The sequence below is a fragment of the Nicotiana sylvestris genome, chromosome 2 (genome assembly GCF_000393655.2).
Source record: "Nicotiana sylvestris chromosome 2, ASM39365v2, whole genome shotgun sequence".
Lineage (NCBI taxonomy): Eukaryota > Viridiplantae > Streptophyta > Magnoliopsida > Solanales > Solanaceae > Nicotiana > Nicotiana sylvestris.
This window is the reverse complement of record NC_091058.1, coordinates 95207817-95279905: the sequence shown is the minus strand read 5'-3', so window position 1 is coordinate 95279905 and position 72089 is coordinate 95207817. Positions and strand designations below refer to the sequence as shown.

The following is a 72089-nucleotide window of genomic DNA, read 5'->3' as shown; positions in this document are numbered from 1 at the left end:
TGAGATTGAGACTTTTACCGTTCTCACTTCAGGGAAAGGCATTGGATTGGCTCGAGAGACTCCCCAACCATTCCATCACAACTTGGGATGAGTTGGCGGATAAGTTTATTGCCAAATTCTTCTCTCATAGTCATATGGAGGCACTTCGAGATGACATATTAGCCTTCAAGCAAGAGCCAATGGAACCTTTGCATGAGATTTGGGAGCGATATAGAACAATGGTGAAGGAGTGCCCAAATAATGATATGACCGAGGCCATGATCCAACATACCTTCTACCGAGGCATAAATACTACAAATCAATGCATTGTTAACCAATTGGCCGGGGGAAATTTTATGAAACGTTCTTATGAAGAGGTATGTGATGTACTTGATGAAATGGCGGACACTTCTTCAGCATGGCAGAGTAGAGCAAATGTACCTCAAGGTGACCCGACGGTTATCCATTTGCACAAGGAATTACATGATCATGGGAAAGCGATAGCTGAACTTACCACTACGATGAATCAATTGGCTAAGGCACAATTGCAACAAATTCAGAATCCTCGCCAAGTGAATGCTATGGAGGGTGTTAGTATGCTTGTTAACAAGAGAAGGCAAAGGAGGCAACAAAATCAAGGAAATTCCGATCAGTTTGTTGATGAATATGATGGGTGTCAAAATGATGGTTATGATGACCAAAGTGAGGAGGTACAATATGTCAACAACTATCAAGGCAATAGAGGCAACTCTTCAAACCAACAATGGCGACCCCAAGGAAATTGGGGCAATCAACAGCAAGGTGGTGGTAATTGGAACAACAACAACCAAAACAACAATTGGGGTAATCAACACAACAACCAAGGCAATTGGAATGGAAATAACAACAACTGGGGCAATAACAACAATCAAGGCGGGTGGAACAACAATGGAAAACCAGGCAACCGGGGGCAAGGCTTTCAAAGGCCCCCTATGTACCAACAACCGAACAATCCACCCCTTTTCCCTTCTCAAGGTCCTAGTTCTTCTGGTAATGATATGAGCAGAATTGAAATAATGTTCGAGCAGATGATGAAGAGGAATGCAGATTCCGATGCACAGTTAGTTTCTCACAACACCTCTATCCGAAATTTGGAGGTGCAATTAGGCTAAATCTATCAGTCATTGAATACTCGCCTGAAGGGTGCCCTACCAAGTGATACGTTAGTGAACCCAAAGGGTAAGAACAATCATGTTATGGCGGTCATAACAAGAAGTGGGAGAGGCGGTGATATGAATGCCTATAAGAAAAAACAAGTCGTGAATGATGATGTTGAGTTGCAAGAGGACGAAGTCTCTTTGGTAGTTGAAGATGTGGTTGATGTAAATGTGAATAATGAAGTGAGGATTGATATGGAAGAAGTCGAGGTGGAAATCCAAAACGATGTGAACCCATCTAGGGAACACATCATTGACATGTCGGAGCCGGTTGTGCCAAAAGCCATGGCTCCTTTGCCAAGACCACCCCCACCTTATCCTCAAAGGCTCGCAAAGCAGAAGAATGATAATCAGTTTAAAAAGTTCATTGACATAATGAAGAGCTTATCTATTAATGTGCCTCTGGTGGAGGCACTTGAACAAATGCCGGGCTACGCAAAATTCATGAAAGACTTGGTTACAAAAAAACATTCTATGGACTGTGAAACTGTAAAGATGACTCACCAAGTTAGTGCTATAGTGCATTCAATGGCCCTGAAGCTTGAAGATCCCGGTGCTTTCACCATTCCTTGCACCATTGGGAGTGCGGATTTTGCTAAAGCTCTTTGTGACTTGGGAGCTAGTATCAATTTGATGCCCTACTCAGTTTTCAAAACTTTGGGTATCATGCAACCTAGGCCAACTTCAATGAGACTTCAAATGGCGGATCGATTGATGAAGCGACCTTTGGGTATTATTGATGATGTGCTTGTCCGGGTGGAAACATTCATATTGCTGGTCAACTTTGTGATTTTGGATTGTGAGGTGGACTATGAGGTTCCTATTATCTTGGGTAGACCTTTCCTTGCAACGAGGAAGGCATTGGTTGATGTCGAAGCAGGTGAGCTCACTTTTCGAGTGGGAGATGAAAGGTCATTTTCCACGTTTGCAAATCTATGAAGCAGCCCAATAGCACCAAGGTGTGCTCATTTGTAGAACTTGTCAGAGCAGTGATTGTGGATGATACCAGTGCTATGATCAACGTGGAAGATCCTCTTGAAGCAGTGCTCTTGAACATGGATGTCAATGATGATGCTAGTAGAGTGGAATGTGTCAATGCCCTACATGGGATGAGCTCTTATTCTTATGAGCCGAGGAAGCTATCTTTGGATCTTGAAAATCGGAAAACTCCACCAACAAAGCCATTAATTGAGGAGTCACCGGTGTTGGAGTTGAAGCCACTTCCTCCTCACCTCAGGTATGAATTCTTGGGTTCAAATTCTACTTTACCAGTTATTCTTTCTTCTTGCCTTACTAACATGCAGGTTGAGGCCACTTTGGCGGTGCTTCAAAAGCGAAAAAGGGCAATTGGATGGACTCTAGCTGACATTCGGGGAATAAGCCCCGCATTTTGCATACACAAAATCATCTTGGAGGAGGATGCAAAGCCTTCCTTGGAGCATCAAAGAAGATTAAATGAGGCGATGCAAGAAGTGGTGAAGAAAGAGGTTATCAAGTGGTTAGACGCCGGTGTGGTTTATCCTATTTCTGACAGTTCTTGGACTTCTCCGGTGCAATGTATGTCGAAGAAGGGTGGTATGACTGTGGTGACCAATGACAATAATGAACTCATTCCTACTCGCACAGTCACCGGGTGGAGAGTATGTATGGACTACCGGAAGCTAAACAAGGTGACCCGAAAAGATCATTTCCCATTGCCATTCCTTGACCAAATGCTAGATCGTCTTGCGGGTGTGCTTTCTATTGCTTCTTGGATGGTTACTCGGGGTACAATAAAATTTTAATTGCCCCGAAGGACCAAGAGAAGACAACTTTTACATGTCCCTATAGCACATTCGCTTTCTCTCGAATGCCATTCGGATTGTGTAATGCTCTGGCGACCTTCCAATGTTGCATGATGGCTATTTTCACCGACATGGTGGAAGATATCTTAGAGGTTTTCATGGATGATTTCAGTGTGGTTGGGGATTCTTTTGATGAGTGTCTGAAAAATTTGGATAGAGTATTGGCCCGATGTGAAGACATAAACCTCGTACTCAATTGGGAAAAATGTCATTTCATGGTTGAAGAGGGTATAGTGTTGGGTCACAAAATCTCGAAGCGAGGAATTGAGGTTGACAAAACCAAGATAGAGGTGATTTCAAGGCTTCCTCCCCCTATTTCTGTCAAAGGGGTGAGGAGTATTCTTGGGCACGCGGGTTTTTACCGGAGGTTCATAAAGGATTTTTCTAAAGTGGTACACCCTTTGTGCAAGTTGCTAGAGAAAGATGCAAAGTTCTTGTTCGACGAGAGTTGTATGCAAGCATTCGAGTTTCTCAAGCTCAAGTTGACTTCTACCCCCATCATTACCGCACCAAATTGGAGCTTGCCTTTCGAGCTCATGTGCGATGCTAGTGACGTTGCGGTTGGGGCTATTTTGGGCCAAAGGATCAGCAAGATGTTTCATCCGGTGTACTACGCAAGCAAGACCATGAATGAGGCTCAAAGGAACTACACAGTCACTGAGAAAGAATTGTTGGCTATTGTGTTTGCGATGGAAAAATTCCGACCTTACCTTGTGGGGGCCAAAGTTATAGTGCACACCGATCATGCCGCCCTTAGGTATTTGATGACCGAGAAAGACTCCAAGGCGAGGTTGATGAGATGGGTGTTACTTCTTCAAGAGTTTGATCTAGAAATTATTGACCGAAAAGGTAGTGAGAATCAAGTGGCGGATCACTTGTCCCGTTTGGAGAAGGAGGGAAGGCCTTGTGACGGACTTGAGATAAATGATTCATTTCCCGACGAGCAACTCCTTGCGGTGTCAATGAATGGAATGCCATGGTTTGCCGATGTTGCCAATTATCTGGTTATCGAAATAATCCCGTGTGAGATCTCTTCTAACCAAAGGAAGAAGCTCAAGCGGGATAGTTTGGATTTCTATTGGGATGAGCCATACTTGTTCAAGATTTGCATGGATGGTGTGATTCGTAGATGTGTCCTGGAGGAAGAACAATTGAGTATCTTAGAGGCTTGCCATTCTTCACCCTATGGTGGCCATTATGGTGGGGTGAGGACCGCCTCGAAAGTTCTTAGTTGTGGATTCTATTGGCCCACCTTGTTCAAAGATGCGGGCGATTTGGTGAAGAGGTGTGATGAGTGCCAAAGAGCGGGCGGAATTTCAAAAAGGGATGAGATACCTCTCAATACGATTCTAGAAGTGGATATCTTTGATGTTTGGGGCATCGATTTCATGGGTCCATTTGTTAGCTCTTGTAGGAATACTTACATTCTCGTGGCGGTTGACTATGTCTCAAAATGGGTTGAAGCCGTGTCTTTGCCTAATAATGAAGCCCAGAGTGTTGTTTCATTTCTTAAAAAGAGCATCTTCACAAGGTTTGGCACTCCTCATGCGATTATTAGTGATGGAGGGTCTCACTTTTGCAACAAGGCATTCGACACGTTGCTTTCCAAGTACGGTATCAATCATAAGGTTTCTACCTCCGATCATACTCAAGCTAGTGGTCAAGTGGAAGTCTCCAACAGAGAAATTAAGAGCATCTTGTCAAAAACTGTCAATGCTAATAGGACCGATTGGTCGAAAAAGTTGGATGATGCTCTATGGGCTTATCGGACGGCTTACAAAACTCCGATTGGTATGTCTCCGTATCGGTTGGTGTTTGGAAAAGCTTGTCATCTTCCGGTTGAGTTAGAGCACAAGGCCATGTTGGCTTTGAGGAAGTTGAATTTGGAATGGGATGTTGCGGCAAATCTTCATGTTGAACAACTCAATGAGCTCGATGAGTTTAGATTCCATGCCTACTCAAGTTCATCCCTGTATAAGGACAAAATGAAGTACCTTCACAACAAATATGCTCGGGGTAAATGATTGTTGCCGACTCGACACTACACTATGGTAGGAAGAGCGGATCGCAATAGCTTTTACCGAATAGAGGTCCGGGATCGAATTTCCACAGGGAGCTAGTAGTGGAGTTGTATTTTTTGTCTAGCCTAGAGATGCGGTTGTGCTTCTAATGTCACTTCAAGCATCTTTTGAGTTTTTGTATGTATAACTACTATTATAAAAATACGGATTAAAGCTAGATTATGCTAGGAGAATATTGCTAAGTTGTAATTATTGGGAAGGAAGAGCACTTGGGTCGTGGCATTACCTTGGTGGCTAATTGATGGGTAGATGTTACTTAGGTTCGATTGACTTATTTGGGGCTTATGCTATAACCGTTGCACAATTTTACCCACTCTCACACCTCTCGGTAGAGAGAGTGATTTTTCCCAATTGACTCTCGAGACCAATTAGGTTAGCAAATTAGACCAAGCAACTAGGGTTCAAGTAGGGTGATTACTCTCTCGAGATTTAACCCATCAATTGGGACTATCATTTCTCATGAGTCCATCCCAATTTCTTGTTTTGTCAATTTTGAGGTCATAGACTCTCTTTCTCAAGAAGAGTTAAACCCACAAAGCTTGAATCAGTATTTGCAACCACCAATTCTAAATTAAATCATAAAATCAACCCAAATAACAAACACCCATAGTCAATCTAACCCTAGATGGCAACACCCATCAATTACCCATACTAGTGTTGAGCCACAATCCTAGCTAATGGGTTTAGCTACACATAATTAAAGAAGAAACTGAAGAAATAGACGAAGAACTACAAATATTAATTAATTACTAAGAAGAAACTACAATAATCTATTGTTAATGAGAAGCAAATATGCCAAAAATGGCTACAACACCAAGCACAACTGTTCTTCTGTTCTCAGATCTGACTGCTCCCTTAAAAAAAATAGTAAAATGTTCTATTTATACTAGGCTGGAAAAACTGGACAAAAATACCCCTGTGGGGTCATGCGGGCCGCACAAAACGGACCGCGCCCGCAGTGGCTCTTGGGCTTCAGTTGTTTGATGACTTGAACTGGGGGATGCGGACCGCATGGAAGTGTATCGCGGCCGCAAAGGCAACTGGCGCGGTCCGCGCAGACGTGACCGCGGACCGCGTGAGGACAAATGCCCTTTGCTGAACCCTATGAACGCGGACCGCACAGAGCAGGAGTGCGGCCGCGAAGCTTCTCCGCGGGCTGCGTGAATCCTACCGCGGCCGCGTGACCTTACGCTTAAAAATGTCAAGTCTCTGAACCTCCTAGTGCGGCCGCGGTCATTGTTACGTGGTCTGCACTAGGCCCCTTTTTCTTCACTTCTCTTGGTCTTTGATACTTGAGCAGGTTTCACTCCTTTTTGAGCCGATCTTTGACATTTCGTCACTTTGTCAATCAACCCTACAATCAAGCATAACTTGTGAGCATTTTGGGACTGTTTTTGTATCAATTTACACTCAAAGCATAGGCAAGTAGGGACATAAACACTTTAAAATCCTAACTTATTAGTAAATAGTTCAAGGTTGGAGATATGGTTCTATTGTTCAATTCCCGGTTACGTCTATTTTCGGGTAAGCTCAAGTCAAAGTGGAGTGGGCCATTTGAAGTTATGTTTTTGACCCCATTTGGTGCTCTTGATCTAAGGAACAAAAATGGTGAAGTTTTCAGAGTTAATGGGCACCGGGTCAAGCATTATCTTGGAAAACTTGATGACAGCCACGTGGTGGCACTTCTTCATCTAAAGTGATGTGATGGTAACATGCGTCGTGCCGTTAAATCAGGCGCTTCTTGGGAGGCAACCCATGTCTTTTTCTTCTTGTTTTATTTCATTTTCTTTGTAGTGTAGGATTGATTTTTGAGCTAATTGGTTGTGAGATGTTGCAGGGATAGTGTTGATACAGTGCAAAACATTTTGGAAAAATTGACAGTCTCTGAAGTTGCCAGTGCGGCCGCATTGCACTTTGTGCGGTCCGCACCGGTGAAGGCCAAGTGAGGTACTCTCAGAAGTTTGCCACCACGACCACATTCCATTTAGTGCGGACCACGGCGGACCTCCGCGGTCGCGGTCTATTTTGTGCGGTCCGCGGAAGTAGCCTCAGCCTTATTCTGAACAAACCGAGCGCGGTCCCGGTCCGTTTTGTGCGGCCGCGCTGGTAGGTGAGGCTGGGTCCCATGTGCTTTTCTATAAATAGACCTCAGAGGTCACCGGTTACCCTTTTCGAAAAATTGATTCTCAGAGACCTAAAAATCACTGTTCATCTTCCCTCTTCTTTGTACTAGCTTGTTTGCATTGTGTTTCTTCACTTATTCTCAATATCTGATAACAATTCAACCACTTCTTGTTATTTTAATTATTTAATTTCATTTTATGTCATTTTCTATTAACTGTGTAGGCTTCTTCCCCTCCCCCCCGTAATTCTTCAATTTTGATGTTAGTTTAGTTTAACTGTTAAGTTTTGTGTGCCTGAGGAGTATTATTAACTGGGTAAATTGAGTAGGGACAAAGTTAGGTGAAAATTTAAACAAAAATATAAAACCAAGAACCCTAACTCAGTGCCTTGACCAAGCACCCACCGCGGACCGCGGTCGTTTTTATACGGTCTGCAGTGCTTCAACGCGGTCCGCGGTACCACTTTGTGCAGACCACAGTGAGGATTTTTCAGGAATTGACCTCTTGCCCAGCGCGGCCGCATTGCATTCTGTGCGGTCTGCGCTGGCCCACCGCGGCCGCGGTGCTACTTTGTGCGGGCCGCAGTGGTTGGATTCAGAGAGGTGGTGTTATAGACCTTGCCTCAGTGCGGACCGCGGTCGCCTTTATGCGGTCCGCGGTGCCCCCAGTGCGGCCGCACTCCTTTTTGTGCGGGCCGCGATGCACTGTTTCTGCAACATGTTCTGCAGCTTGTGGCTTCTGTTCTGCAATTCATTTTTCACATCTCTTTCACTGTCTGTGTTGATACTAACAAAGCTAGATGTTTGTGCTTGCAGACAATGGTCAAACAAATAGGCAAAGGCTCGAAACAACCTGGCCGAGGTGATTCCTCCCGGGGAGGGAAGCAAAGGATGGTAAAACTCACTCCCCAGGCTAGAAAAAAAATAAAGGACATGAGGAAAGCAATCAAAGCGCCTGACAGAGCCATTGACAACTCAGAGAGTGAGTATGATCCCTCCCGGGAGATCTCTTCAGATTCAGTCCCACTATACATCCCGTATCCGGAGAGGGCCATACATAGAGACACTCATCCCTCTTCCCCCGATGCTCAAGCTTCAATCAACATTTCTTCTGGGTCGTCTGAGGGCTCAGCGATAGTAGTGGGGATGAATACTCTACCTCTCCCACAGCGTCAATATCTGGAGAGGGTGTTAGAGGTGATGAGGGAGATGGGGAGTTACCTGGGGGCGGTGTGCCTCAGGTTGGGGGTGGTGACCGGACTAGAAATCCCGCTGTTTGGGAAGATAGATTCGTCAGCCAGGTGGCGTTCCACAAGTTTAGGGAATGGTGGCTGGCACGAAAGTTGATTCTTGAGAGGAGCTTCATTTATAGAGACCTTCTACCCCTACACCCCGATGTACATAGACAGTTTCGAGCTCGAGTGGGTTGGGAGAACTTTAAAGATAATTGTGTGAAGGCGAATAAGCACATGGTCAAGGAGTTTTATAGCAATGTGGCCCACATCTTGAAGGGCACTAAAGTGACCAAAGTGCGAAACAAAAATGTGGTATTTACCGAGAAGGCGCTAAATGAATACCTGGGGTTTAATGAAGAAGATGAGTCCCTTTACAATGAAAAGTTGGCAATGGGCGAGGAGGTTCGTCCATGGTTAGCTTCATACCGGCAATTCCGGGTACGGTTCTAGAGTGGTTGCAAGCAGGGGTCAAAATACATCAGAGGACCCTTAACTTTGAGGCTAGGGGGTGGTTGACTTTTGTGTGCAGTTGGCTCGACCCCACTACCCATGATCAGACTATTCCGCTTGCCCGAGCTGTTCTTGTTGCATCTATTATGGCGGGATACCCTATCAACGTGGGCAATGTGATGTCCCGCATCATTTCTACAATGGGGGTTGAGCATGACCAAAACTACCCTTTTCCCAGCACCTTCACTATGTATTTCCGGGACCTGGAGGTGGAAAATAGACCTTTTGACATCAAGGTCAAACCTGTGGCTTCGTTTTCATGGTACAGTTTGAAGGGGTCAGACAACCCCAAGGACAAAAATTACAAGCCGCCTGCTTCTGCCCCAACCGGCCAGTCTGAAGAGCCGGTTGCGGTAAAGCCCTCCACTGAGCCTTCTTCCATAGTTGCTGACATGCCTCCCGAACCTTCCACTACTGTTGGTCCCTCTAGTTCAGCTGGCTCAGGGATTCCATCTTCCCGGGCCCATCCTATTACTGCCCACCAGCTGAGCCAGACACTTCATAGCTTAAACAACTGGATGTCAGTTGCGTCATCCAAGTTGTCCACCTTGACTTCTACCATTGCGGCTCAGTCGGCACCGTAGCCAGCACAGATTCCACAGGCCATTGAGGATACATTGAAGAAGATCCTGGAGAACCAGGAAAAGATCATCAGTACTCAGGGTGCCTTGGCTAAGGTAGTAGATTCACATGGCAAGACCCTGAAGGAGCTTGCCAGGGAGCACAAGAAGTTGCGCAAAACACGGGCTTCCAAGGAGTCTGTGAAGGAGTTTAGAGCGGATGTGGACAAACTGAAGGCAGAACAGCTACCTTTAAACTTGCTATTTGAGGATCCAGCTCTAGCAGCAGTACCAGCAGCAGAGCCACAGCAGAAGCAGACACAGAGGCTTCCAAAGAAGAAGAGGCTCCCTAGTGCAGATGAGGCGATCATCCAGTTGGCGGACCCACCGGAGGCTCCCTCCAGTCAGCCACAGGATGTTCCTGATATTCAGCCCGTCCAGGTCCAGGCCCCAGTCCCAGCAGCTGAGCAGCAGGAGACCGAGAACCAGTCTGAGGTTCCCGCGCATACAGAGGACCCAGGGACCATTGATGATCCCATGCAGACGGACACGGCTTAGGGAGTTCCCATATCCTTTTCGTATACTTTTTTTTTGGTGCTTAATTGTTTAGTTGGCATTGGGGACAATGCCAGCTTTTATTTGAGGGGATGTGCCCTGCATTTTTGGATGACTGTATATATTGTTACATTTTATGTCTTTTTGATTTTCATCTTTGGTCTGTATATAATTTTACGTTTAGTTACTTTTATCGCACTTTTTATCTTTCATTTGGTCTATATATAAAGTTACGTTATTGTATATATTCATCCCCCGTTGTATATTCAAATCCCCTATTGTACATATTCATTCTATTTTCTATTTTCATAAAAAAAAATTCGTTTTTAGCTTCTTAGATAGGCTCGTAGCTTTTTTTTTCATTTTTGGCACTTTCAATAAGCCTTTGGTTTTCTTAATGCCACGGTTCTTTTCAAAGGTGGAGTATTGTGTGAACCGGGTGGCTCTTCCCGATGATGGATGGCGTGACAACCTTCTTAAGGGTTTGAGTCCGTTTTTGTTTTTATTTTTTTGGTAGCTTGTAGTTAAGTTTACCTCAAGCAAAGCTTCACTTGGGCCTAACACAGTTGCCTTTGATCCCATGGTCAAAGACAAGTTGTTGTGTTTAGGATGGTGAAAGTCGCGACCTTAAGACTCTTGTGTTGACCAAACAATCATCATATGGTCTTTCAGGACCATTGTTTGCTCAATCGTGTCTAAGATTGTTGTGGGCCCCCGACTCTATGTCTTTAGCAATCCTTGAGCTTGTGTGGTGAGAAATCGAACTGTGAGTCCAAGTCCCGAGCCAATGGTCTAGAACTTACCCTGAATGTCTGTTGAGGCGAAATCTTAAGTGAAATTTGGCTTGAGAAGTGATTATAGGCTCTCCTTGATCCAAATGATAGTTGAATAATTTCATATCCCACCAATGATATACTCCCTAGTTAACCCTTTTGAGCCTTAAACCTTTTTCTTTCAAGAACCAATACTATAAGCCTATATCCGTTCTAAAGTATACCCTCTTTTGGCACCCGATCTTCCCTTGAGCAATGGAAAAAGTCTAAGTTTGGGGGGAGAGACGAGAGAGGGAACAAAGTGGCAAGAGGTACTAAAGCGAAGAAAAGGAAGGCAATGAAAAAGAAAAGAAAAGAAAAAGACAAAAAGAAAGCCCAATGTGAAAAAGAATAAAAAGGGATTCAATAAAAATAAAAGAGAAAAAGGTGTGGAAAAAGTTAAAAAAGGAGAAACGTTTTGAAGTGCAATAAAAAGAGTGACATTATGTCTCTCTAACCCCTTAAAAAGAAGTGAAATACTCAAAGAGTCAAGAGAATTGTGCCAAATGAACCAAAAGAAGTGCTTAAGGGAATATGGAACCCATTTAGACCAAAAACTTTTCCTACCCTGAACCAAAAGCCTTCACATTGACTCCTCAAAGCCCTATATGATCTTGAGTTGAAGGACGCTTACATTAGTGGATACTTACATGAGGGGCAAGCATATGATACTTAGAGCCGGACTTGTGACCTTTCCTTGAGAGAGATGAGTGAATTCCCATTAACCTCGGTTTATGTGCTAATACTCTAAAAGGCGAGGTTTGCTTAGGGAGAGTTGAGGACGTGTGAGTTTGGATTCCACAATGACCAAAGTAATTGAGAGAGTTCTTTGATGTAATGAGTCAACTCTTGAAGCTCTTGTGTCACACTTGATCCATACAACAACAACAACAACAACAACCCAGTATAATCCTACAAGTGAGGTCTGGGGAGGGTAATATGTACGCAGACCTTACCCCTACCCCGAGGGGCAGAGAGGCTATTTCCAGGAGACCCTCTGGATCACACTTGATCCATAGTTTTTCAAAATTTAAATGTTGTTAATGATTCATTCGTAATGAGGGCAATTGTTAGTCTCAATTGATGCTTGTTGAGGTTACTTTAGGATAGTTGGAAATACTTGGATTTTCCATTAAAGAGAGGGTCTTATTTTGTTTGCTTGAGGACAAACAAAGGCTTAAGTTTGGGGGAGTTGATAAGTAGGGATTTTAGCGAGTTTTATGATCCTTCTTGCCTATGCTTTGATTATAAATTGTTACAAATTAGTCCCAAAAAGCTCATAAGTTGTGCTTGATTGCAGGTTTGATCGACAAAGTGACGAAATGTCAAAGATGGGCTCAAAAGGAGTAAAACCTGCTCAAGTATCAAAGACAAAGTAAACTGAGGGCAAACGGGAAAACAAGCCTAGTGCGGTCCGCACAAAGTTGAATGTGGCTGCACTAGGTGATTCAGAGAGAAGGCAAAACCAGGCTTCAGGCAACGCGGCCGCAATACACATTTCGCGGTCCGTGGTGAAAGCTCCGTGGCCGCACTATCATTTTGTGCGGTCCGCAGAAGAGAGATTCAGAGAGTTGGCAAAAATGGGCTTCAGGTAACGCAGCCGCGGTCCACGATGAAGGCTTCGCGGCCGCTCTACCTTTTTGTGCGGTCCACGGAAGGGAGATTCAGAGAGATGGAAAATGCCAAAGTTCAAGCCATGCGGACCACGCCAGCTGCCTCCGCGGCTGCGGTCCATTCTACGCGGTCTGCGGAGCCCAAGTCAGAGAGCCCAGAATTGAAGTCCAAGAGCCTAGCACGGCCGCGGTCCATTTTATGTGGCCCGCGCTGACCTCGCATGGGTATTTTTGTCCAGTTTTTCTAGTCTAGTATAAATAGAACATTTTACCATTTTTAGGTCATCAGATATATCCAGAACTTAGTTGCGCTCGTGGGAACCCCATCTATAGCCACTTTTTGGCATCTTAGCTTCAAATTAACGATAGATTCTTGTATTTTCATTTAGCATTTAATTAATATGCCTTGTTCTTTATCTATTTCTCTATTTTCTTCTTCAAGCATGAGTAGCTAAACCCATTAGCTAGGGTTGTGGCTCAACCCTAGTATGGGTAATTGATGGGTGTTGCCAGCTATTGTTAGATTGACTATGAGTGTTTGTTATTTGGGTCAATTTTATAGTTTAATCTATGAATTGGTGGTTGCAAATACTGGTTTGTGCTAAGTTGACTTGGCTCTTCTTGAGAAAGAGAGCCTAGGTCTCGAAAATTGACCCAACAAGGAATTGGGATGGACTCAAGAGAATTGATAGTCCCAATTAAAGGGTTAAACCTCGAGAGAGTAATTACCCAACTTGAACCCTAGTTGCTTGAGCTAATTTGCCTACCCGTTTGGTCTCGAGAGAGTCAATTAGGCAAAATCACTCTCTCTACCGAGAGGTGTGAGAGTGGGTAAAATTGTGCAACGGTTATAGCATAAGCCCCAATTATGTCAATCGAACCTTAGTAACATCTACCCGTCAATTAGCCACCTAGGTAATGTCACGACCCTAGTACCTTTCTTCCCATTAGATACAACTTAGAAGTTATCTCGTAGCATAATCTAGTTCCAATTAATAGTTTGATAATAGTAGTTTATAATCAAAAACCTAAAAATGTATGAAAGTGACATTTGAAACAATTACACAACTCTAGTCTAGATAGATACTCGACTTCATTCCTAGCTCCCTGTAAAAATCGATCCCGACCCTCATATCGGGTAAAAGCTATTGCGACCCTCTCTTCCTACTTTTTAGTAGTGTGGAGTTGGTATTCATCACTCAACAACGTAATGCGAGCAATGGAGTTCTTATTCTTCCAACTGTCATAAACTTCATGCTCACGCTTATGCTGAGCAGTGTTGCCTTCCTCAGGCTCATTCATGACATTGTTAATGGCCTCCAGAGCCTCTTACTCCTCTAGCACATACTGGACTTTCAAGATCCAGGTTTCATAGTTGTCACCATTGAGTTTCAACCTTTTGTTGAGCTCAACAACAATATTTTTCGAAACAGTAGTCATTCTTTTAACAAAATAAAAAATATTATGAAGATCATATAAAAAAATAACACAAGGCACGATGTTCTACATACATACATATTATGACACTAAGCATCAATTGATTAAGTTAATAAGCACATATATTAATTATGGAGTCGAGAGTTCACTATGTTCCTAATCATCGTCCAAGAATTAAAATATTATGAAAATTAACCTATTAATTTATCTAGCTAAGTGTCTTAATTATGTTTAAGACAACATAATTATCTATCATGATTTTATAATCCCATGTGGATCATATAAAATTAATGTCAAACTAATTAACATTTATTACATGCTATTCAAATTCATATAAAATTTATTTTAATAATAAATTAATTAACATATTAAACATGTTAAACAAATTAATATTTGGGAGACCAATTGGATTTCTAACTTGGGGAGCCTTAGAAATACAATAGAAGGCCCATTATCAAAATATGGCTACTCTTTAAAAATAAGAGATATCTTTGATGGCAAAAACTGGCACTTTGCTAATATATCCCTCAATCTACCCAATGAAATCATGGACTCCATATCAAAGGTTAAAATCCTTGTTAAAAGTCCTAATGGTGACATCCCTATTTGGTCCCTAAATACAAAAGGCTTCTTTACAAGCAAAACTTGCTATACACTAATGGACACAAATGAGGGCAGGGAAATTGACTTTAATTGGATTTGGGACCTGGCATGCCCTAATAAAATCAAATTCTTCCTTTGGTAATGTTTTCATAATAGAATTCCTTGTAGACAATATCTAGCAAAAAAATGTCTTAATGTTGACCCTCACTGTCCTATATGTAGAAACCATATAGAAGAATCCATAACACATATCTTCTCCAAGTTCCAAGCCAGCAAACATCCTTGGGACAACTTTGGGTGGTAGAATTCCTATAAGGAAGATGGCGATCACTGATTAATCCAATTAAATTTTTTTGACTATCCTCTTAACACTAATTTTTTAAATTGGAATCTCTTCTTCCCTTTTGCTATCTGGCATATTTGGATTAATAGGAATAGCAATAACCAGAACAATAAAAATCACCCTATCAACATTAATCACATCATGGAAAGAGCTACTGAATTTCGTCTCCTAACTGAAAAAAGTATGCTTCCGTCTCCTATACTCCATATCAATGTTAGTTGGCATAAACCCCCAATGGGATGGTTTAAATTAAACATTGATGTAAGTTTCCACAAAAATATGCAAATTTGTGGCCTGGGTGGAGTAATCATAAATGCTAATGGCCACTGGATAGTTGGCTATAACAAATCAGCACATGCACATGGATGTCTACATGCTGAGATCAAATCCCTACTAGGAGGACTAAAAACAACCCATGATTGGGAGTTGTTTCCACTACAAATTGAAATAGATTCCACGGAGGTAACCCTATCAATCCAACAAAGTAATAATCTTTATGCTAACACTGTCAACAAATGCAGGTTGTTAATACACCAACAGAAGCAGGTAATCCTCCAACACGAGTTTAGGCAAGGGAATAAGGTAGCTCACCAGCTAGCACAAATGGCAATTGCTAATCCCAGGAAGAAGAAGAAAGTTTTTGTTGATCCACCAGTGGAAGTAAAAATCCTAGTAGAACATGATGTACTAGATCAATATGTTTTTGAAAAACTTTTATCCTATGATGCTTGTAAAACCTTAGCAAGCTTAGGTAATCAAAGTGTCCTATATGATACTAACTATGAAATGCATGTACAGTATGTTCCTTAACTTTTAATATATATATTTTCTGTTTGCTCAAAAAAAATATATTGAACAGAACATAAAGTAGGCTTTTAGCCCATAAAAATCTACCAACACAAAACAAAAAAGGGGGAGGGGGGAAGCTTCAGCAATTAAAGTAGGCCTTAAGCCCACGTTTAAGGATCTGCCAAGCTTCTTCAGCCATCAAAGAAAGAGGCCCTAGTAGCCTCTTAATCCCAATCACACCCTTATAGTTAGGGAAGTTTTCCTATATATACTATAATAGGAACTTATTTATCTATTTTCTCTCAGTTTTGTAGTTTTTAAAAAATATCTAGGTTTTTTTTACAAATTGTATACATTCCTTATTAAAAGACTTCTAACCCATTATTAATGCCTCCAATTAAGGGATTCAATTATATTTTTTTCTTTTTTTCTCTCATCTCCTCTCTCCCTCCTCTTCTACCAGATCTGAAAGCAAATTCTTCTTCAAATATTATTTGTGACGACCCGGCCAGTCGTTTCATGAGTTATCGCTCTGTTTTCCCTATTTTTACTTTGTTATGCTTTGTTTACCCGTGTTATGTGGCATCAGGTTGGTCGGATCGAGTTCAGAAAGGATTTGGCAAGGTTTGAGACACTTAGTCTCTTTAGAGTGAGTTTAAGTCGGAAAAGTCAATCGGATGTTGACTTATGTGTTAGAGGGCTTGGATGTGAGTTTTGATGGTTCGGATAGCTTGGGGAGGTGATTTGGGACTTAAGAGCATGATCAAATTTTATTTTGGAGGTCCGTAGCTAATTTAGGCTTGAAATGTCGAAAGTCAAATTTTTAAAGTTTCCGGTCCGATAGTGAGATTTTGATCTAAGGGTCGGAATGGAATTTCGAAAGTTGGATTAGCTCTGTAGTATTGAATATGACGTGCTTGCAAAATTTCAGATCATTCGGACGAGGTTTGATAGACTTTTTGATCGAAAGAATAATTTAAGAGTTCTTGGAGTTCTTAGGCTTGAATCCTATGTTAAATTGGTGATTTGATGTTGTTGTGAGCATTCCGAAGTTTTGAACAAGTTTGAATGATATCATAGGATGTGTTGGTACATTTGGTTTGAAGTCCCGGGGGCTCGGGTGAGTTCCGGGTAGGTTTCGGGATGTATTAGCCCTAAAATCATAGCTGTTGCAGGTCCAGAGGAGTTGCAGACCTCTGAACCCACCAGTGTGGTCCGCACAGGATTTTGTGCTGCCGCGGTGGGGGATTTGAGGCCACACAAAATTCAGTGCAGTCCGTGGTGAGGAAAGTTTCACTAGTCTGATTTAGGAAGCTTATATCTTTTGATATACAAGGAAATTTGAGATGATTAAAAACGAAAGTTGTAGCACTTCGTGTCTAGTTTCCAGAAAGGTAAAGAAATCACGATTTGGACATCTGTAGAGAAAGTTATGGCCAAAATACTGAATCCTATCACTGCAGTCAAATCCACCGCGAACAACACTAGTTTTTGTGCGGTCAGTGGTGGTTTTTGTGCGGTCAGTAGTGGTGGAAATCCGGGAGGTGCACTATAAATACGAGATTTAGGGTTTTATTTCATATTTTGACCTAAACAGCTCGGATTTTGGCGAGTTTTCAAAGGTTTTTCAAGAAATTCATCGGGGTAAGTGATTCTAACTCGGATTTGGCTAGAGTACATGAATCTATCATTGAATTAATCATTTGATTCATTATTTGGGATGAAATTTGGGAAGAAAATTTGTGAAACCTTTCAAAAATGTAAAATGATGATTTGAAGGACCAAATGGTATCAGAATTGGATAATTTTGGTATGGTTAGACTCGTGAGAGTATAAGGATTCTAGTTTTGTAAATTTTGTCAAATTACGAGACGTGGGCCCGGGGGTCGGGTTTGACCAATTTCAGAATTTTTGATGTAAATTGGATATTTTCCAGTAGACTTTGTTCCCTTAGCACATTTTGATGGTTTTGTACTGATTTTGATTAGATTTGGAGCATCTGGAGGCCGATTCGAGAGGCAAGGGCATCGCGGGATAGAGTTTAGACTGCATAGAGGTGAGTAATGATTGTAAATGATGTTCTGAGGGTGAAACCCGGATTGCACATCGTAGTGCTATATTGAGGTGAGGCACACGCTTGATGACGAGCGTGGGGTCGTGCACTATTGGGGATTGTGACTTGGTCCGTTTCGATTGATGATTTTGCCGCGTATTTGACTGAAATTTATTTGTTATCGTCATTATTTGGGTTGAATGTCATATTTGGGCCTTGTGCCAACTATTTGAACCATTCAGAGATTTTTAATGGTATTTCCTCATTGTTTTGACTTTATACTTGAACTCAGTCATGTTATATTTCACTATTTTCGTACTCAACCATGTTTACTTTGTTTTAATCTTTTAAATGATATTTTGGGCTGAGAAACATGTTTTACTACTGCCCGAGTGTCTTGTTAGGATTTTAACTGAGTAAGGCCGAGGGCCTATGTTGTGAGGAAACATTTGATATTGATTATGAGGCCGAGGGCCTGAGATATGTATGCCACGAGGTGGCTTGATTGATATTAGACCGAGTGCTTAGTGATGATGCCACGAGGTGGCTTGATATTGCGCTTGGGCCGTAAGGGGCCCCTCCAGGAGTTTGTACACCCCCAATGAGCGCGGGTACCCATTGTGATGTGAGATTGAGCCCGAGGGGCTGGTTATGTTCTATGTGATTGCCCTAAGGGGCTAGTACTATTCTAAGATGTTGCCCGAGGGGCGGATTTATTGATACTGTGCCCGAGGGGCGAACCTTTATGTGTTTATTTTTCATAATTGACTGTCAATTACCTGCTTAATCATTGAAAAAGGCTTTTCATGAAATTATGTTTGAGTTAAAGAATTTTACCTATCTTTCACTGGTTTACTGTTTTAATTGTTTTACTACTTCATTATAGAATGCTTTGTGCTTTACATGATTTCTTGCTTTCAATCTTTATTTACATTGTTACTCACTGAGTTGGAGTACTCATTTTACCCCCTGCACCCCTGTGTGCATATTCAGGCGTTGCGGATCTTGCTAGTGCGAGTTGAGAGCTCCCGGCAGATATCGGAGTCCACGAGGTAGCTGCTTGATGTCCGCAGTCTCTTGTTTCTCCTCCTTTATCATTTCCATCTCTTTCAGACATTTGTGCTAGCTTATAGACTTAGTAGACTTGTATTATGACTTATAGATGCCCATGACTAGTGATACCCCGGTTTAGGGCTGTGTTGGGTTGTCCTTCTGCATATTATGGTATTATCTGCTACTTAGTATTATTAAATCATGTTTTAGACTGTTTTCTTGTTGTTTAATTGTTTAACATCGAATTGGGAATAGTTGGTTGACTTTGTCTTCACGAGAGGCGCCATCACGATCGGGTCCGGGTTTAGGGTCGTGACAAGTTGGTATCAGAGCCTAGGTTACATAGGTCTCATGAGTCATGAGCAAGTTTACTAGAGTCTCGCGGATCGGTACAAAGACATCTGTATTTATCTTCGAGAGGCTGCAGAACCTTTAGGAAAAACTTCATATTCTTGAAATTCTTGTCGTGCGAATTTGTTGATCCGAGTACTAAACTTCTGTTATTCTATTCTCTCACAGATGGCGAGGACATGTGCTACCGGTCAGGATGGACGACCACCAGTACCATCAGCTGTGGCCACCAGAGGCCGAGGACGTTGTCGTGGTCGTGGTATGGGTAGAGCAGCTAGGACAGCACCTACAGATCCACCAGCTGCCCCAGTTCAGGATCAGGTCCCAGGTATGGATGCTCCTGCAACACCAGCTCAGGCACCAGCTGTGCCCATTGTGATTCCGGGTCTTCAGGAGGCCTTGGCTCAGATCTTATCAGTTTGCACTGGCCTAGCTTAGGCAGTTTCAGCCACTACAACTGCAGCTACTTCTCAAGCCGGGGGAGGCAATCAGACTCCCGCCGCTTGCACACCTGAGCAGGTCGTGCAGGGACTTCAGACGCCAGGGGCACACCCAGCCCAGCATGTTGCAGCTGCTCAGGACTATGTAGTTCCTGCTATGCCGGAGGATGAGCAGCATAGGTTGGACAGGTTTGGTAGGCTATAGCCTCCGACCTTCAGTAGTGCAGAGGGCTAGGATGCCCAGGGTTTCTTAGATAAGTGTTAGAGGATGCTTCATACAACGGGTATTCTGGAGACCAGCGGGGTCGCTTTCACTACTTATCAGTTTTTGGGAGCTGCCTTTACTTGGTGGGAGGCTTTTGAGAGGCGTAGGCCTGTTGGTGCAGCACCTCTTACCTGGCAGTGGTTCTCCGTTCTCTTTCTAGAGAAGTATGTGCTGCAATCCCGTAGAGAGGAGCTGCGTAGGGAGTTTGAGTGGTTACGTCAGGGAGAGATGATTGTGATGTAGTATGAGATAAGGTTCTCCGAGTTAGCTCGTCATTCTATTTGGATGGTTCCGACAAATAGGGAGAGGATTAGGAGGTTTGTTGATGGCCTCACTTATCAGGTTCGTATTCTCATGACCAGAGAGAGGGTAATTGATGCTACTTTTGAGGAGGTTGTGGAAATTGCCTGTGAAATTGAGTCTGTTCGTCGCTAGGAGCGAGAGGAGAGGGAGGCCAAGAGGCCTCGAGGATTTGGTAGTTACAGTGGTGCTCCTTCGAGAGGTTAGTTTCAGTACGGCAGAGGTCGTCCATTCAAGCATGTCAGCCAGCTCGCCCAGGTTATCGTGGGGCGTCGTCGGGTCATGGTTCTCACAGTTCTCATCAGGGCCATTCGTCACTTAGTGACCTTCCAGCTTAGAGTTCGACCCATGCTCCATTAGTCTAGGGCTCTTCTATGCCGAGTGCATCTGCTAGTCACTCCGGTATGAGGGGTTCCCTTCAGTCCCCTTCTCCAGCACCTGAGAGTTGTTATGAGTGTGGTGAGATGGGTCATATGTGGAGGTAGTGCCCTCGTTGTCTTGTGAGCTCATCTCAACAAAGGGGTCAGTCATCGGCTTCAGCGCTAATTACTTCACCACCACCTGCCCAGCCAGCTAGGGGTGGAGGCCAGTTAGCTAGGGGTCGCCCTAGAGGGGGAGGTCGATCAAGTGGCGGTCAGGCCCATTTCTATGCACTTCCAGGTAAACCCGATGCTATTGCTTCAGATGCTATTATTACATGTATTGTTTCAGTCTGCCACAGAGATGCCTCTGTATTATTTGATCCCGATTCCACCTTTTCTTATGTGTCATCATACTTTGCTCGTTATTTGGGTTCGCCCCGTGAGTCTCTTGCTTCACCTGTTCATGTATCTATTCCGATGGGCGATACCATTATTGTAAACCGTGTGTGGTGACTATTGGGGGTCTGGAGCCCGTGTGGATCTTTTATTATTGTGTATGGTGGATTTTGATGTCATTTTGGGCATGAATTGGCTATCTCCGTGTCGTGCTATTCTGGACTTTCATGCTAAGATAGTCACATTAGCTATACCGGGTGTGCCGCGGATCGAGTGGCGAGGTATGACTGATTATGTTCCCAGTAGAGTGATCTTATTCTTGAAAGCCCAGGGTATGGTTGGGAAGGGTTGTCTTTCGTATCTAACCTTTGTGAGGGATGTCGGAGCTGAGACTCACAGTATTGATTCTGTTCTAGTTCTGAGGGATTTTCCCGATGTGTTTCCTACAGACCTGTCGGGCATGCCACCGGACAGGGATATCGATTTTGGTATTGACCTGGTGTCGGACACTCAGCCTATTTCTATTTTGTCGTATCGTATGGCACCAGCAGGAATTAAAGGAGCAGCTTCAGGAACTCCTTGATAAAGGGTTCATTCGGCCTAGTGTGTCACCTTGGGGTGCGCCGGTTCTATTTGTGAAGAAGAAGGATGGCACTATGAGAATGTGCATTGATTATAGGCAATTAAACAAAGTAACAATTAAGAACAAGTATCCTTTGCCTTGCATTGATGATTTATTCGACCAGCTTCAGGGAGCGAAAGTGTTCTCCAAGATTGATCTCCGTTCAGGTTATCACCAGTTGAAGATCAGGGAATCGGATATTCTTAAGATAACTTTTAGGACCCGATATGGTCATTATGAGTTATAGGTGATGTCTTTTGGGCTGACCAATGCCCCAGCAGCGTTCATGCATTTGATAAACAATGTGTTTCGGCCTTATCTTGACTCGTTTGTCATAGTCTTCATTGATGATATTCTGGTATATTCGCGTAGTCAGGAGGAGTACGCGGAACATTTGAAAGTTGTGTTACAGAGATTGAGAGAGGATAAGCTATATGAAAAATTCTCCAAGTGTGAGTTTTGGCTCGGTTCAGTGGCTTTCTTGGGGCACGTGGTGTCCAGCGAGGGTATTCAGGTTGGTCCGAAGAAGATAAAAGTAGTTTAGAGTTGGTCAAAAGATCGTCCTCATCTACAGAGATTCGCAGCTTTCTGGGTTTGGTGGGTTATTATCGCTGTTTCGTTTAGGGATTCTCATCTATCGCATCGCCCTTGACCAAGTTGACTCAGAAGGGTGCTTCATTTTTATGGTTGGACGAGTGTGAGGAGAGCTTTCAGAAGCTCAAGACAGTTCTGACCACAGCTCTAGTGTTGGTTTTGCCATCAGCTTCAGGTTCATATATGGTGTATTGCGATGCTTCGAGAGTTGGTATTGGTTGTGTTTTGATGCAGAAGGGTAGAGTTATTGCTTATGCTTCTCATCAGTTGAAGCCACATGAGAAGAACTACCCCGTTCATGATTGGGAGTTGGCTGCCATAGTTCACGCGTTGAAAATTTGAAGGCATTACTTGTATGGTGTGTCTTGTGAGGTGTTTAATGATCATCGTATCCTCCAGCACTTGTTCAAACAGAAGGATCTCAATTTGAGGCAGCGGAGATGGTTGGAGTTGCTTAAGGATTATGATATCATTATATTGTACCATCTGGGAAAGGCTAATGTGGTGGCCGATGCCTTGAGCCGAAAGGCGGTGAGTATGGGAAGTTTGGAATATATTCCAGTTGGGGAGAGACCTCTTGCAGTTGATGTTCAGGCCTTGGCCAATCGGTTCGTGAGATTAGATGTTTCGGAGCCTAGTCGGGTATTGGCTTGTGTGGTTTCTCGATCTTCCTTATATGATCGCATCAGAGAGTGCCAGTATGATGATCCGCATTTGCTTGTCCTTAAGGACAGAGTTCAGCACGATGATGCTAGAGATGTGACCATTAGTGATGATTGGGTGTTGAGGATGCAGGGCCGGATTTGTGTGCCCAATGTGGATGGGCTTCGGGAGTTGATTCTGAAGGAGGCTCATAGCTCGCGGCATTCCATTCATCCGAGTGCGGCGAAGATGTATCAGGATCTGAGGCAGCAGTATTGGTGGCGGAGAATGAAGAAAGACATTGTGAGATTTGTAGCTCGGTGTCTCAATTGTCAACAGGTGAAATATAAGCATCAGATACCAGGTGGCTTGCTTCAGCAGATGGATATTCCCGAGTGGAAGTGGGAGAGGATCACTATGAACTTTGTTGTTGGACTTCCATGGACTTTTAGAAAGTTCGATGCTATTTGGGTGATTGTGGATTGGCTGACCAAGTCCGCGCACTTCATTCCTGTGTGTTCTACCTATTTTTCAGAGCGGTTGGCAGAGATCTATATTCGGGAGATTGTTCGTTTGTATGGTGTCCCAGTTTCCTTCATTTCAGATAGGGGCACTCAGTTTACATCGCAGTTTTGGAGGTCTGTGCAGCGAGGGTTGGGTACTCAAGTTGAGTTGAGCACATCTTTTCACTCTCAGACGGACGGACAGTCCGAGCGCACTATTCAAATATTGGAGGACATGTTGCGTGCTTGTGTCATGGATTTCGGAGGGACATGGGATCAGTTTCTATCGCTTGAAGAGTTTTCTTATAACAACAGCTACCAATCGAGTATTCAGATGGCTCTATATGAGGCTTTGTATGAGAGGCGGTGTAGATCCCCAGTTGGTTGGTTCGAGCTCGGTGAGGCTAGGCTATTGGGGACAGACTTGGTGCAGGATGCTTTAGAAAAGGTGAAGGTGATTCAGAAGAGGCTTCGTACAACGCAACCGAGACAGAAGATTTATGCTGATAGGAAGGTTCGGGACGTGTCCTACATGGTTGGCGGGAAGGTTATTGAAGGTTTCACCTATGAAGGGTGTTATGAGATTTGGGAAGAAAGGTAAATTGAGTCATCGGTTCATTGGGCCTTTTGAGGTGCATCGAAGGATTGGGGAGGTGGCTTATGAGCTTGCTTTCCCACCCAGCTTATCGAGTATGCATCTAGTATTTCATAATTCTATGCTCCGAAAGTATATTGGGGATCCGTCTCATGTTCTGGATTTCAGCACGGTTCAGTTGGATGATGATTTGACTTATGATGTGGAGTCAGTAGCTATTTTGGGTCATCAGGTTCGAAAGTTGAGGTCAAAGGATATAGCTTCAGTGAAAGTGCAGTGGAGAGGTCGGCTCGTGGATGAGGCTACCTGGGAGACTGAACGGGAGATGCGGAGCCGATATCCTCACCTATTTGAGGCTTCAGGTATGTTTCTTGATTCGTTCGTGAACGAACGTTCGTTTAAGTTGGGGAGGATGTAAAGACCCGGCCAGTCGTCTCATGAGTTACCGCTCCATTTTCCCTATTTCTGCTTTGTTATACTTTGTTTACTCGTGTTATGTGGTATCGGGTTGGTCGGATCGAGTTCGGAAAGGATTTGGCAAGGTTTGAGACACTTAGTCTCTTTAGAGTGAGTTTAAGTTGGAAAAGTCAACCGGATGTTGACTTATGTGTTAGAGGGCTCGGATGTGAGTTTCGATGGTTTGGATAGCTTGGGGAGGTGATTTGGGACTTAGGAGGGTGATCAAATTTTGTTTTGGAGGTCCGTAGCTAATTTAGGCTTGAAATGCCGAAAGTCAAATTTTTGAAGTTTCCGGTCCGATAGTGAGATTTTGATCTAAGGGTCGGAATGGAATTCTGAAAGTTGGAGTAGCTCCATAGTGTTGAATGTGACGTGCTTGCAAAATTTCAGGTCATTCTGACGAGGTTTGATAGACTATTTGATCGAAAGCATAATTTAATAGTTCTTGGAGTTCTTAGGCTTGAATCCTATGTTAAATTGGTGATTTGATATTGTTGTGAGCGTTCCGAAGTTTTGAACAAGTTTGAATGATGTCATGGGATGTGTTGGTACATTTGGTTTGAAGTCCCGGGGGCTCAGGTGAGTTCCGGGTAGGTTCTGGAATGTTTTAGGCCTAAAATCATAGCTATTGCAGGTCCAGAGGAGTTGCAGACCTCTAAACCCACTAGTGCGGTCTGCATAGGATTTTGTGCTGCCGCGGTGGGGGCTTTGCGGCCGCACAAAATCTAGTGCGTTCCGCGGTGAGGAAAGTTTCGCTAGTCTGACTTCGGAAGCTTATACTTTTGATCTACTAGGAAATTTGAGATGATTCAAAAACGAAAGTTGTAGCCCTTCATGTCTAGTTTCCAGAAAGGTAAAGAAATCACAATTTGGATATATGTAGAGAATGTTATAGCCAAAATACTAAAGCCTGTCACTGCAGTCAAATCCACCGCGGACAGAACTGGTTTTTGTGCGGTCAACGGTGGTTTTTGTGCGGCCAGCAGTGGTGGAAATCCGGGAAGTGCACTATAAATACGAGGTTTAGGGTTTTATTTCATATTTTGACCTAGAGAGCTTGGATTTTGGCAATTTTTCGAAGGTTTTTCTAGAAATTCATTGGGGTAAGTGATTCTAACTCGGATTTGGCTAGAGTACATGAATCTATCATTGAATTAATCATTTGATTTATTATTTGGGATGAAAATTTGTGAAACCTTTCAAAAATGTAAAATGATGATTTGAAGGAACAAATGGTATCAGAATTGGATAATTTTGGTATGGTTAGACTCGTGATAATATGAGGATTCTAGTTTTGTAAATTTTGTCGAATTCAGAGATGTGGGCCCGGGGGTCGGGTTTGACCAATTTCGGAATTTTTGATGTAAATTGGATATTTTCTAGTAAGCTTTGTTCCCTTAGCACATTTTGATGGTTTTGTACTGATTTTGATTAGATTTGGAGCATCTGGAGGCCGATTCGAGAGGCAAGGGCATCGCGGGATAGAGTTCGGACCGCATAGAGGTGAGTAATGATTATAAATGATGTTCTGAAGGTTTGAAACCCCGGATTGCACATCGTAGTTCTATATTGAGGTGAGGCACACGTTTGATGACGAGCATGGGGTCGTGCACTATTGGGGATTGTGACTTGGTCCGTCCCGATTGATGATTTTACCGCGTATTTGACTGAAATCTATTTGTTATCGTCATTATTTGGGTTGAATGCCATATTTGGGCCTTGTGCCAACTATTTGAACCCTTCAGGGATTTTTACTGGTATTTTCTCACTGTTTTGACTTTATACTTGAACACAGTCATGTTTTATTTCACTGTTTCGTACTCAGCCATCTTTACTTTGTTTTAACACTTAAATGATCTTTTAAATGATATTTTGGGCTGAGAAACATGTTTTACTACTGCCGAGTGGCTTGTGAGGATTTTGATTGAGTAAGGTCGAGGGCCTATATTATGAGGAAACATTTGATACTAATTATGAGGCCGAGGGCCTGAGATATGTACGCCACGAGGTGGCTTGATTGATATGAGGCCGAGGGCCTAGTGATGATGCCACGAGGTGGCTTGATATTGCGCTTGAACCGTAAGGGGCCCCTCTAAGAGTCTGTACACCCCAGTGAGCGCGGGTACCCATTGTGATGTAAGATTGAGCCCGAGGGGCTGGTATTGTTCTATGTGATTGTCCGAGGGGCTGGTACTATTTTGAGATGTTGCCCGGGTGGCGGATTTGTTGATACTGTGCTCGAGGGGCGAACCTTTATGTGTTTACTTTTTATAATTGACGGTGTTACCTGCTTAATTATTGAAAAAAGGATTTTCATGAAACTACATTTGAGTTAAAGAATTTTACCTATCTTTCACTGGTTTACTGTTTTAATTATTTTACTACTTCATTATATAATGCTTTGTGCCTTACGTGATTTCTTGCTTTCAGTCTTTATTTACATTTATTACTCACTGAGTTGGAGTACTCATTTTACTCCCTGCACCCCTGTGTGTAGATTCAGGCATTGCGGATCCTGCTAGTGCGAATTGAGAGCTCTCGACAGATATCAGAGTCCACGAGGTAGCTGCTTGACGTCCGCAGTCCCGTGTTTCTCCTCCTTTATCATTTCTATCTCTTTTCAGACATTTGTACTAGTTTATAGACTTAGCAGACTTATATTATGACTTATAGATGCTCATGACTAGTGACACCCCGGTTTAGGGTTGTGTTGGGTTGTCCTTCCGCATATTATGATATTACCTGCTACTTAGTATTATTAAATCATGTTTTAGACTGTTTTTTGATGTTTAACTATTTAACATCGAATTGGGAATAGTTGGCTGGTCTTGTCTTCACGAGAGGCTTCATCACGACCAGGTCCGGGTTTAGGGTTGTGACATTATTTTACCAAATTCTTCTTCCAATTTTTCAAAAATCTAATATAAATTTTTGCTACTGGTACAAGAATCCACAAGAGAAAACACAAATGGACGAATGCAGTTTTGAAGCAAATATGAAGCCGTTATCGCTATTGAAATGGAAATAAATAAATCCACACCAAAGAAATACTTATTTTTTGTACGGTGATATTTTCTAAAAAAAAGTAAACCTTATACAATTCATATACAATTATCATACATTTATTATACAATTTGAAAATAATTTCGATACAATTCTGATATAAATGTGATATAATTATGAACTTCTTCCTTTTCAAGGTTCAATATGAAATTCCACGTAAAACCAGCAACAAACTCCATAAAAACCAGCACAAAACTACCAATAACCATAATTTTTATTTTCAAATTAAAAATTGAGGAGAAAGAACAAATCATATACAAAAAACATACAAACCAATAGAAATTTGGTACAATTTTGATACAAATATTGCATTAAACTTGTATTAATATTCTATCAGGTATTATTTTATGTATTGATGCATCAGATACAACTATAATACAATTCTGATATAGTCCTCAAAGAATTTTAATGCAATTGTGATACAATTATCATACAATCCTAATTCAATTCTTAACTACTACTACTACCAACTCTAAACTTAATCAAATTCCCTCAAAATTGATATATAAACTCCAATATATATTCAATCGTTTGGAAGAAAACCCAATCCAAACAAACCACAAATTCGTAAAATGCGAATAGTGATACAAATGTGATACAATTAGTATACAATCATGATACAATTCTAAAACAACTTCTTCTTCGAGTTTCAATCTGAAAACTTTAACTAAAAACAACTTTGAACTTAACCAATCTTCCTCAAAATTAAAATATAAACTCCAAGGTATATTTTTAGTCATTTACAAGAACACTCAATCCAAACAACTCACAAATTCTTAAAACCTGAATATTGAATTCAAAGCTTCGAAACCTTTTAATGGCTGTTAATGAAACACCTTTCATGCTGCAATTTTAGAGATACTATCGATATATTGTATGAAGTGGGAGAGGTTTGGGTTGATTTATATGAAAGAGAAAGGAATATTTTGAAATCTTTTTTAAAATGTGATAAAAACGTGATTGTAGGAGTTTTCTATAATTGATAACATGCGAGTGAGAAGGGGAGGGGGAGGGGGAAACGTGGGAGGGGGACTATATTAGTTACATGCAATTTTTAAGGGATGCTCTTTTTTAAGGTTTTGTATATAAGTAGTAAATTAAGGGATGCTCTTTTTTAAGGTTTTGTATATAAGTAGTAAATATAGATAGAGAATATAATTTTTAAGGAACCTGAAGAAAAGTGGTAAATAAATTTTTATTATAGTATAGCTAGATAAATGTCTTTATGCCAACTTAATAGAAAGAAGACCACAAATTCTAAGCCCTATATATTTTTTTTAAATAAAACTATTATATGTTCAATTGAGAAAGAAGCCTAGTATTAGCTTTTTCTTCCTAACATATTTCTGCCGCCAATCCACTGAATAGTCCTCCAAACCTTTTTTTTAAAATTATATTTCTTTAGGGTTTTAGAAAGAGAAGACTAATTTTTATTCTTCCTCTTTGCCATTTCGTCGCTGTCACCATTACAACTATTGTAAATGAAGTGAAACCTTTGTTTCTTCTTCTTCTTCTTTTCTTTGCCATAGCTCCATTTTTTATTTATTTTATTAGATATTCAGAGAGAACAAAAACTATGGCCTGTCACTACCCCCCCCCCCCCCCTTTTTTGAAAAATTTCCGGCCATGACGATGTGACAGTGACAACCTGCAGCGGTGGCAAAATCTCAGGTACGACGGGTACAGATTGATCGGAAAAAAATTGTTATATGAGAAACTGATTCCCCTTAATAGATTTGGAGTAAAACCAAAAACACTCGTCTTTTTTTTATATATAAAAAGACTGATTACCATATTTAATAAAAAAAAAATACAAGCACTGGTAATCTCAAAATCAGTGTTGAAACCTTATCACACTGATTTAAAAAAACTATACTTAAAAATAGTGTATATAAAATTTATATGCATTCCAATTGCACACAGTGAAAACAGATACACATATTATTTTACAAAAAGGACAGAACAGATCTATTATTTTTTCGGACCAGAATGCCAGCCTATAACTCTGATACCGATGAAAGGAACATGTTAAAATAAATATATTAGATTAGCGTGTAAATCGTAAAATAAGAACTTACGTGTTCTCCGTGAATCGGTAGACGGACGAACCGCGACTGTAATTCCTGGTCGACAATGGTTTACGGTGTGTTGGAGCAACCCCCTATATCACAATCTAAGCCCTTCATTTGATATGGGAGTAGAAAGCATGTAAAATTACTGCTTAGATTAGTATTTTAGTGTACACACTAAGTGTACTTATATAAGAAATATTAGAGTTAACTAATAATCTTATTGGACTTTAAAGCACCTCTTATGGGTGGACCAATTTTCCTACAATTCCTAAATATCCCTTAGATATCTTTAGCATTTTAGTTAGATGCTCATATAGAGATTCATAATATTAGACCTTGTCTAGGTATGTATGAGAAAGATTCATTTGCTTCGCGATTCACATGAAGTTAATATCTAGGTAGCCCTTCAAACTTAGCACGAAATATTAGTTGAATACTGTAACTTTATCAGTGAAAAATTGAACACCTTAACTTGATCAATATGTGTCTTATGAATTCAAGAGTTAAGTTTGCAATTCATTTGCCTTGGTATAAACAAAAGATTCATTATTGTATTTGCTGAATGTCAAATTTTCATACATTAAGTTCATGTTAAACCATGAGTTTTGCCAGAGTTATAGTTATATGATTTAGATTCTTAATACACCAACTCATGGTGCACAACAGAAGCTCCAATTCATTTTTGAAATTGGCTAACATAAAAACAAGGATTGCTTGGCAGTAATAGAAATGAATATGTTGTAGTTTATTTTTTAAATTGATTGACATGAAACAAGCAGGTAGCAATGGAAGATAGATTTTTCACTCTTGTGTAGAACTGAAATACTTAAAAGAGCAGTACCTTTTATTTTATTATTAATTTTTTTGTATAATATTGTTTCGAGTTGAGTTTATATGAAATAATATGGTCAATAAAAATTTATATAGCGGAACATAGTTAATATGAGATTGCGACATAGTAATTGTTGTTGTATATATCTGAAATCACTTTGCTTTAGTTTATAGTATATACTAACAACTTGTATAGAATTTTATGGTATCAACCTATTCTTACCAACTAAAATGGATCCTATATTTTATTTTTTAAGTTACCATGTTAATACACTTAAACGTTATCAATTAATAGACCATGACTTTTAACATGTTTTTTTTCCTTTTTCCGGCAGTTAATTCAAAATACAATAAATTTAAGGTCGAATATATAGACAGACACTTATAGTTTATCAGGCACTCGAACATCCTCCCAAATGTGCCAATTAAACACAGACCTCATATCCGATCTTAAAATTTAGGAGCGTGTATGTAAACACGGCTGATGTGTAATATATAGCTAATAAAAATCATCCACATGTCTAAGTAGTCCACATAAGCCGTGTTTGCCTTAAAACAAATTTACCGACTTCATTTTTACCCTAAATCAAACCCGATTCTCCCCACTGTAAAACCCTAAAAATTGTAGGTCGATTATTGTTTGATTTCAATTTTCTTCCATGCTTACAAGTGTGTTTCGTTGTTTAACCGACTATTAAGCGAGGTATTTGTTGAGGTGTTGGTTGCATGTATACAATCCAGAAGTCCAGGTTAAGAAGCTATTAATTTTCCAGATTAATCAAGACTTTTAAGTACAAGTAAGCTTCTATATTGTTTATATTTATGATTATTATAGTTATAGTGGTGAATTTGGAATTTTTCCTAAAAATTTAGGACTTTTTTCTTGTCTGATTGAGAGAATCTTCTGAGCTGGGCTTTTTGTTTTTATCTTTGACATGTCTAGGGAATATATTCAGGCCCGATTTCACCATGGTGGTACTTTTACCATGAAGCCAAACCAAAATACATAGATGAGAAAGACGTGGGAATCTACGGTATTAAAGATCACTTAGTTGGACCTAGACATAAGTCAATTATAACAATATTGGAGAAAATCAGATACAAAATAATGAATAGGGATAATGACATGAGGAATTTTGCTAAGACTTGGATAAGTGACATTTCACCAATAGCAAGGATGATTTAGAGGAGAACAAGGAACTGTATAGGAGATGTAAAGTAAGATTTAATGGATATGCTGGTTTTGAGATTGAAGAAGGTGATAAGAGGTTTATTGTTAATATGGTGACAAAGACTTGCACTTGTAGATCCTGGATGTTGAGGGGAATACCATGTCAACATGTTGTTTGTTCATACTATCACTTAGAGCAAGAGCCAAAACAACATGTTGAAATTTTGGTATAGAAAAGAAACACTCCTAAAGGCTTACAAATATTTTCTTCAACCCATGCCCAATATGAAGATGTGGCCAGAATCTAAAAATCCAGTTATTGAGCCTTCAGAGCCAAAACTAATGCCAATTAGACCAAAAGATGTAGGAGAAAAGCAAAGTATGGCAAACTGTTCAAGAAAGGGGTGAAGATGACATGTTCAAGATGTCATCAAGTAGGACACAACAAGAGAGCCTACAAAACAGAGGTAATGTTGTTCAATTAAGTTTAATTGTGCTTTATAATTCAATACTTAATCATTTATTTGGTATTACAATTGCAGCCTGCTATGAGACAGTCAAGTCAGTCAACTCAGCTAAGAGAACCAACTCAACAAAGACAGCATGCTCCATCCTCAATTTGTGATGATACAACTGTTGTCACCAGATGTAATCTGGACACAATCAACTGGTGTAGGCAGGGGTAAGGGAACAGGGAGAGGTACTGGCTTAAGAAATGGAGCATTCCAAACAGCTGCTTCTAGAGGAAGAGGATTTGAAACCAGTCAAGAAGGCACATCCTCTAACATTGAACAAAATAGACCAAGACCTGCAGGGTGGAGCAACAGTTCTGAATGTAAACAACAGTTATCTTAAGCAAATGTTATTTTATATTTCATATTAATTGTGACTATGTGGCAATTTTAACCTGGTAATCCATCTGAAAGAGTGATATCATAGGGGAGACCTCTGAATAACACAGCTGAAACCAATATAGATATTGGATTTAAGCCGCCTGGTCTAAAATGGAAAGGCAAACAAGCAGTGACAACTAACCAACTCCAGCGGATGAGTGCATCAAAGAATACAAAGACTTCTAATCAAGAAGGCACATCCTCATCTTTTCTGTCAGGCTAAAGGAATGGAACCAAGTGACTTCATTGTTTAATATGGTTTAGGTGCTTATTTAATTAAGTAATTGGACATGTAATGACTTCTTGAACAACAACTTTATTTTTATATTGTATTGATGGTTACATGATTAGACTTTGGTTTAGTTCTTATATTGGCTTCAAGAACAGCTTGTGCTTTAACTCTTGTATTTTAGTCTTGTATTGGCATCATGAACAACCTATTTTGTAGCTCTTTATGATCTTAGAGATATATATAAGTCTTCATTTGGCCGCTATTATACGATCTTGCTGTTAACCTTCATACTCTTGTATTTTAGTCTTGTATTGGTATCATTTATCAATAGCATTTATACAAATCTTGCACCAGTCAAATATAGTCTAAGCCATGTAAAGTAGACTCAAAAATACCATTATCATTAATTGAATACATAATCCAAATTTGGGTACACTTTATGTCCCAATCATGACCAATGATACTATTTCAATAACAACCAGTGATACCGGGTACAAAATTGTGTAAAAGTCTTACAATAGGTAATACAACGATGTGTTCTTATCGCAGCTAATACAATCAACCAGTAATACCATTCCAAACCCACAACATAAATATCATAACTAACACCAAGCAACTTCTTTTCCACACTTTAGCATTAAGTTCAGTTGCATCATTCTTTTTGACCTTCTTCAACAACCCCCATATCACCCTTGTAGCTTGATCTGAAAATTGAGGCTCATATCACATAAAAAATTTGCATCCACCTTTGTCTTGAAAGCAGACAAAAAACATTAGAATTTATAAAACCAACAAATAATAAAGAAAAATTCAACAACGATGATAAATTCATGCGCTTACTTCGTCAATTCTATAGCGATAAAATCGACGACCTGGGTTTCTTTCTGACCATGATGTTTTTAATAGAGCATTTATCGTACAGTGACAAATAATCGGTCCATTATACAAATTCATTGTCCTTTGCGAAATTGAACTAGACGAATCCACTACCAATTACATCGAGTCACAAAACAATAAATAGAAAAGGAAGAAAGAAACAGAAGAAAATCATTTACTTGTTTGAGCCTTCAGTTTGTGGTAAGAAACAAGAAAAAGATATTGAACAATTTCAACTTGGATCTTCGATCTCCTATGTTAGAGACGACCTATGATTTTTTTAGGGGGAAAATATGGTAAATTTTTGGGTTTGGGGGAAGGGTAAAGAATCTATTTTTTTACCGGTGGAATCCTCTGTGTCAATAAAAAAATCAATTTTCATGCACCTATTTTTAATTAACGTCACGTTATATTACAAGTCGAACACTCTGTATTTAATTGACACGTATTAAAAGATGTTTGAGTGCCTCATAGGAAAGACCTAAACTTTATGTGTCCATATAAAAGTGGGTGCCAAGTTTCGGTGCCTGTCGATGTATTTGGCCTAAATTTAACTAGATTTCATGAATTGAAACCACAACTGTGGCAATTTGGAGTCTTGTACTTGCAGACGAGCAAAGTAACGGACACACCAAAAAAAGAAGGAAACCCCGAAAAACAGACCTTGCCTCATATTCAGTTGGCATTTTCGTTTTACAAAAACCCTAAACAATTTTGAAATAGCAAAGTGAGAAAGTTTATCATCTTCTTCAACCATGGCAGAAGCAAATTCTGTGACTCAAAGCTCTGAACAGCCCAACAAATTGCCTGAAGCTGTGGCAAATCAAAACCCGCTGCCAAACATTCCTGAAAATGAAGCTGAAAAAAGTGGGCCTCAAAGTAAGTTTGGTCTCTGGTCTTTAAAGCTATTGAAACTATCAATTGGTCATATTTAACTTGAGTGATGATAAAAATTGAGCTTTTGTGATATCTCATTTTTGCAACTTTACAGGATGGTCGGGATTTAGTATTTTTAATCTGCGGAACCATCACTTATGTGTCTGTAACTTGTCAAGTGTGGATATACTTGACTTCCAGAGTAATAAAAAAATATGATGTGTCTGTGTTCCTAATTTTTGTTTCATTATTTGAAAAAAAAACCGTTCGGTCAGCAGAAGAGAAACAACTATTGTAGGAAGGACTGGGAGCTTTAACTCCCCCCCCCCCCCCCCCAAACCCCACACACCATGTTCTCCCTTCCTAAGGGTCAAACCCCAGACCGCTATTTAAAGGTAGAGGACCATCACACATACCCATTGGTGGTACTGGGAGCTTTAATGAACTGATTTAGAAGATAAGAGGGCTGAATAAGTAGGATGACGCATCCTAACCCCTACTCGCCGGAAGTTTTTATTTTTTTATTTTCTCTGAAGAATTACTTGAAAAATCGGTGCATGATTTAATTGATTTGCATGCACGTAGATAGGTGTATGCTAGTGTATATATTATGAACTATGTAGTAGTTTCCTAGTTAGTTCTCTGTTTTGAGAAAGATGTATTATGCATATGTTTTGAATGGAAACTGACCCTCAAAATCTTCCTCTGTTTAGCCTTTTTATAGAAGACGACGGACAGTATTTTTTTTGGTTAACTTGTTTTAAACTATTGGAACATAATGCGTTTATGATACTAGCTCCACTTTTCTGAGTTGCTCCTTGTCATTTCTTGTTATAGAGATTCCTGATACACACAAGAACCGCCTTCAAGAGTTCACCCAACGATCATCCCTTGATCGCCCTGTTTATCACACTGTCAATGAAGGCTCTCAGCATGCACCTCTCTTTAGATCCAGTGTCTTGGTTGATCGGTTTTGGTATACATCTCCTAGCACATTTTCACAGTTAAAGGTTGCGGAGCAGGACGCTGCAAAGGTTGCCTTGACTGGCGTGAAAGAAAAGATGAAACATGAAGGGTGCCCTCTTATTCGTGAGGTTTGTGTATCATTGCAAAATAATAGATCTATGACATTTAGCTAATATAAGAGTCCAAATGGCTTGTATCTAGTTGCTACGTGATTTCTCAAAGGAACACTCTTCTTTAAGGCATGTTTTATTTTTAATAAATGCTCTTTTTTAGAAATTGTCCTTGAATTTTATTATTTCTTTGGGCAATGTCTTAGCAGCTATTATTAGGGTTAGAGTACTGGATATCTGGAGGTTAACAAGGTTGATTATGATCATCCTGAAGTATGGCACTGCTAATGTTGTAATATGAGATGAAGGTCTCTTCTTTTTCCAACTGAAGAGATCAATAGACGAAAGCTTGAAATTTGTAAAGTGAATAATAAAGCACACTCATGTGCTTCATATAAGGATGCGTAGGCCGATGCATCATAGTTTTGTATTCATTTTATAGATCTATGACTATTAAGAAATTCATTGTTGATCTATCCCCGATCTATTTACCTTGTGAATATTGAGGAAAGGTTCAAAGTGTAATACTCTGAGATATTTTCTTTATCAATGATTTAAGAGAGTATGCTAATGTGTAGGCATTCTCTCCAAAATCTTTATCTCAGTATATAAACAGTCTCCAAAGTGCTGGTCAATAATTACCAAGTACAAGTTCTTGCAAAGAAGAATTTTTCAATATCTATATGTTTAGTCTCAGAGTTTCCTATTATGTGCAACTTCCTCAAAAACTTAGTGTCAGCGAAATGCCCAAGGAAGTGATTTTCTTCACTTGCTCTCTATTATCCATCCTCATGTTCGTTTTCTTTGTCATCACACAATCGGTTTTAACTTCATAGCAGTGGTAGTTATGGCAAATATTATATGTTTGATGTTGATGAATGGGTTTCTATAACTTTCTATTTTAGACCCAGGGAAGTAGATGTGATGGTGGCGCTATCACAAAAAAAGAAAACAAAAGAAGATGTGATGGTGGCATGTGACAAGTTTATCTAAGAAATGTCTGTCTGAAAGATGGTATTCTTCTTTGGTTAGTAATGAGTGGGTTAATGACTTAATTCAATTGGCCGGTTCAGATGACCTTCTCATAACCCCGTAATAGTAAAGACAGAGCTGATTATGGATTGAAAAATTCACAGTTCTGGTAGATGATTTACCATTTTAGTGAGTGAAACGAGATTCTCTTTGATTGAAGTTTTTAACAGTCCTGTTTTTCAACACGAGCTGTGAACCTGTAGTGCCCGTAATTTTTTTAAAACAACAGTGGTGTCCAAGTCATCTTGGGCGCACCTTGGCTAATTCCACGGGATACTTCGGACATAATTATGTGCAAACATTTACCTTATATGGTGCTTTAACTTTTAATGCTCTGCTGTATAGATGAAATCTCTGAGACTTTAGTTCTTTTTTAACTTACCATAACTAACTTATTATCAACTCTAATTACAGATATTGTTAGGTTGAAGCTGATAAAAGCGTTCTTCTTGCTAACGGTCATATGAAAATTAGTCAACTCTGAAGTGCTATTCGTCTTCTTTCCAGCATCATCAATAAACTGCAGATGACTTTTTAGTAAATACTAAATAATAAGTTCAGCAAAAAAAAGTTTGTCAATTACTGTAGCTCTCCGTTATTGTGTTTATAAGCATACTAAAATCAACACAATAGGATTCTGCTATGTTCTTCATTATAGACTTGTCTGTATTTTATGGCGTTATTGAACTTGTATGTATTTTTGAAAAGAGCATATGAAGACCTTTATATTGAAAGAGCTGAAATTGAAAAGATAAAAAAACTCTTAATCTTACTGAATTAGGTGAAGATTACATACCATGCATGGAAGAGTTTATACTAAGGTATAAATTACAAGCATATTTCCTTTCTAATTTTACATAGTCAAAGGATATTTGGTTATAACCTAAGTTGCTCCGACATGGTAGTTTAGGTGCCGAACCCGTGTCGACATGACACTAGTATGAGTGTGGGTGTAACAATTTCAAGTACTTTGACCACGATGGACTGAAAAATTCGAGTCGAGATACAATTTGATTCCCGAAATCAGAACCAAAACTAGGCTAAATCTGAAGAAAATAGCATACCTTATCTAAGAAATCAATCATTTACTTATCTACAGCTTGAGAATAAAAAAGAGATTCACACTTTGCAAGCTATACGTAAGAATTCCACAAAATTTCTCATAATTTAGAGATATTTTTATATTTTTATTGTTTTGAATTATTTTTAGCCGGATCCCCGCACCCGTATCCGTACTAGGATCCGTATCCCCAAATTTTAGAATTTACATCTCGAAGGATCCGACCTCTAGATCCGCACCCGTGTCGGACACCCGCACCCGTATCCGAGCAACTTAGGTTATAACACTAACTGTACGGTATTGAAAATATTCATTATGGATATCCTGGAGTAGTAAGCTCCTTGACAGTATTAACTTTCTACCTTAAGTACATTCATGGTGTGTATATTTTCTAAAAGGTTTTTTGATTTTTCATTTCAAATATAAACTCCTAAAAAATTCAAAGTAAGATCATATTTTTTGAGATGTTTTCACGATAGAGAGAGAGAGAGAAAGAGAGAGAAGTAATAGGCTATTTTTCTTTAGCATTGTGACTTTGGACATTTCTGTTCATTTTTTACATATCATGGATGTATAGACATTCTGACACAAAATTAGGTTGGTTTATTTATGAAGTGTTAAAGAGCCAGAGAATTGAGATAATGGAGAAACTTTCGGTTAGAGCTGTTGTACTGATGTGGCGTTTGGATCTTAGATCTAGTATGCTGGTCCATCATTTATATAATTTCTGAATATCTAAAACTTATGCTTCAAAGATTAGTTAATCCAATTCTGTCTCACTCTTGGTCAAATCGGCCCCATTGAAGTTTCTTGATCCATTTACTCCAAACCTGGAAGACAATCTGACAAATGTTTCTCCTTTTTCATATTACTTATGCTGATTTACCTTTTGTACTTTTGTCTAGGATACGGTGTTTTGCAAGTCTATCTTGAATGAGTATGCTGTTAAGATGAAGCTTGAGAAACCTATTTATCATACAGTTCAACCTGAGGGGTTGCTTCCTGTTTTCAAGTCTACAGCAGTCTTTAATGGTAATCAGTATATGGGAGAAACTGGGAAAAACAAGAAAGAAGCTGAACAAATGGCAGCTCGAGCAGCGGTTATGTCCATTTTAGGTCAATCGCCTTCAACCAAATTCCGCTCCTGGAAAAGGAAGGGAATCTTAATATCCAGTCTTTCAAGTATTTGCTTTGTAACAAAGTGTTTAACTTTTCATCAATTCTTTTGCAGAAACTGATTCTGGAACCATGATGTTGGAGATCATCAAGTCTAAGCGCAAGCTTTATGTTGCACTGGATAAAGTTCAGGATACAGGTGATATTAATGCTGGCTTCATGCCAACGGAACTTAACCGTCCAGTTCGTGTGAATAAAAGGAAAGAAGTTGAAGTTATTGAGGATGCTGGGGAAAAGACTTATTCTGGACTTTTAGCGTGTAGTTTGGGACAGCCTAGTGATATTCAGGCACTTAATCAGCTTCATGTCTTTAAAAGACCAAAATTGGCATCTTCATCAGTGGAAGTTGCTCCTCCCATGGTATTTGTGCCCCCTGTCGTGGATCCATCTTTGCTATGTTCAACTTCAGGAAAGAGACGTAATCGGCGAAACAAGAAAAATGCAAAGAAGGATGTGCAAGTTGACCCTCAGTAAGTTTTATAATTGAATGATTTTAAAGGTTCTGCCAGAATTAGATTCGCTGAACTTTTTTATTTCATGGAACTTAAAGTCCTGTATAAGAAGCCCGTTCTATGTTCACAACCAAGTCAACTAGCGCTCTGCTCATTTTTTCTTCTGTATATAATCCTTTTTTCTCTTCGCTGATGGGCGGCTAATCCTATCTGTTTGCCCCTCAGTTTTACATTCTCCCGCGTACTTCGGTCATTGCAATTTCTTCTCAACTCTAGCAAGTTGGTTTCTGGTCAAACATACCTTGTCAAGTCATGAGTCTGTTAGTTGACCATATTATAAATATCTTATCGAGATGAACACAACAGTAAAAGTCTCGCCCACCAAGTTTTTAAAAAACACAACAGTGCATTTGTTTCACATGCCTCATGCACCATCAATTGTCTATGGTTGATTTAATTAGTTAATATCAACTAATTCGTCTAGTTAGCTATCTATGTCAGCTGACCTGTTTAGCAGTCTAGATCAAGTTAGCAATTATGTCAGCTAACCTTTCTAATTAGTTGTCCACGTCAGCTGACACATCAAATCAACTTACTGTTCTTTCAGCAGTAGACGCCACACAATCCAGCACTTAGTGCCCCATCATCAAGCACGTCATGATGTCTTCAATAATTAATATCAATAGTATCTGGAAAATATAATAATTGGTTCTATGTATTATTTCGACGTTTTGATTCTATTTTGCAGTAATTCGTTAAACACACTATGAGATCCCAAAATCCAGAATACACTATGTGTGACAAGTTTAGGACGTAATTTTTTTTTTTTTTGGACAACGTTGGTATCCGGGCTAGCTTGTGCGCACCTCGGCTATCCCACCGGGTACCTGCTACCTCACAACAACACAGATACCAACTAATGTAGTCCACCAAGGCTTAGGCAGATGAGAAGAAATCACCTAGTACTTTCCTTCTCTGTTGGGATTAAGAGTTTAGACCCTGGTTTCCAAGGTCTGTTCTCACTTCATTGACCACTTAGCCACACTCTTGGATGCAGTTTAAGACATAATTGTTCACCCTACTGAGGCGGAGTGGTTGAATATGTTTAGATGTGTTATATATTTTCAGGTTAATTTCATTGGCACTTCTTCCATTTCATTTTTTATGGTATTTGATTGGACATGGAGTTTAAGATGTTAATTTTCTTATATATTGTGTTAGTGACAGTGAAGAAACTATCAATGTAATAATTGCAAAGTTAGATTTGATGGAGAAAACATACCATCAAAGTTTTGAATATAAGTTACTTACTATCCTTAAAAGTAGTGAAAGTAGTATAGAAATGGAATGTCACCAAATATTACATTACGTACATGCCAAATTGGAGAGTGTCATATGAATTGGAACATAGAGTATTATAAGAGAATATTTTCAACGGTCATGCCATAATTAGAAATTCTGATAATTAGAAAGCTTCTCCTCTTTTATGTAGTCTAAACTCCTGCATAAGGAAGCCCTCCTATATGTCGTTTAATGCTAATTCAATTAGTGTTTTCTCACTTTTTTGCTCTTTTTTTGCATTTAATTAGATGCATGGAAGTGGAACAAATTTCTTGTGCATGTGATGTTTATATATGCTTTTCCATGCTTTGCTTAACAGCAAGAACTGTTTTTAATCCATACTTCTACATAGTAATGCCAATTAACAAGCAATTCTTTTACCTAGCACTGGCCTGTTGGCCTTGTTCATCTACTTCTGATGTTTTTGTTTTCTGGGTTTTAAGCATTGTAATACTCTTGTCTACCTTCTGCAGTTTTTAGTACTTCTTAATATTTTCCTATACAAGAACTACCACAAGACTGTCTTTTGTGTAAAATATTCAAATTCTTTAAAAGGTTTTCTTATATCTATGTTTGGTCAAGCGTGAAATTGTACCTAAGTCGAGAATGACACAAGAAGTGGGACAAACATATATGTTGGTAGTTAGTACAGATGTCACTTTGCTTAAAGCTTGGATCACGTTTGCCTTGGAAGTAAATTCCAAGTCACTTGTGTTACTTCATTTGCAATACTTTTGGATAAATATATTGCATTTGTAAGTTTAAGGTTGCTCGCTTGTCAAGGATTACTTTGGAAAGCTACAGTGATTCTTTTGTAAAAACTTTGTGAAGTGAAGATGGGGAAGAAAAACTCTGAAAAGGGAAGAAGTTGGTCATATTTCTAGTTATATCATGTAGTATGACTTAGAAACATGTAAGTGGATCTCGTATATACTTTTTATGAAACTAAGATAGGTAAGAAAAACATGGAAAGGGCAAGAGTTTATTTTTTTTGAACAACTTAGAAGTTGAATGAGAACCAGCCAAATTAAGACGGAGGAAACAAAATGAATTTTGTCAGTTCTACCAGCACAAACTTTGTGCTGTTTCATTTATAAAATGTTACCATTCTCCAAACAAAAAAAAGAGATGGAGGAAAAATGTGTAAGAAAATGCAAGAAAGGTTATTTACCTGTTGATTGCTTAGCCATTTCATTTGAGATTTTTGGTTTTCAATAGGTTTTCAGCTTTGTCTTTTTCAGGTTCAGGGGAATGTATTCACAACCATTCAGTGTTTTTCCTTCTTGTCTTCGAGAGTACCTAGTGTGATCTGAGACAATATAAACTGTGCTGAATAGCAGGATCGATAATATTTGGAACTCAGAGAGATTCTATCAACTTATTTTCCTCTGTGATTAATTTGCTCTCTCCATCTCTCACCACATACTCTTTGTTAGAATAGTTGTGTGAATATATATGTAATTAGTTCGAGTCCCGTACGTAATAGGAGTAGATGGTATATTATGTGTACTTATAAATAGGGATCATTATATTAAAATTAACCTCAATAATATATTTTACTCCCGTGCTTTCTCACATGGTATCAGAGCGTCGATGAGAAGAGATCACTGTGCGTCATTCCAGCGACATCCGGGAAGAAAGAACTCAGTCACTGTGCAATTTTCCTGTGACCTAAGTGACTGTTTGCTTCAAAATCACTATTTATTAGTGTTGTGCAAAATCCAACATCACCACAAGGTTCCCAAGAGATATCCGACCCAACCCCAGGAAGATTCTCTGAAAAATACCCATTCACGCGCCCCCACGCGCCTGTCAGAGATCTGCTTCCGGCGGTGCGTCTGTCCCACGCGGCGACGCGTCTGTCCCACGCGCCGGCGCGTGAGGCCTGTTCCGGCCAGATTTTGAAAAACTTTCTGTTGACAATGTGATCGCCTTGCAATTCCCAGCCTACCAATCCAATTTAAACCAAATTCCGACCACTTTCATATTTTTCAGCGTGAATAGTAATTTTCAAAAAAAATTCTGATTTTTTCGACGTGAACATTATAATGTCATTCGTAGCAGAAGCCTTTGACTCACAATCCGTTGGATCCAATACTATGAATAGTTGGATGGTTTCTCTACCGAATATTATTGAGTTCCTTCAGTACAAAGCATGTAAACAAACATTTTCAGAGCTAGCTTCCGTTGTTCAAACAAGTAATAACGTGACTTGTGTTTCCCAATCTTTATCATCCGATTCTTGGGTTATTGATTCAGGTGCATCTGATCACATAATCACTTTTCACTACTATTTCATATTCTCAATCTCATCCAACTGTCACAATGGCAAACGGGTCTCAAACCATGGCAACTGGAATAGGTCAAGCAAGTCCACTTCCTTCCTTTCCTTTATATTCAGTTTTTTATGTTCCCGGTAGTCCTTTTAATCTCATAGTCGTTAGTCATTTAGCCAAATCACTTAAATGCGCTGTTTTATTTCTTGACGACCTTGTTTTTATACAGGAATGCAGTACGGGGCGGATCATTGGTATCGTTCGTGAATCAAATGAACTTTATTACCTTATCCTTGCTTAATCACATGAATCCACATCAACAACTTGTTCTGTTACTGATTCACCAGATTTATTACATAGACAGTAGGGACATCTAGTTTATCAGAACTTCAGAAAATGGTACTTGGTTTGTCTCATCTGTCCACTCTAAAGTGTGAGACAACTCGGTAAGCATACTCGCTCCCATTTCCCTTGGCGTTCTGATAATCGAGCAGAGTCACCTTTCACTTTAGTCCATTCAGATGTATGGGGTCCTAGTCGGATCAGTTCTACCTTGAGATTCCGCTACTTTGTTAGTTTTATTGATGATTATTCCGGGTGCACTTGGATATTCTTGATGAAAAATCGTTCTGAGTTGTTTTCTATTTTTCAGACTTTCTACGCTGAAATCCAAAATCAATTTGGGGTTTCTATCTGCACATTTCGTAGTGATAATTCCCCAGAGTATTTGTCTTCTCCATTTCAACAGTTTATGAACTCTCATGGGATCATTCATCAAACATCTTGTTCATACACATCTCAACAAAATGGGGTAGCGAAACGGAAGAATAGGCATCTCATTGAGACTGCTTGTACTCTGCTGATACAATCTCATTTTCCGTTGCGTTTTTTGGGGATGCAGTTCTCACATCTTGTTATCTTATTAATCGTATGCCATCCTCAGTTATCCGGAATCAAGTTCCATTCTCTATGTTGTTTCCTCACTCACCCTTATTGTCTCTTCCACCTCGTATCCTTGGGAGCACATGTTTTGTTCATAACCTTACTCCAGGAAAAGATAAGTTATCTCCCCGTGCTCTTAAGTGTGTATTTCTAGGTTACTTGAGAACACAAAGGGATGTTGATGCTACTTAGCTGACCTCCAACGATGGCGTATGTCTGTTGATGTTACCTTCTTTGAAACTCAGCCATACTTCACAGGTCTAGGTGATCACTTAAGACATTTCTAAGGTGCTACCAATTCCATCTTTTGGAGATTCAGTCACTATTTCCCCTTCACATTCCTCCACGGTTCCATCACCTACAACCCCAACTTTAGCTCTAGCTCCAGCCCCACCACTTATAGCTCCCCCGACATTCTCAACTACAGAAGTCCTTTTTTTTATATGGGTAAATAATATATTATATAAATATTTGCACTAAGCTAGTGCAACAGGTGTAATTACAGGTTGTGCAAATCAGCAATTGCGTCTAAAATATCATCTACATTTGGTACGAAAACTAGTTTGCACCAAAAAGCAATCAACAAAATGCAATTAAGTTTAAGACACTGTATATTTCTTCCTTTGCCTTCAAAAGTTCTAATGTTTCTTTCAAGCCAGACAAACCACCAGATAACTTGAGGAACAGTGTTCCAGGTCTTTTGAGCTTTCTTGCATAGACCCTCCCTGGTCCAGCACTTCAACATTTCTGTAATGGAGTTAGGCATGATCCAAGACATACCAAATATTGGATAGAACATGTTCCATAACTGGCTTGTAACCCTGCAATGCAAAAAAAGGTGGGTAACTTCTTTAGATTGTTCTTCACATAAAGGACATCTGCTGCACAACTTGAAACCCCTCTTTTGGAGATTGTTTTCTGTGAGGTATGCCTCCTTAGCCACAATCCAAGAGAAGCAAGAGATCTTTAAAGGTGCCATGTTGTACCGTATATTTTTTCAAGGCCATAACTCACTGTTGCTAAAACCCAGCATAATGTAACAACTTTTAACTGAAAAAATACCCTTGGAGTGACCCTTCCAACTGATAGAGTCCATTTTGTTGTGGTCCAAAATAGTGCTGCTTAGCATTTGTAGCAAGAGACGTACCCTTTCCATTTCCCAATCATTAATATTCCTTCTAAGACTCAAATTCCAGCCTTGCGATGTACAAAAATCTGCAATTGCCCCCTTGTGACGCAAGGATAGACTATAAAAATCTAAAAATTGGTCTTCTAGTGGCGTATGACCCAACCATGCATTTTCCCAAAATCTGATTTTCCTTCCATTGCCAAGAATAAAACCCATGTTTGACTCAAACTTGTTCCAATGCCCTATAATATGTTTCCATAAACCAGTGCCATGAGGCACTTTAGACTGTTTGGTGCGCCAAACACACTGTTGATTGAAGTTATTCTACCACTCAGGGAGAGATGTTGTCTCTTCCAATTCGCCAACCTTTTTTCCATCTTCTCAAGGACCTCATTCCAAATTGACACTGATTTGTATTTGGCTCCTAAAGGTAACCCCGAATATTTTGTAGGAAAAGAACTGTGATTGCATTGCATTATTGTTGCAAGATGACTGATATTTGACACAGTATTCACCGGAAACATGGAACTTTTTAAGAAGTTTATGTGCAAGCTCGACGCAGATTCAGACAAAGACAAAATCATTCTCAAGATTAAAACCTGATGTTCATCTGCATCACATAAAATTAGGGTGTCATCAATGTATAAAACGTGAGAAATTTTTATATTCCCCAAGCCTCTACTGTTCACGTGGAAGCCCGAAATCCAGTTTACTTGTGAAGCTTTGTGTATCATGTTGCTAAGCCCTTCCATGACTAGAATAAAAAGAAATAGTGAAAGTGGATCTCCTTGCCTAAGTCCTCTTTATGAAAAAAAAACCCTGTGGGGTACCATTTGTTAGAACAGAAAATTTTACTGAAGAAATGCAAAATCTCATCCAGTTAATCCATTTGTCGCTAAAACCCATTTGACTCAGCATACCCATTAAGAGCTTCCCGTTAACATGGTCGAAAGCGTTCTCTATGTCAAGCTTACAAATGATCCCCGGCTTTCCTAACTTAACCCTCGAATCCAAGCATTCATTAGCGATCAAAGCAACATCTTTAATGTTCCTGTTATTGAGAAAAGCCATCTAAGAAGAGCTGATTAACTTCGGAAGCACTACTTTATGTCTATTCGCCAAAGCTTTTGAGAGAATCTTGTTGAAATTGCCTATCAAACTGATAGGTCTATAATCTTTAAGTTCCTTTGTACCTATTTTCTTAGGGATGAGAGCAATGTAAGAACAATTCAAACTTCTCTCAAATGCCTCATGGGTATGGAAATAGTTGAGAGCATTCAACAAATCAACTTTAATAATCGGCCAACACCTTTTGTAGAATCCCATAGAAAAACCATCCGGTCCTAGAGCGTTGGCGCTTTCACAACTTTTATTGATGCATAAAATCTCCTCTTCTGTAAAAGCTCCATGTAGCCACTCTTTTTCATCATTGGAGATACAACCGTTGATTCACGTCCTGCACCTCTCATATGCACCCAACATCGGGCCTCGCTCATTCACGTCTTGACCCTGCTACTACTATGGACTTGTCTCCTCCTAGTCAGCCGATTGCACTTCAGAAAGATTTACGGACCACACTTAATCGTAATCCCCATTATGTCGGTTTAAGTTATCATCGTTTGTCATCACCCTATTATGCTTTTGTATCTTCTTTGTACTCTGTTTCCATCCCTAAATCTACAGGTGAAGCACTGTATCATCCAGGATGACGACAATCTATGGTTGACGAGATGTCTGCTTTACATACGAGTGGTACTTGGGAGCTTGTTCCTCTGCCTTCAGGTAAATCTAATATTGGTCGCCGTTGGGTGTATGCAGTCAAAGTTAGTCTAGATGGCCAGGTTGATCGACTTAAGGCTCGTCTTGTTGCCAAAGGGTATGCTCAGATATTTGGGCTCAATTACAATGATACTTTCTCTCCCGTTGCTAAAATAACATCAGTCCCCGTTTTCTATCCATCACTGCGGTTCGCCATTGGCGTCTCTATTAGTTGGACATTAAGAATGCTTTTCTTCACGGTAACATTGAGGAAGAAGTTTATATGGAGCAAACACCTGGTTTTGTTGCTTAGGGGGAGTCTAGTGGCTTTGTATGTCGGTTGCGCCGGTCACTCTATGGCCTAAAGCAGTCTCATCGAGCCCGGTTTGGTAAGTTCAACATAGTTATTCAGGAGTTTGGCATGACGCATAGTGAAGGTGATCACTCTGTGTTTATCGGCATTCTGCTTCAAATCTCTGTATTTGTCTGGTGGTCTATATTGATGATATTGTTATTACCAACACTGATCAGGATGGTATTACTAAGTTGAAGCAACATCTCTTTCAGTACTTTCAGACTAAGGATCAGGGGAGATTAAAGTATTATCTAGGTATTGAGGTCGCTCAGTCTAGCTCAGGTATTGTGGTCTCGCAACGGAAGTATGCCTTAGACATTCTTGAGGAGACATAAATGACAGGTTGTAGACCTGTTGACGCTCCTATAGATCCGAATTCTATACTTCTATCAGGACAGGGGGAGCTGCTTAGCGTTCCTGCAAGATATAGGCGGCTGGTTGGTAAATTAAATTACCTTATAGTGACTAGACCTGCCATTTCCTTTCCCGTGAGTGTTGTGAGTCAATTTATAGATTCTCAATGTGATAGTCATTGGGTCGCGGTTGTCCGCATTCTTCGGTATATAAAATCAACTCCAGGCAAAGGATTATTGTTTGAGGATCGAGGCCAGGAGCAGATCGTTGGATACTCAGATGTTGATTGAACAGGATCACCTTCTGATAGACGTTCTACGCCTGGATATTGTGTTTTAGTAGGAGGTAACTTGGTGTCTTGGAATAGTAAGAAACAGAATGTCGTTGCTCGGTCTGGTGCAAAAGCAGAATATCGAGCAATGACTATGGCAACATGTGAGCTAGTTTGGATCAAACAGTTGTTCAAGGAGTTGAAATTTTGGTGAGATCAGCCAAATGGAACTTGTGTGTGATAATCAAGCTGCCCTTCATTGTATAGAATCTGGTGTTCCATGAGAGAACTAAACACATTGAGATTGACTGTCACTTTGTCAGAGAAAAGATACTCTCAGGAGATATTGCTACAAAGTTTGTGAAGTTGAATGATCAGCTTGCAGATATTTTCACCAAGTCACTCACTAGTCCTCGTATTGGTTATATATGTAACAAGCTTGATACATATGATTTGTATGTACCAGCTTGAGGAGGAGTGTTAGAATAGCTGTATGAATATATATGTAATTAGTCCTAGTCCCGTATGTAATAGGAGTAGGTTATATATTTTGTGTACTTATAAATATGGCTCATTGTATTACAATTAAAATCAATAATATATTTTTCTCCCGTGCTTTCTCACACTCTTAATACTACCTAAATAAATCCACTCCTAGATAGCAACCATGCATGGGTTTTTATGTAATGCTAGTCCAACCACCTCTTTTCGTTTTAGCAACCCAAGAATTATGCAAGTTGTCTTCTTATTCGCGATCATCACATGTTTCTTTGGGAGCTCTCTGTATGGTTTCATTCGCTTAATTAACACATCCTCTTGTGTATGCAGGGCGCCTGGTGCCATGTTGCCGTTGACTCAACTTCCTCCCTGCTCGGTGGCGCAGTGAGTTCCTTTGGTGATCATTTCTGCCAGAGGTGAAGAAACTTCACGAACCTCGTTTAAATTCTGTTAAAAACCATGCAAATACTAATTGTTTTCGCTAGTTGTGATTAATTCATCTGTTGAAATATGTTGCAGGTGTGAAATCGTTGCATTTGCAGGACTTGCGTCCTATGTCTGATACCATAACAAGACCCCTATATGTATGTAACATTATGTAAACTTTTGCTCCTTGTAGTAAGTTGGTGGACAGTGTCCGACATGTTAAAGCCTTGCAACTTCTGCTGTAGTCGCGGATAGTTTGTTATGGTTTGGTAGCAAACTCATGACATTCCAATTTTCCTTGTGCTTTTACTTCCCATGGCGTTTTCTTGCATTGTTTTCTTTGATGCTAATAAATGAAATTGATTTTACAAATGCAAGGAAGTAGCGGATATAAAAATCAGAGTGGAGACTAGAGAAAATGCGCTCTACACTTGGAGTGTTAAGTCATGTTTGTTTGTGGTACTCTAAGTCGTGTTTCTTGTTCTGCTCTCTGTCTTCCTATAAATTTGGTATTTTTTGTACTCGGTAGGTAATTGAGACCAAGTGAAAAATAGGACACAACAGAGAGAAAAAAAGATCCATAACAGTATCAATTGTCATGTTAGTACGCTTGCTTTAATTTTATGTTCTAGGACACTTGGTCATGTCTGAGATTTATATTCTAGTAGAAAGCATTGAGAGCTTCTAGTACTTGATATTTATTTTGTTTAATATCGGTTTGAGATGCTCTTAATGAAACCACATGATTAGTGAGGATTTATATTGTTGATTTCAACTCGTTTGGTTTTGGCTATTGAGGGGTAGGTGTAGGTAATTTAGATGCTGATACTATGTCCTAAAAATTATACAAAGAAACAAAGCATAGCATGATAGAGAAACCAAAATTTCCCAACGCACAGTAAATTAGTAACACGAAAATCGTTGGCCTCGATCATGCATACACCACTTTTGAATAGTTGGATGATAATTAGCGCACCACATTATTGTTGGGGACGATTTGTAAAAATTGTACGGGACGCCCCCATTTAACCTATACTCATTTTTTTAAATACTTTTAACTTGTACCCACTTTTTAAACAACTTCAACCCCCTTTCTCCTCCTCCTCCTCAAAGTTATATCCGCCTCTTCTTTTTCAAACTTCCCCTTCTCCCTTTTCTGCAAGAAATCTGTTACACAACGTTTTTATCTAGGATTTCGTACGTAAAATACACAAGCTCATTCATAATTATAATCTAATCAAATACTATTAATAATAATGGGAAACAAAATTTAAGGAAAATCAGCTGGAATTATCACAGTGTCAGCAGCCTCGACCTCCATTTTTGCTCTCAACATATCAGCCTGTGTTGCTTCCTCCTCACTTCTTGCCATCATCTTCTTTCCCTAAAACATTAATAAACTATTCTTGTAAAGCTACAATCAGTTACATTAATAAACCTGCAGTCTTAGAACTTCAGCTCTAGAATCAGTTCTAGAGCTCTAGAGCTGAAGTTCGCCAGTTACAAACAAAAACTTCAGATCTAGAGCTAAGTTCGCTAGTTACAAAATAAAAACTTCATCTCTAGAGCTGAACTTTAGGCCCGGCTACTAGAATGCTGAAGTTTTGCGTGATTGTCTTTGCTATTTTAGCCCCGTATGCTGAAGTTATGCGAAAAAGTGGGTACGCTTGCAACTTTTTTTGCAAAACGGGCACAAGTTAAAACGTAACACAAAAAGCGGGTATAGATGCAAATGCCCGGACGATTTTGAGTAAAATTCCAATTTTTGAGGGATTATGTTGGGCATTTAGCCCATTTTACGCTAATGGCCATTTCAGAACAGCCTTAGCTCATACTTAGCTCAAACCCATTGTTATGTGATTTCCTTAAGCTAGATAGCAGAGATACTTTTTACTTTTTAGGACTTACGTATAGTAGATGATAACTGGATATTTTAACTATATAAAACGAAGCGAAGGCATATTCGAATATGCGAGCAGATTCCCTTAATAACCATCTATTAATCCCATGTGGGAATTAATGATATGACAAAAATTATATGAAGACAAAAAAAAAAAAATCAAAATACATTCGAGTAAATTAAAGTAATCCATCTTAATATAGACTGTTAATTATCCGTTTACTTATTTGTTAAAATACCATATTTCCTACTGTAATCTATATTTATTTATTTCAAATTTTATTCTCCAGTTTAGTTACTAACAACAATTTCAATTCTAAAGATGTCTCTGTCCATGTGCTGACACGTAGCAGCCCATGTTAAAAGAGCAGGATTAAAGGGATCCGACTTCATTAAATGTTAGCCAAGGCCAATCTAATCTCAGTTAAGTAAATCATTGAGGCTTAATTAGCTGTTTATTAGATAAGGGATTTATATATTAGTACATATTACCTGCCCAGATAAGATGTATTCAGGAGGTTTAAAAAGGAACATACAGTGGCGGATTCAGAATTTTCATCAAGGGGTGTCAAAATATAAATAATTAGATATATCAAAAAGTCAAGAGGAGTCAACATATAATAATATACATAAAATAAAAAATTTATCTAATAAAATAGCGTAAGTTTTCGACGAAGGAATATCACCCATTGCTTTAATGTAGCTCCACCACTGGGAACATGGGGTTTTAACTATACTACATATAGTATTAGGATATTACTGCCTTTAAATTAAATGCACTAGACCTAAAACACAACATAATCTCCTTGAGACAAGGAATTCTGCTCATCTCCCAATGCCAGCTTTGATTTACACATTCCCCATTTCTTCTTGTCTGTGACAATACACACAAACATGTGGATGACTATCTTCATCGGGTTTGCCAAAACATTATGAAAAGAAATTGCTTAATTTATTTCTGTTTTATGACTTAACCAATATTAATTTAATACTATCAACCATCTCTTAGCGGGAGAAATAAAAAAATAGCCAAATTTACAAGTGGTCATTTAAAAATAACCACAATTTCAAAAGTAATCGAAATTTAGCCATTTTTCATGTAAAGATAAATCTGAATGAAAATACTGTTCGAAATCCGGAAAAATACTCCAGTATTAGACTGAAGTTCCAGTATAATATATCGGTCCAGCATAATATACTGGAGTTTGGAGCACCTGTGCTCCAATCTCCGGTATATTATACTGGAGCCAGCAAAGTATACTGGTCCAGCATAATATGCTGGAAGTTTATACATAGGTGCACCGAATTCCAGTATATTATGCTGGACTGGTCTCTGTTGCAGCAAAATAATGATTATTTTTTAATGACTTGACAAATACTGATTAGTTTTAAATTACCAGTCCGAAAACTGACTAGATCTTACTATTTTAACTCTCTTAGTTAGTGTCGACATCTCGAACTTACCTTAAGAAGTAGTACTATAACGACTTTGCACACTTGTGAAGTACAGTTTGCCAAGTCGTGTAGAAAGAGACGTAGTGCGTTTCCGTCAATTTTTCCTATAATTTTCCTAAAGCTAATACTAAAAGTTTAAGTTCTATATATGCTGTGATGATGTAATTCTTTTCAATAACCAACTCATGTTAAAAGAGCTCTAATAATGTAAATATTTTTACAATGTCAATATATATGATAAAAATGCAAGTAATCACATAATTAATGTGTCAGGATAACTACTATTTTCTCCGTTTTAATTTGTTTGAGCCTTTTCGGAGTATGAGGATCAAATTAATTAATTTTCTGTGTGAATTCAAATTTAGATTCTTTAGATTTTTCGAAACAAAATTTATATATAAAAAGTAATATAAATCACAATAATTAATAATTTAAAAACTATTTATAAAAAATATGATCAAAGAAAACCTTATTTAACTCCTCAAATAGTAAAAGGTGGTTTATTCTTTTTAAAGCATATGGAGTATATATATAGTAAGAGTTCCATGGTTATTTTAAGAAGTAGAAATAAGAGTGGCACTGTTAGTCAACAAAAATGGAAGTTGTGTCCAAGATCAATTAAGACAAAACGTCCCTTTCCTGCAACTAACTCAGGCCAATTGTTTTAGCAATTATTGGAAAGAAATTCCATGCAACCTCACTTGACGACTTGAATAATTGATCGTCAACTTGGTGCTGCATGCTATTAAACAATAATACAAGCTGACTGATCCAAACTAATTGTGTACATGTACAGATAGTATCCGAGTGGAAGCATGAAATTTAAAATATAACTTATGACTAATTGTAAAACCTATAGTACTAGCATCCCAACAAAAGGGATCATCAACGACGTTGGAATACGTTGTATAGCTAGTCCTATAATTGTCTAAAACGTTGTTTTCTATACATAAACCATATAATGTAAGCAACATTAGGATGCACTCAAAAATAAATACGAAAGACAAATGTACATCAATTATTTTAAATAGAGAAAACTTTCATTAATGTACTTTAGAAAACGATCTCTTCACTTCGACCGTCCAAACTTTGTTTGCGTCGAATCAAATGTTTATACGTCGATTTTCCTTTTTTAACTGTCATAATTCAAACTAAGTACCTTCGTGAATGATTTGTAATAATGTAAATTCACGCATTCACGATAAGGTAATAAGGTTCCAAACTTTTGAAAACTCAGAAGTACGAGCGAGAAGTATAACCAATATTTACCTTACAACTAGCTAGAGTAGTTCCGCCACCCCACCCACCCCGCAAGGCGAGGGTCTATTGAAAACAACACGAGGTAGGAGTAAGGACATAAGGTCTGACCAGTGGCAAAACCACATGGTCATAAGGATGGTCAATTGACCACCCTTCGTCGAAAAATTGTACTGTATATATAGGTAAAATATTATGTTTTAGAGGTATATAACACATACTGAACACCCTTTATCGGTTATTGTTTTTATTTGTTTTAAATTTGAACACCTTGTGAAAATTCCTAGCTTCGCCACTGGGTCTGACAACACACTACCCTCCTCAGCTTATGCCCTACTTATGGGATCGCGCTGGATATATTGTTGTTGCTGTTGTAACTAGAGTAGTTTTTTGGCATCGAGTATTCGTGGATCAGTCGGACCAAGAAATTCCAAGTGAATCTGGCTGCATGTTAAGTATATCTCAATAAAACAAAAAAAAAATCCTAGAAGAATTTCCAAACCAATCTAGGCTGGAGAAAGTATATGTAAAATCCATCACTAGCTTAATTAGCTGGCTCGTTTAGCTTAGACACCTCCATAGAATGTGATATATAATTTTATATGAAGATCCACGTGCCGTAGCTTGGCTTCTCAAGTTTGAAGGAAGGTAGGTAGGAAAGAACGCCCTCAAGAAAACAATGTCCATTTTCCAGAAATTTAGACTTTTAACAATGTGTTGTATTGGAATCTGAGACGTGGGTTTTGCGAAAGAAACGCCGAAGGTCTTGCTGACTTCTCCATTTTTTTTTTTTTTTTTTTGTAACATTAATCACTTCTCTCATTCAATTCTAGTCACCTTCTGCCAGCTAATTAATTATTATCAATCTCAAACTGTTTTAAATAATTTATTATGTACTATCTATATATACTCTGTTTTAGTCTCACTCTTGTTTCAATAAAGACAATTGCACCTTTTTATTACTACAAAAAAGCCAGAAACAACCAAAATTTAGACCTAGCTAGCAACTTAACTTTAGCTTAGCTATTTTCTTCAGATATGTCTATGGCGGCGTTAGCCAAAGAACATATTATGAATGACACAAAAATGGGCTTAGTTGATAATTATGAATATTATGAAGGTGAATTTGGAATGAATGATCATTCCTCCCCAGAGCTATATCATGGGATAAATGAAGAACCTCCAAAATCAGTTTTTGAAAATCCAGAGAAAACAAGTCCAAATATAGCCAAGAATTTTGCTATAAGCAGTTCTTCTTCACTATCCAGTCCCAGCAGTTCCAATTCCAATGGCCATTCTGTTATTAGCTTCAAAGGAGGGTATGGTGGTAATTTTATGCATTCAGCAAATGGTTCTTTGCTAAGCTTTGAGCAAAGTGAAAGATTTTGTCCAAATCCAAGAATGAGTAGTAATAAAGTGGAGTGCTCAGTTTGGGAAGATAATAATTTGCAGTACAATAATAGTAGTAATAATTATAATCAGAATTCCCTTACTTCTAAGGGTAGCAGCAACACTAGTCCTCGAGTATTGATTAATGAGAATTCCAAGAATATTCAACGAGCCAATAGCTATGGGAATAGTAATGCGATACCATTTGGATGGCTAAATTCTGAGGCTAATGCAACTGTTGAGGACTTAGAGAGAGAGGAATCACGTTTCAATAAGCGCCCTTGCATGGTAATTTCATATCTAACCTTAATTACTCATTTCACCTGTTATACCAAGTTATTTATTCTTATTTTTCATGTTACCAAATTATGTTTGTTATAAAAAGTACTTACCAGTTGTTGTCAAAAAAAATAACGTAGAAATATTATATTTTGTTAGTGCACAAATAATATAACATAGATAGAGTTAGATCTACATTCTCAACTTAAAACTCACAACATCTATATGTCACTAGAAATATCCATCCCCTCTTGTGGTCCGGCCCTTCCCTGAACCCCGCACATAGTGGGAGCTTAGTGCACCAGGCTACCCTTTTTTTTCCCACTAGAAATATCCATCATCTATAATTATATTAGTAATAGTAGGCACTTACATATCTTCTTTTTGTTCACCAAAATGATGATCGTATTTTATTATCACCAATTTCATAATGATTATGATTCAATATATAGTGATAATTATAGTAGTCTTACATACAAAGAGATGGATTTAATGCAGGAAGAGAGCATGCAAACTAATAAGAAGCAATGCACCGGGGGTTCAAAGAAGGCCAAATCAAATACTTCTGTTGTTACAAAGGATCCACAGAGTATTGCAGCCAAGGTTTGCTAACTCCTAATTAATATTGAAGTAATTTAAAAGCTTGAATTCTTTTGGAATTGCGTGTTTAAGGACAAAAGGAATGTCTGTTTGTAGAATCGTAGAGAACGGATCAGTGAACGCCTTAAGATATTGCAAGAACTTGTTCCCAATGGTTCCAAGGTAGGTTTAATTAATTCCTTTAATTACTGTTTCTCAATTTATAATTCTGGAGGTTACTTAATCATATGGCAAATTCCTTATATTAATGCAGGTTGATTTGGTCACCATGTTAGAGAAAGCAATTAGTTACGTCAAATTTCTTCAGGTGCAAGTGAAGGTGAATACTTATAAACCTAATTATTTTTGTGCTTTTGTCCTCTAAAGAGTCACTTTCCTTTTATATGATTTAACTTGTATACACGGGCAATGTAAGAATAATTTATATTTTTAACATATCTTGTAGTAGGTAACTTGATTTCTAGGTAACTAATTTCATTATTTTTTATTAATTATTTTATGTAAAAACTTCTTATGTAACATGATAGTATAAAATTCGTCATACCGTAATAAAAGTTAATTAAGATCTTATCATTATTATTGTTATTATTATAGGTGTTGGCAACAGATGAATTTTGGCCTACACAAGGTGGAAAAGCTCCAGACATTTCTCAAGTAAAAAATGCCATTGATGCTATCCTTGCGACTCAACGAGACAGAAACTCAAGCTCCAAATGATCGATAAAACCTAAGATTAAGGAGTATCGGAGTTTTCCGTTTGTTAATTATCATGTATTAGAATTAAAAGATTCCAAAATAAGTCGTTGGAAAAAAGAAAAAGAAAAAACAGCTCATTGAAAAAGAAGTGTTCTTTTTTTTGGATCGTCTTCTTCAATTTGTCATTTTTTTTTTTTTAAAGTTCAGTCATCAGTGTAATATAGGGAGTGAAATTTAGGTTAATTTATGGAAGAAGCTGGCTATTTTCATTACAGTCTTCCAAAATTCAATTTTTAGCTTTCTCATATTTGAAGTACTGAAGAAATCCCTAGGTGTAATGAGGAAGTACAAGAATTCAAGGTGGTTGACAAATTGGGACAAAACCAAGATTTATATAAATGCATGTCAATGGATAAGCTAATGGTTTGTTTGGAAACTATATATATGGTCTAGTTACAAAATTGTGTAATTACCTTCTTAATAATTGCACCGTATAACAATTACAAAACTTATTTGTTTGTCATATAAAGTGTAATTACAGCGTAGTTTCTAATTTCATGTTTGATTGCACAAGTATAATTATAAAATTAAATATTTTTAATTAAAACAAAAGTCGATTGTAAGAAAATAAATATATTTTATATTAACAAGCTTTTTTTTTTTGGGTAGGAATACGAAATCTTCATTCATTAGATAATACGATTACATAAAGCTAGAGTCCCATTGGGATCACTAGTAGTTACAGTCATAGTGCTGTTAATACTAGAATTACAAGTAACAAAAGGATTTTCAAGTTCAGCCAAGCTATTAAAAACATTAGTAGATACAAGTCTAGAGCTAGTAGAGTCGATTTTATCTTCAAGGACAAGTTTCAAAAAGGCAGGAGGAGGTTGTGTCCAAAGAGACAGTGAGTTGTTGCTTGCTTGCTTGGATCCTTTAGTAGCCAAAAAGTGAGCAACCTCGTTTCCTTCCCTAAAGTTATGCCGGATCGGCGGATTCCCCAGTTTCTTCAGTAGTGACCTGCACTCAGTACCCAAATTAGTATAAAATGAACCAGTGTGAACTCCAAGCAGGCGAATGATATCTGTAGCACCAGTTTCAATTTCTAAACCTAAGAAATTTTTTTCAGAGGCTAATTGCAGCCTAGTTCTAAGGGTAAGCAAGAGTATAGACATATGCTAAATTGCAAAATCTCAGAATCCAATCCCCATGATTGTTTCTAAAGATTCCGCCAATGCCTCATTTCTTATACTTATTCTTAAAGACACCATCAATGTTGAGCTTAAAGGAAGCTGTTGTGGGCGGGAGCTACTTTATTATAATGGTTGAAGTGGGAGGGGTGTAACGTGAAGAGTTGGTACAATATTTATATTCCTTACAGCGCATGATAACCGTATCTAGGGACAGTTGGCTACATAGATTGTCGAAAGAGTTATTACATCTATTGAGCCAAAGATTCCAAATAGCAAATGGGAAGAATTCTTCCCATGAGATACCCAAACGATGCATATTAATGTTTGTGTCCTTGAGCAAAGTGAGCCAGTGCTCAGAGTAGTGATTTAATGTAAGGAAGTTTAGGTGTGCATCATTCCAAAATTTTATGGCTATAGGGTATTCAAAGAAAATGTGAGTAAGGGTCTCCTCAGCACCTTTACAAATTGAGCATATAATGTCTATGTTAATGCAAATGTGATAGAGATATTGCTTAGTGAGAAGTCAATTATGGGAGCAATGCCAGAGAAGGAATTCAATTTTATGGAGTGTTTTTAGTTTCCAAATCCAATAAAACTTATAGTTTGTGGATGGTGGAGGGGAAATAAGTTTGTAGGCAGAGTTGGTAGAGAAGATACCATTTGGAGTAAGAGCCCAAATTGGGGTATCTCTAGTGTTATTGATACTGATGCGGTTGATGAAGAGGATTCTATTCTTGATGTCTGAAGGAAGTACAGAGGATAGTTTAGAAAGATCCCAATGGTCATTTATCCAAAGATTCTTGACTTTAAGAGATAGGTCTGATTGATTCATCGGCCCTTAGATTAGAGTATCTAGAGGTGGGAGATTAGGTATCCATGCAGAGAACCAACAATTAATTTTTCATGGACCAATTACCTATTCAAGACCCATACTACAGGTTTTCCAACCTGTCAGAATGTTGTTCCAAATGAAGGAGTGAGAGGTCAGATTTCTCTTATGGATGTATTGGCTAATAAGTGTGGTGGCTCATATAGAGCTTGGGTTGGTGAAGAGTCTCCAAGAGAGACTGGCAAGTGAGGCGATGTTTTTGTCTGATGCTTTCCTAAGGCATAGGCCCCCAACTTGTTTGGCTTGGGTAACAGAAACCCATTTGGTGTAGAGGATTTTTTTCCCAAAGTGGTAGTGCTCCAGATAAAATCTTTTTGAATCTTGTCGATTTGTTTAAGTATGGAGAAGGAGAGTAGAAAGTATTGCATTGAGTGGTTTAGGATGGAGTTGAGAGTTGATCTAGCGAATGTTGTTCTCCCCGTAATTGAAAGATTTTTTTTTTCCAACTAATTAGCTTAGAATTCATGTTGTCAATGACGAAGTGTAAGTCAGAGGCCTTAGGTTTACAAGAGAGAATAGGGAATCCCAAGTATTTACCAAAGTATTTACTAATTTTGATGTTGAGAATATTTGCGAGGTGAGTTTTGGTTTAAGGGTCACAATTCCCGGAAAAGATAATTTTGGACTTGGTATTGTTTCGTCCAGATATTTGAGAGAAGAAATGAAGGCTTCGATTTATGGTGTGGATTGATTTTAAATTGACATTAGCTGAAAGAGTTAAATCATCCGCATAGAATAGGTGAGAGATTGATGGACCGATGGGATTGAGCTTTACGATCCCAGAGTCCAATATTAACTTGGTGATTTATATATTTAGAGAGTAGTTCCATATAAAGTATAAAGAGATATGGTGACATAGGGTCGCCTTGTCCAATACCTCTTGATGGATGAAAAGTTATTTTGGACTCGTTAACTAAATTAGCAATTCTAGAACTGATGATGCAGTTCATGATAAGTGTGGTGATTCATGGAGGAAATTTGAAATAAAGGAAGGCACGGTAAATAAAGGACCATTCAAGTATGTCGAAGGCCTTTTCAGGGTCATTTTTAAGAGGACTTTACCCTGGCTACCCTTAATTTTTGGAAATAGTTAATAATCTCTTGTATAATAAAGGCGTTGTCACTAGTTCGTCTACTTTGAGAAAACTAGATTGATAGGGGCCAATCAACTTATCAAGGTAGGGCTTAATTCTATTAACAATAATATTAGTAATAACCTTGTAGATAGTGTTACAAAGACCTATAAAGCAAAAATTATTGAGATTGTTCGCATTGTGAAATTTTGGAATGAGGCAGATGTAGATAGAGTTTAGAGTTTCTGGGATTGAGAGATTTTTAAAAATATTGTGAAACGAAGTTAAAAAAGAATCTCTAACCACATGCTAATATTTTTGATTAAAAAAAAGATGAATTTCATCAGGGCCCGGAGCCTTAAAAGGCTTAAATGAAAAAATAACACGAGTAACTTCAATATCTTTCAATGGACAATCTAGTTCTGAGAAATCTATTGTTATCAAAATAAGTTTGTGGATTAAGAGTATTTTTCTATGGTGTATCTATATGATCAGTTTGAAAAGCCTTTTGGAAAAATTCAGATGTGTGATTAAGGATTTGTGTTGGGTCATTGATCCAGTTACCATCACTTTCTTTGAAGAATGAAATACTATTTTTTCTTTTACGATTCACTATACTTAGGTGGAGGAATTTTGTATTACCATCACAGTCATTAAGCTAATTAATACGAGACCGAATTTTTCAATAGTTTTTCTCAATTTTTAAGAGGTTATTATAGTCATTTATAAGGTCATTTTCTAGTAAGTATAGAAAGTGGCTCGTGGGATAATGTGGGGAAGATTGAATTCCTTTGAGCCTAGTAAGAATTTTATTTTTCTTCCTATTAAAATTACCAAAGTTAGGTTTTGTCCAGTCCAATGCCTTATGTCGGAAACAGTTAGTGGCTTCGAGTAATTGTCTCCCATGCCAAGAGTCCTTGATAATATTGTCAAATTTATGGTGATAACACCAAAAGATTTCAAGACTAAAAAGCTTCTTACTAAGGGGAGGGGCAGGTTTGGTAAAATTAAGTAGTAGAGAAGTATGGTATGGGTGAGTTCTAGGTAGATGAGTGATAGATGCATCAGGATATTAGTCAAGCCAAAGTTTGTTGGCAAGATATCTATCTAGTCTTTTCGGGATCAGACCAATGGAGTTAACTCTACGGTTGGTCCAGGTATATTTTGCTCCTTTAAAGCCTAGGTAACTTAGGTTGCAATAATTCACACATGACCAGAAGCGTGAGGAACATTGAGTATTAATAGGTCTACCACTCCATTTTTCATTTTAAGAGAGGATTTTATTAAAATCCCCACCCACTAGCCAAGGGCCATAATAAGTGTCCACTATGGCACAAAGATTATTCCAAAGGTTACTACGAAGACTAAGAGAAGTACTAGCGTAGATAATACTAATAAGACATGGAGGTTGGTTAGGAGATACCTGGAGCATTGCATGAATTTCCTGATGTGACTTGCTAATGAGATTGATTGTAACCAAATTTTCAAACCAAAGGATCACCATCCCGCCAGCAAAATCTACGTCTGGAACCTCCAGCATATAAGTGAAATAGAACTCATCGCGGAGAGTAGTGTGGTCAGTCATTTTGGTTTCCAACAGTGCAACCATGCGACAGTTATGAGTATTAAGAAGTCCTCTAAGATTTCTTTTAAAATCATCATTGTTAGGACCTCTAATATTCCAGACTACTAGACTCATTGACCTATTTATTAGGAGTTGGTTGTTGTTGAGATTGTTGTTCCCTAGCCCCTCCTATAAGAGCTGAGTGAATTTCCTCAGAGATGAGCTCAGTACAATTGTAAAGTTCCCTGTTGCTTCTAGGATTGGAGGTCGGATGGCGATGGAGCACTTGTACAGACCTACTGGGCACTTGAATGTGTATTTCCTGTCCTTCATCTCCTGGAATAGCATGAAAGATGCTTATTTGATTCTTGAAATTTCAGTGAATGATCCCCCGACCTGTGGAATGATTATTTCCTCTACCATCTCTTCTGCTATCTCTTAATCCTCTTCTTCTTGCTCGTTGTGAGGGTTTCTTTGGTTATGGATGTCTAGAGGGATCGGATTGTGTTGTGGGATTGGTTGCCATAGGTTAAAGATCGGGTGATCCGTCATTTGATTGATAGGAGTGAAGAAAAGAAGTTGGTACAGTAACTCCATATTGTTGAGAGGGTTAAAGTTATGTGGGAGATTTTGGTGTGCTTGCATATTGTGAAAGAGGGCAGGAGATAGGGCTGGGGCTAGAGGGTCTAGAATGTTGGCTAGCCACATATAGTTTATGTAGTTCCCCGTAGCTAGGGCCATTGCTTCCGAGATCAATTGTGCTAGGAAGTTTGGATTTTGTAGGACAATCCATACCTCTTGACTATTGATGGTCATTGGGAAGAAAGCTGCATGTCTGTTTACCGTGAAAATGGTAATAACAATTAAATTTGTTGATGGAACTCTAAAAATACGTGATCTATTTTTAGCTAGTTTGTTAAGCAGTTGATGCTAAGTATATGAGATTTAGAGATGAAATAAAGTTAAGGTGGGAGATACCGATAGGCCAGTTACTTGGGACCTCGGGCTTGTTGATTCTGGGCCTCCAGGTTGATCCCGGGGCTCGTCCATATGCTGTTGAGGGTAATTAGGGTAGGGCTAACATTTATGAGGTAATTAAAGAGGGCTCTTTATGGCCAATGATAAGCAATAAATGATGAACAAATATGAAGATAATAAATGACAGCTATAATATCAAGAGAATATGTTAGAGAGTGAAATAGAGAGTTCTTGTATATTTTCGTGTGGAGCAACTAAAGTGACCAACCCTTACAAAGTGATTGGGATCCCCTTTATATATGAAGGAAATCCCACCATAGTACAACAAGAATTAATTACAAAGATATGGAGATGTGACCACTAGATGACACCCTGACTCGGGTCTTAGAGTAGATCTCTAGGCTCTGTCAGTCCTAGCCACGTGCCTTGGGAAATCCCCGTTTCTACCGTGACAGTGGGCAACATTATCCTAAGACCGAGTGTCGACGAGCCTCGAGGGAGGAGACTCGATCATAACCTTGTATCCTCGAGACTTCGAGATGGTCTTCTGAGGTGCTTTGATAATGAGAAATTGGACCCTCCAATTTTACCGTATACAGATAGTCCCCGCGTTTCTTAGAGAGGAGTGATAAGAAATGATTTCGACATCCAACTCTTCGGACTTCTCGCAGTGATGCCACGTTGATGATATCATACTTACGATGTAAACCTTCACGATAACCGGTATATCCCATGGACTTGTCTTTTCAGCATCATTCAATGCACTTCCGATTCCCATTCTTCAAGGTGTCCGTATCGCCGTCGATCCAGTTTCCAATGGCGCATTGATTGCGCTTGTCGATCCGTCTTTCAAAGGCATTGATGACATTGTTGGCCATATTATCATCCCCTATAAATGGGGCCTTTCCATGCTATCTTTTTATCCAAGTGACTTTAAACATATTTCCATTCCTTTCTTCTCATTCTCATTATCCTTCTCTATTTCTACTCGCCATGTTTTAGGGTCTCTGATCTTAAGGTCTTATGGAGGCATTCTTATCAGTCACGCCATGGCCTTTTACCTAGGCTCTACTGTGTCAAGCGATATTATACTGTCTTGTTGTTATCGTTACGACTATCACTGCTGTTGTCGTTAGATCGAGGTGACGAGATAAAGGGGGTTGGCCTGTTCCGACTTGGGGGAACATTTGGACTCTACACCGTTGCTCGGGAGAGTGTTCGGATTATACACCGTTTTTCACTCTCCTCCCATGTCCTGGTGCGGCATTTTACCCCTCGAGTCTTTTCCCAAGGGATAAAATGGCACACCGGCCATTAAGCTCGCACAACACGATGTCCCGGAAGGTGGAATCGGAGTGGTCGTGCGAGTAGGGTTGAGGCCCGCCGAATCTTCAACCTTTGGATTCAGCGGGCTATGTCTTTTTTTTCTGCCTCTTCTGCATTACCTTCCTCTTCTTTGCGTTCTCGCTTGGAGATATTGCTCCGTGAGATTGAGCTAGGAACCTAAAGGAGGTGGCAGTCGAAGGTATCACCGTCGAGGACACATGCTTGAGGGGGTGGTGCTCGGAGATGAGCCTTCGAGAGTAGACTATTGCTTCTTTATTTCTGTGTAAGGACCCCTCGTAGGCTTTTGTAATCAAATGTTCATGAATACAAAGATATTTCTCCAATTTGTCTTCGATACTTGCTATATTCTTTTATGTTTGCGGAGACTCTAAATGCATGACTCTGTTTGCTGATGTTGAGTTGCAAGATGACGAAGTCCCTTTGGTAGTTGAAGATATGCTTGATGAAAATCTGAACAATGAAGTGAGGATTGATATTCAAGAAGTTGAGCTGGATACCCAAAATGATGTGAACCCGTCTAGGGAACACATAATTGACATGTCGGAGCCGGTTGTGCCAAAAGCCAAGGATACTTTGCCAAGGCTACCTCCACCTTATCCTCAAAGGCTCGCGAAGCAGAAGAATGATAATCAGTTTAAAAAGTTCATTGACATGATGAAGAGCTTATCTATTAATGTGCCTTTGGTGGAGGCACTTGAGCAAATGTCGGGTTATGCAAAATTCATGAACGACTTGGTTACAAAGAAACGTTCTATGGATTGTGAAACTATAAAGATGACTCACTAAGTTAGTGCTATATTGCATTCAATGGCCCCGAAGCTTGAAGATCCCGGTGCTTTCACCATTCCTTGCACTATTAGGATTGCAGATTTTGCCAAGGCTCTATGTGACTTGGGAGCTAGTATCAATTTGATGCCTACTCGGTTTTCAAAACTTTGGGTATCGTGCAACCTGGACCAACTTCAATGAGACTTCAAATGGCGGATCGATCGATGAAGCGACCTTTGGGCATTATTGATGATGTGCTTGTTCGGGTGGACAAATTCATTTTGTTGGCCGACTTTGTCATTTTGGATTATGAAGTGGACTATGAGGTTCCTATTATCTTGGGCAGACTTTTCCTTGCAACGGGGAAGGCATTGGTTGATGTTGAAGCGGGTGAGCTCACTTTCTGAGTGGGAGATGAAAAGGTCGTTTTCCATATTTTCAAGTCTATGAAGCAACCCAATAGTACCGAGGTGTGCTCATTTTTAGACCTTATCACAGCTGTGATTGTGGGTGATACATGTGCTATGATCAACGTGGAGGATCCTCTTGAGGCCGTGCTATTAAATCTTGATGTCAATGAGGATTCAAGTAGAGTGGAGTGCGTGAATGCTTTACATGGGATGGACTCTTATTCTTATGAGCCTAGAAAATTGTCTTTATATCTTGAAAACCGGAAAACTCCACCAACAAAACCATCAATTGAGGAGCCACCGGTGTTAGAGTTGAAACCACTTCCTCTACACCTCAAGTATGAATTCTTGGGCTCAAACTCTACTTTACCAGTTATTCTTTCTTCTTGCCTTACTAACATATAGGTTGAGGCCACTTTGGCGGTGCTTCAAAAGCGAAAAAGGGAAATTGGATGGACTATAGCTGACATTCGGGGAATAAGCCCCGCATTTTGTATGCACAAAATTATCTTGGAGGATGATGCAAAGCCTTCCTTGGAGCATCAAAGAAGATTGAACGAGGCTATGCAAGAAGTGGTGAAGAAAGAAGTGATCAAATGGTTGGATGTCGGGGTTGTGTACCCTATTTCTGATAGCTCATGGACTTCTCTGGTGCAATGTGTACCGAAGAAGGGTGGTATGACTGTGGTGACCAATGACAACAATGAATGTATTCCTACTCGGACAGTCACAGGTTGGAGGGTTTGCATGGACTACCAGAAGCTAAACAAGGTGACCCGAAAGGACCATTTCCCATTGCCATTCCTTGACCAAATGCTTGATCGTCTTGCGGGGCGTGCTTTTTATTACTTTTTGGATGGATACTCGAGGTATAATCAAATCTTGATTGCTCCGGAATATCAGGAAAAGACCACATTCACTTGTCCGTATGGCACTTTTGCTTTCTCTAGGATGACGTTCGGATTGTGTAATGCTCCGGCGACATTCCAAAGATACATGATGGCTATTTTCACCAATATGGTGGAAGATATATTGGAGGTCTTCATGTATGATTTCAGTATGGTTGGTGATTCCTTTGAAGAATGTTTGAGAAATTTAGATAGAGTATTGGCCCGATGTGAAGACACAAACCTCGTACTCAATTGGGAAAAATGCCATTTCATGGTTGAAGAGGGTATAGTGTTGGGTCACAAAATTTCAAAACATGGAATTGAAGTTGACAAAGCCAAGATAAAGGTGATTTCAAGGCTTTCCCCCCATTTCCCTCAAGGGGGTGAGGAGTTTTCTTGGACGCGCGGGTTTTTACCGGAGGTTTATAAAAGATTTTTCAAAAGTGGTAAACCCCTTGTGCAAGTTGCTAGAAAAGGATGCAAAGTTTGTGTTCGATGAGGGATGTATGCAAGCATTCGAGCTTCTCAAGCTTAAGTTGACCACTACCCCAATCATTACCGCACCAAATTGGAGCTTGCCTTTAGAGCTCATATGTGACGCAAGTGACGTTGCGGTTGGGGCTGTTTTGGGTCAAAGGGTTAATAAGATATTTCATCTGGTGTACTACGCAAGCAAGACCATGAATGAGGCTCAAAGGAACTACACAGTCACCGAGAAAGAGTTGTTGGCTATAATGTTTGCAATGGAAAAATTTCGGCCATATCTTATGGGGGCCAAGGTTATAGTACACATCGATCATGCCGCCCTTAGGCATTTGATGACAAAGAAAGACTCCAAGGAAAGATTGATGAGATGAGTGTTACTACTTCAAGAGTTTGATCTAGAAATTGTGGACCGGAAATGTAGTGAGAACCAAGTGGCGGATCACTTATCCCGTTTGAAGGAGGAGGGGAGGCCTTGTGATGGCCTTGATATCAATGATTCATTTCCTGACGAACAACTCCTTGTGGTGTCAATGAATGATATGCCATGGTTTGCCGATATTGCCAATTACCTTGTGACTAGAGTAATCCCGTGTGAGCTCTCTTCTAACCAAAGGAAGAAGCTCAAGCGGGATAGTTTGGATTTCTATTGGGATGAGCCATACTTGTTCAAGATTTGCACGGATGGTGTGATTCGTAGATGTGTCTTGGAGAAAGAACAAAAATTTGATCGCAGCCTACTCCGCACTATTAAAAGTAGGAAGAGAGGGTCGTAATAGCTTTTACCCGATTTGTGGGTCGGGATCGATTTCCACAGAGAGCTAGGAATGGAGTTGAGTATCTATTTAGGTTGGAATTGCGTATTTGTTCCAAATATCACTTCTAATCATTTTTGGGTTTTCTTTATATTCTACTATTATCAAACTACAAATTACAGTTGTTACTAAATTAACTACGAGTAAATTGCTACAAGTTGTATCTAATAGTTTAAAAGGCACTAGGGTAGTGGCATCCTCCTAGGTGGCCAATTGACGGGTAATTGAACCTAAGGCACGATTGACATGATTGGGAAATATGCTCTAACCGTTGCACAATTTTATCCACTCTCACACCTCTCTGTAGAGAGAGTGATTTTGCCCAATTGACTTTCTCAAGACCAATAGGGTAGGCAAATTTGCTCAGGCAACTGGGGTTCAAGTCGGGCATTACTCTCTCGAGGTTTAACCCTTTAATTAGGACTATCAATTCTCTTGAGTCCATCCCAATTCCTTGTTGGGTCAATTTCGGAGACTTAGGCTCTCTTTCTCAAGAAGAACCCAAGTCAACTTAGCACAAACTAGTGTTTGCAACCACAAATTCATAGATTAAACCATGAAATTGACCATAATAACAAACACTCATAGTCAATCTAACCTTAAATCACAACGCCCATCAATTACCCACACTAGGGTTGAGCCACAACCCTAGCTAATGGGTCTAGCTACTCATGTTTGAAGAGAAAAATAGAGAAATAGATGAAGATAAAAACATATTAATTAATTGCTAAGGTAAATACAAAGATTCAATGATAGAAACTAAGTAAAAATGCCCAAAATGGCAAAGAAAAGTCTTCTCACGAGCGCAGCTAACGTCTGATAATATCTGATACCCTAAAAATGGAAAAAGGTTCTATTTATACTAAGCTAGAAAAACTGGACAAAAATGCCCCTGCGGGGTCAGAGCGGACCGCGCAAAATGGTGTGCGGCTGCACTAGGCTCTTGACTCTGCAAATTCAACTCTCTGAACCCAGGCTCCGCAGACCGCACAGAATGGGCTGCTGCCGCGGAGGTATCTAGTGCAGTCTGCACAAACATGACCGCGGACCACACAGGCTTGATCTTCAGAACTTGGCATCTCTCTAAACTTTGGTTCTGCGGACCGCACAGACTAGTAGTGCGGCCGCCGTGCCTTCAGTGTGGGTCACACAATATCTACTGCGGACGCACTGCTTTAATGCTTGAAAAACCAACTCTCTGAATCTCCCTAGTGCGGACCGCACAGAGTGTAGTGCGGCGCACTAGGCCTGTTTCTCCTGAGTTTTCTCTTGTCTTTGGTACTTATGCCGATTTCACTCCTTTTGAGCCCATATTTGACATCTTGTCGCTTTGTTGATCAAACCTACAATCAAGCATAACTTATGAGCCTTTTGGGACTATTTTGTATGAATTTATAATCAAAACGTAAACAAGAAGGAGCATGAAATGCGTCAAAATCCCTAATTATCATCTGCTGTTTCCAATATCAAACCTGGGTGTTAGTATTCTTTCTGGACTTTGGTCGATTAATATGGCCTTGCACGAAATCTTTTGCGATCCCTTGGATCGAACCTGGATCGGGCTGATGAACTCGGGTCGCTGGAACCTTGACTTCGAGTAGAATGAGAGTAACGTTTTGGGCCTTGAGACCATGATTGATTACTTAAACTCCATGGTAACCTTTGAGAAGAAATTTACTCGGAGGCCTGTGGATAGGGACTGCCTTTGGTCTCTCGAGGGCAGTCCCCGAGCGGAGGTTCGTTCAAATTTGGACCACTTGAAAACTCACTTTGGGCTTAGTGTAAATAGCCTTAAGGTGCTGTAGATAGATCTTGAAAGAGGGTTTGTCCGATCTCAGACGGTACCCGGGGGCCAAGCCCATACGAGTGGAGTTTAAATGCTTATTTCCTTGGAGCTTGATTCCCTTTTGACAAAAACCCCCCAAGGTTAGGTACCACCTCGGGCCTCGTAATGATGCCATTGGCTTCCTAGAGCCTAACCTTCCCTTTGATGGATATCCTCGAGGTTGGTTACCACCTCGGTGCTGGCAAAGGCGTCATAGGCTTCCTGGAGCCTAGCCTTGTCCTGATGGAGGTCCTCGAGGTCGGGTACCACCTCTGGACTGGAGAAGGTGTTATTGGCTTCTTGGAGCCTAACCTTGTTCTGATGGAGGTCCTCGAGGTCAGGTACTACCTCGGGACTAGAGAAGGTGTTATTGACTTTCTGGAGCCTAACCATGTTTTGATGGAGGTCCTTGAGGTAGGGTACCACCTCAGGACTGGAGAAGGTATTACTGGCTTCTTGGAGCCTAACTTTGTTCTAATGGAGGTCCTCAAGGTCGGGTGCCACCTCGGGACTGGAGAAGGTGTTATTGGCTTTTTGGAGCCTAACCTTGTTCTGATGGAGGTCCTCGAGGTCGGGTACCACCTCAGTACTGGAGAAGGTGTTATTGGTCAGTATTCTTAACCGGCTTTGCGGCAGGCGAATCGTCTCCATTTTTCCCATATATAAATAGGGTTGTTTATGCTTTTTCAGGGGTTCCACAATTTTAAGCAGTTGCCCTTCTTTTTCTGTGCCAGCCTTTAACACTTCAACACTAACGCGTCTACACATATTCCTACTTTTTAGTTCTCTAATTTCGTCACCGCCACGGCCGCTATGTCGGGGTCTTCCTGACAAGGAGGGGAGAGCTCCGCTTCTGGTCTTCAGGACCAATGAGAGCACGCCTTGAAGACCACCTAATTGATAGGAGAATAGCATATTGAGTTAGTGAGAAAAGACTGTGGATGGGGGGAGAAAGTGATGTTACAAGCATTTTCCCTGGGTGAGGGCATCATGGATCATGCTGATGGGTTCTTGAATGTGTACACGTACTCTTTCACACTGGGCCCCCTTGATAGGGTTGTGCTCGACTTCTGCTTAGAGTATTGGGTTACCTTGGCACAAGTCCATCTATCATTTTGGCGAACGATGATGATGGTGAGATTTTTTGCGGAGAAGGTGAGGCTTGAACTTTTGCTCAGTCATCTTACTAGGTTGTACCAACCCTTTCACCATCGAGGTCTGCTAACCTTGCGATGTCGATCGACCACGCCCTTCATCATTGATGACGAGGAAGATAGAGATCGGGGATGGATGAGTCATTTTGTCCGAGTGCGGACCGCTGGCATTATCCCCGTAGAGCTTATGCCATTCCCTGAGGAATGGAATTATACACGTAAGTGGTGCATTTCGCGCTTCCTCAGTTTTACCTATAGCGAGAATTGGTTTCGTAACTGTACCTTCCTTTCTTCCTCTGCAGCGGTTTTATGGGCGCCGGTGACGTTCCTGATCTGTTGGATTGGGTCTGAGAATTGGCGACCCACTCGACCTGTGAGGAGAGCAAGTGGCGAGCTTTGTCCTGGGGCAGATGGGAAGCAAAATACCATGGTGAGTGCTGTGCTATTCTTTCCTTTCCCTCCTTTCATGTGGAGAAGCATATTCCCTTTATGCATATTAATCTTACTGTTATAGGCATTGGAGAGACTTTCGAGGCGAGGTCATGCTCCTTCGGAGAGGGGGAAGGGTTTCCAACTTCCGGGCTGAAGAACGGTAACAATGAACGAGAGGTGCTTTCACAGGGCGATGGCGCTCAAAGTAAGGTAGAGAGGGACCGCGGCTTTAGAGCAGAAGCATCATCCGAGCTTGTCGTGTACGTGGCTCCCGGTTCTGGAAAGAGGGTTTCTCCGTTGCTGTAACATTCTTTTTCCGTTGATAGCATTTCGGGAGATACTAGAAACCCGGGGTCGCATACACCGAGCGATCGTGCTTCGACCGGAGTAGGCTCTTTCAGGGCCGAAGGGACTAGATTGGCAGGTGTGCGTTCGACCTTCGAGGAAGCCCAGCGACTTCACCTTGCGGTGAGTTTCGACACAGGTTTTTCGAGCTTTGTGCCTTCCCTTCATTATTGAGCTTTCTTTTGCAGGCACTCGACAAGCTTAAGTCCGGGCTGCTTCGTTGTGAAGCCAGGCTACAGAAAGCTCTGGATGAGGAGAGATCCTTGAGGCTCCTTTGTGATGAAAAAGAAGTCGAGTTGGTATATTTGCAGTATGAGGCGGGCCAGAGCTTGAATTACGAAAACCACCTGAAGGAGTTTCTATCCCGAGTGAGTGTGCATCCCGCCTCCTGGCTCCTGGGGTTAATACTTAGTTTATTTCAGTTGCAGAAAAAGACAGGCCCTGGAATGCCTTTGAGATGAAGTTGACCGGGTCAGGCGTTAGCGTGATGAATTGGAAGCATGGGTGGAGGCTCAGGCTTTAGAAAGAAGGATACTCTGGCCAAAGTTCCTACTTTTGAAGCTCAACTTCACCTAGCTCGTGACAATGCTTTGCTTCAGACAGAAATGATTGCAAAGCTCGAGTTCGAGCTTTTAAAAGTCAGGGCTGAGTTCGTTGATGCCCGGGCAGAAGCCGCAATGAGTCGGACTATGGCTGACCAGGAGATGGCAATATACTCAAAGGATGTTGTCGATGCTCAAGCTGAGCTGAGAAGGATCCTCGACCATGAAGGGAGGATTGAATAATATGCTCGTTGCAAGTCTCGAAGAAAGACCCTCGAGGAGATCCGTGATAGCGGTTTCGCCCTCTCGGAAGAATTGGTGCTAGCAAGGGCAGATGAGCGTGATGCTCGACTGCTTTTGCCTGATGCTGAGGAAAGCGAGGATGAGACCGACAGGCTATAACCCCTAGGGGGCATAGATTTTGTCATCTGTATGTAGTGTTTTCAAAGCATGTTTGTAGCTGGAGGTTGCGTTTCTTGCATGTGTATGAAAGAAAACCTTGCGGCTTTACTCCTTTCGTATTTTTTTCTGTCTTGATTGGTACCAGGCGAGCTGGGTTTGCATTGGTAGGAATCCTCAGAGTAGTGATGTGGCCCCGAGGCTCATTGGACTGTCTCGGGGGGCTCTTATCCGCTTGGTCGATGCTACCTTTAGTATAAGCTTGCGCTTGAGCTCTTATGCTTTTGTTCAACCGTTGTGGGTTTAGTCTCCAAGTCAGGTTTCGACTCGAGCTCATTTAACCCTCAGGCTTTTACGTTTGCGTGGGCTGGCAACAATGGCTCTTCCACCTTGGACCGAATTGGTCTTTTAATGTAAGCTGGCGACAGTGTCTCTTACGTTTTAGGTCGAAGTGACCTTTTAATGTAAGATGGCGACAATGGCTCTCACACTTTGGGTTGAAGCAAACTTTTAATGTAAGCTGGTGATAATGCCTCTCACGCTTTAGGTCAAAGCGACCTTTTAATGTAAACTGGCGATGATGGCTCTTACGCTTTGCCCTTATGCATATATAGTTAACTATTTTGGGTCCAGTCTCCGAATCGTATTACGACTCGAGCTCATTTTGACCCTCAAGTTTTCAGATTTCAGGCTGACGACAGTGACTCTTACGCTTTCGGTCGATGCGACCTATTATGTGTGTGGCCCTGAGGCTCATTAGGCTGGCGACAATGGCTCTTACGCGCTTGGTCGATGCGACCTTTTATGTAGGGTTTATTTTCCTCTCGTTAAGGACTTTTGAAGTAATTTTTGCCTGACTCGTCATCGATTCGGGAAGAACCTCGATTTCGAGTAACTTGCGGCGATGTTCGAGCACCTAGGGAGGTTTGGAT

The 72089-nt window shown here is 39.8% G+C and overlaps 2 protein-coding genes and 1 long non-coding RNA gene across 3 annotated transcripts; all 3 read left to right on the top strand.

Moving 5' to 3' along the window:
• The first annotated feature begins 30545 nt into the window (after positions 1-30545).
• LOC104248129 (uncharacterized) lies at positions 30546-32827 on the top strand. The gene is made up of 3 exons (XR_716388.2): positions 30546-31077; positions 31224-31918; positions 31994-32827. It is a non-coding gene; the product is annotated as an uncharacterized lncRNA (long non-coding RNA).
• A 1154-nt stretch (positions 32828-33981) lies between these two features.
• LOC104248130 (double-stranded RNA-binding protein 3-like) lies at positions 33982-48846 on the top strand. The gene is made up of 6 exons (XM_009804326.2): positions 33982-34331; positions 35166-35422; positions 38402-38612; positions 38728-39142; positions 48379-48464; positions 48568-48846. Exons 1-5 carry the CDS (start codon positions 34208-34210, stop codon positions 48434-48436), a joined length of 1065 nt encoding a protein of 354 aa, XP_009802628.1. The 5' UTR covers positions 33982-34207; the 3' UTR covers positions 48437-48464; positions 48568-48846.
• Positions 48847-54044: 5198 nt separating this feature from the next.
• Positions 54045-56322, top strand: LOC104248131 (transcription factor RHD6-like). The gene is made up of 5 exons (XM_009804327.2): positions 54045-54763; positions 55253-55357; positions 55451-55516; positions 55608-55673; positions 55949-56322. The coding sequence occupies exons 1-5, from the start codon at positions 54125-54127 to the stop codon at positions 56069-56071; spliced, it is 999 nt and encodes a 332-aa protein (XP_009802629.1). The 5' UTR covers positions 54045-54124; the 3' UTR covers positions 56072-56322.
• Positions 56323-72089: the final 15767 nt, after the last annotated feature.

Coding starts and splice junctions, on each gene's coding strand:
- LOC104248130 (XM_009804326.2), top strand. CDS start 34,208: ATGGCAGAAGCAAATTCTGTGACTCAAAGCTCTGAACAGCCCAACAAA. Junction 38,613..38,727: donor AGCGGTTATGTCCATTTTAG/GTCAATCGCCTT, acceptor ATTCTTTTGCAG/AAACTGATTCTGGAACCATG. Junction 39,143..48,378: donor GATGTGCAAGTTGACCCTCA/GTAAGTTTTATA, acceptor TTGTGTATGCAG/GGCGCCTGGTGCCATGTTGC.
- LOC104248131 (XM_009804327.2), top strand. CDS start 54,125: ATGTCTATGGCGGCGTTAGCCAAAGAACATATTATGAATGACACAAAA. Junction 55,358..55,450: donor CACAGAGTATTGCAGCCAAG/GTTTGCTAACTC, acceptor GTCTGTTTGTAG/AATCGTAGAGAACGGATCAG. Junction 55,674..55,948: donor TTCTTCAGGTGCAAGTGAAG/GTGAATACTTAT, acceptor TTATTATTATAG/GTGTTGGCAACAGATGAATT.